At 43.7% G+C, this 71,283-nt stretch overlaps 3 protein-coding genes, 1 long non-coding RNA gene and 1 other non-coding gene across 5 annotated transcripts; 4 read left to right on the top strand and 1 right to left on the bottom strand.

Moving 5' to 3' along the window:
• The first annotated feature begins 6,551 nt into the window (after positions 1-6,551).
• On the top strand, positions 6,552-7,040 carry LOC130135566 (uncharacterized). Its single transcript, XR_008814866.1, has 2 exons — positions 6,552-6,719; positions 6,812-7,040. It is a non-coding gene; the product is annotated as an uncharacterized LOC130135566 (long non-coding RNA).
• An 8,108-nt stretch (positions 7,041-15,148) lies between these two features.
• Positions 15,149-23,208, top strand: LOC130135556 (uncharacterized). Its single transcript, XM_056305020.1, has 6 exons — positions 15,149-15,259; positions 15,831-15,847; positions 21,644-21,665; positions 22,144-22,438; positions 23,097-23,113; positions 23,203-23,208. Exons 1-6 carry the CDS (start codon positions 15,149-15,151, stop codon positions 23,206-23,208), a joined length of 468 nt encoding a protein of 155 aa, XP_056160995.1.
• A 181-nt stretch (positions 23,209-23,389) lies between these two features.
• LOC130135555 (uncharacterized) lies at positions 23,390-31,147 on the top strand. Its single transcript, XM_056305019.1, has 3 exons — positions 23,390-23,847; positions 30,228-30,249; positions 30,719-31,147. The coding sequence occupies exons 1-3, from the start codon at positions 23,390-23,392 to the stop codon at positions 31,145-31,147; spliced, it is 909 nt and encodes a 302-aa protein (XP_056160994.1).
• Positions 31,148-39,968: 8,821 nt separating this feature from the next.
• On the top strand, positions 39,969-54,399 carry LOC115663427 (adenylate isopentenyltransferase 5, chloroplastic-like). Its single transcript, XM_056305018.1, has 2 exons — positions 39,969-40,877; positions 54,166-54,399. The coding sequence occupies exons 1-2, from the start codon at positions 39,969-39,971 to the stop codon at positions 54,397-54,399; spliced, it is 1,143 nt and encodes a 380-aa protein (XP_056160993.1).
• A 3,494-nt stretch (positions 54,400-57,893) lies between these two features.
• LOC130135577 (small nucleolar RNA snoR83) lies at positions 57,894-58,052 on the bottom strand. The gene has a single exon (XR_008814877.1). It is a non-coding gene; the product is annotated as a small nucleolar RNA snoR83 (small nucleolar RNA).
• Positions 58,053-71,283: the final 13,231 nt, after the last annotated feature.

Raw genomic sequence — 71,283 nt, 5'->3', positions numbered from 1 at the left:
GAGATTTTTCGTGGTATTAACCCTCATATTAAAGTGATTGGAAATGAGAACAGCGAGGGGATCATGTCAAGAGCGACGTGTCCCCGTGTCAGGCATGGTCGAGCACGAGAATGAGAGAGGCTCACATGACTCCTTGGTTTGGCCATGGGCCAAGCCTCGCTATGCCTTTTAGGTCCCACAATGGTCCTCGACTAGGCATTGGTTAGCTTATTTGAGGGTCGGTATATGATCACCTGAGAAAGCTCTTAAATCCTTCTATTCAATTCGAAATTGGAGCTTTAAGTGCTCCTACCTCTTCGACTATAGTCTTTCTATATGTAGGGTCAATGATTATAACTCTACAATGTCTCTAATTGCTAAAGTAGAGAAACTGCAGTGAAAAAATTCTAATGTGGAAAATGCAGTAAATATATATATTTTCTAGATAGAGGATGAATTCCGCTGTTGATAGATTGAGATGAGATTTCTTATCATAGAAAGAAGGGGACTAAATGGCGAGGGTATGATTAATTAGTTCTAATTGGGATGGTTTAACCTATTTTGTCTCAAACCATTTAATTGCCGACTAAAGCAATTAGGCCACTATGCCTCGTTTGGACGGCAAAAGTATAAAAAAAGTCATAAACTTATTACATTGGTGCCAATTTAGTCCAAAACCTCTTTTTGGTGCCAATTTAGTCCTAAGCCTTTTCTTTTGGTGCAAAATCAGTCATTTCGGCTAATTTTGGTTGGATTTTGCTGACGTGGACGCCGGCGGTGCCACGTAGGCCCGTCGGTGGATAATTTTTAATATCTTATAATTATTTTTCTAATTTTTTTCCTCTTTTTCTTTCTTTTCTTTTTTGGCTTTCTTCCTCTCTTTGCTGGTGACCAGCCACTAGCCCTTGCTGGACGGCTTGCCCTCACCTAGGCGAGGGTTGGCCTCGCTCGGCCAGACGAGGCGGCTTGGGCGAGCCACGGCGGAGGCTCGCCCAGGCTAGATCTGGTGGGGCCGGCCCTCGCCCAGGCCACGACGGCCTTGTCAGATTTGGCCTGGATGAGGGTCGCCCTCGCCGGTGCTCGCCCTCGCCTGGTTCGGACTTGCCTAGGCCGCGTCAGGCATTGTCTGGCCGGGCGAGAATAGTCCGCCTAGCCATGGTCGGTCATCGGCAATGGAAGGAAGAAAGCCAAAAAAGAAAAGAAGAAAAAAGGAAAAAAATTAGAAAAATAATTTAAAAAATTGAAAAAATATTAAAATATTATTAAAAATTGTCCACATCATCATCGGTGGGCCCACGTGGCGCCGCCAGCGTCCACGTCAGTAAAATCCTATCAAAATTAATTGGAATGACTGAATTGGCATAAAAACAAAATGTTTAGGACTAAATTGGCACCAAAAAAAGGTTTAGGACTACATTGATACCAATGCAATAGGTTTAGGACTTTTTTGACACTTTTCCCCATTTGGACTAGTCACACCATCTTCACTGTTACTAAAAAAGCTCTGTTTTTCTCTTTTTGTTAATCAAAATAAACAAATAAGGAAGCAAATTGGATTGCTTGTCGTATTAAGCTACAAGTCCGAAGGACTAATTCAAAATTTGATTTTTCTTCTAGTATAAAGGCAATTTCGTTATTAGCATTGTGACACCCGAGAACATCACGTGCGATACGTGTCTTTACCTATTTTTTTTTTGTAATTATAAAAACATGCGGAAGCATGATAAAGCATTCACACCATTCCCAAACATGTATAATAAAATACATATGCATCTTTTTATAATATTAACATCAATTTTACAATACAACATTCGGCAAAAAAACAAAATACATAATTACTGGAAAAGGTCAAAGTCGCCTAACTTCAGCACTTAACTACTACGCCCAAAAGCTTGCCTGTACACTGACGGACCATCAACTAAGGGTCGACGACTTCACCCGACGACATTCCATCGTCGCCAAACCCTAGAGGACCATCGAAACCTCTAAGCGGTCCAACTAACTTGCCCTCAATATTCACATACTAAGCTACATAACTATGGATTATATATTCTGGTAACCCCACGTCGACCCATAAAATGGTAGTACACCTAGTATAAACCACTGGTGATCTAGGTACAACAACGTCTTCATAATTATAATAAAAAAACATAGGAGCTCCAAAACGCGGCGGCAGTGAGAGATCCATCCTACATATCTGAAAAATAAGGAGTGAGCCGAGGCTCAGTAATTGAAATCTCTAAGTCTAAGATAGAAAATTCACTCACCACTCAACCTGATATCAACAATAATTATGAGTCCTAGACGGTACAAAATACATGAATAATGATACTACCTTTCCAATCATGACATGTAAATGAAACAACAATAATTTTGCATAAAATCAATCATTCAGGTGAAAATGGATGGCATACTATATATCATATATATCGCATAACATCTCATCGATTCATATTCGTCATTGGCCAGGACCATCTCGATTCACGAGGCATTTCAACCTTGTAGAGAACCGTTTCATACGGTAGAACATCTGGCTGACTCCAGAGTCTTATCCATAGCTCATACTAGGGGTGTGTAAAAAACCCGGTACCCGCCCAACCTGCCTAGGACCGCCTGGAACCGGACCAGGACCGGTGGGTTCTAAGGGTTTCGGTCTGATTCCCGGTTCCAATTTTTTGGAACCGGTGGGTACCGGTCCGGTTCCCGGTTCAGGGTGTGGAACCGCCCATCCACCCACCCAGACCGGACCGGTATAATATATATAATATAATATTTTTAATTTTTAATTTAAAAAATTCAAAACCCTAAATCAGGATACTCTTTCACAACACAAGCTCACTCAGTCACTCTTGGTCGACACCTCTCAAGTCTCAATCTCCGATACTCTCTCCTCTCCGACTCTCACCGTCTCTGTCTCCATCGCCCGGTCTCCATCTCCGTCGGGTCCGCCGGTCTCCGTCTCCGTCTCTTCCACTGCGACTGCTAGGTCTGCTCTCTCGCTATCTCTCTCTAGCCGGTTGTCCTTTGCATTTGCTGCTCTCTCGATTTTCTGCGGGGTGTGGCTTCATTTCGCCTGAATGTGGGGGTGTATGTGTGCGAAGAAACCTGCGCACTTTGCTGGGCTTTGGATGTTATGCTGCATGAATTCCTCTTTCGCGTGTTTCAGTCGCATCTCTATTTCATGTGAATTCCTCTTTCGCATGTTTCGGTGCTTCAGTAGCGTCTTTGTTTCGTGCGATTCTCGACGTGGGTTGGTCAAATTTGCCAGTTTTTCCTCTGCATTTGCTGCTCTGGGTAGTGGGTTGTAAATGGGTAGTTTAGTTGGAGAAACTACCCATTAAAAATCATTTACAAAATGATGCACTTAGATGGGTCTTCGGTAGCATCTCTGTTTTATGATGGTAAAACGGGTAGATATGTTGGCAAGCAAGCAAGAAAGTACCAAACATGGTCTATAGCAGGATATTTGGTAGCGAAGATGATGTTGGAGGATCCTTCGCACTTGGGAATGATTTCCCTGGAAGAGGACAAGTAGATGAAGCCAGTGATTAAGAGATCTTCTTCTTGGACTTGCTGAATAAATCCCGACAGTAGAAAAAAAGACCAGAGAATCGAACAGAGAACACAAGTGAGATTAGCTTGTTCTTACGCCGATATTCTTTTGGTGATTTGCATCTTGTAGGTTTGTTTTGAACCCTTCTGAAAGTTTGGTTTTGTGTACAATAGCAACTGCTAAATTGCATCAAGCTTGCTGAATAAAAAGAAAAACATTCTGGTACTTGTGCAGTTTTATAAATGCTTGCCTTGATTATGAGCCATGCTCTCCTATCTCACGAGTGATTCTCAGTTTTGTTAACATGATGGTAGAACTTTAGGGCAAAATTTTGGAACATCCATGCCCAAAAAGATGCTTTCTTTTACCAGTCACTAGTATGTTCAAGCTGCTGGTGTTCTAGAATTGGTATTCTTCGTATTTTATGTTCGATTAAGTTTGTTATGTTGGTAAATTTCTTTTTTTTTTTGTGAAGTATTCAGTTAACAAGTGCTTGAGATCTCTTATATGTTCTCAATGTTTTGTCACCTTCAAGCCTGGTTGGGAGGCTTAACAAGACCCATCAAGCCTACCCGTCATGATAAGTTTTGTCACGGCTACGCCGTGATCGACGTCGTTTTTTTGCGTTTCGGAGTCGTTTAGATGGGTTTTCTGGCTTTAGTTTTGAATCTTGATGACCTTAAATTTTATCCGTTAATGACATGTTGCTTGATTTGAGCAGGTGATCTATTAACATGTCAATGGAAGTAGAGAAATCCTATGATGAGATAACACCAATAATTGAATCAGAATCACTAGAACATGGAGGAGGGGAAGATGACTTTGAAGAGGCATCAGATAAGGTATCCGGTTCTTGTCCTCGGTCTAGTAAGCGAAAATCAGTAGCTTGGCTTCATTTTCGTAAAGGCAAAACTGACGCGAACGGGAAACTTGAAATGTTTTGCAATTATTGTGGGACCAAGTATTTGTACCATGTTGATAATGGCACTTCAACTATGTTGAAACATTTGAGAAAGTGCCCTAAGTATCATCGCAATATAGATAAGAAGCAAAAATTGTTTGCATCACATACAGTATGTGGGAATCAAATGATAGGGGGAAATACTAGTACTGGAAGTGCTAGTTTTTTAACGACATGGAAGTTTGATCAGGAGAAATGTAGGGAAATGCTAGTTCGAATGATTATAATTGATGAACAACCATTTTCGATGGTTGAGCATGTTGGATTTCATGATTATACCAATCAATTACAGCCTCTCTTCAAGCATGTGTCGCGATTTACGGTGGCTAGAGATTGTATGAAGTTGTATTTTTGTGAAAAAAAGAGTTTGAAGGCTTCCTTTCATAAGCTTAATTCTAGAATCGCATTCACGACTGATACATGGAGTTCCCTTCAGAATTTGAACTATTTATGTCTCACCGCACATTTTATTGATGAAAACTGGAAATTGAACAAAAGAATCATCAATTTTGTGGTGTTGCCTAGTCACAAGGGTAGGGATATTGGGAAAATGGTTGAGAAATGCATTTACGAGTGGGGAATAGAGAAAAATGTGTCAACAATCACTGTGAATAATGCTAGTTCGAATGATGTTGCCATTGGTTATTTGAAAGAAAAGTTTGCAAGAGATAAACTTTTGATCTTAGATGGTGAAGTTTTACACATGAGGTGCACGGCTCATATATTAAACTTGATTGTGAGGGATGGCTTAGCTGAGGTACGCGATTCTATTGCACGTATTCGTAACGTTGTTAGGTATGTGAGAAGTTCTCCCATGAGAGCTAAAGCATTTCAAGATTGCATTGAGAAAACAAGGATCACTTATAAGGGTTCAGTTTGTCTTGATGTCTCCACTAGGTGGAACTCCACTTACCTAATGTTAGACACCGCCATAAAGCTAAGAAAAGCTTTTGAAAGGATGGATGAAGAAGATATTTCTTTCTCAACTAAGCTTAGCTCCGATACTCCAACTAGTGTTGATTGGGAAAATGCCATTATTCTTTGCAAATTTTTGAAGAAGTTTTATGATGCCACCAACAAGATGTCTGGGACTTTGTATATCACTTCAAATGATTATTTTGAGGGAATAGATTCTTTATTCAATTATCTGAAAGAAACGGCGAAGGCTTTCGATCCTAGGGTGAGAGTTATGGGTGCGAAAATGAAAGATAAGTTTGACAAATACTATGGGAGTTTTGAGAAAGTGAATATGATGGTGTTGATTGCTGTAGCATTGGATCCTAGAAAAAAATGAATTATGTGAGGTATTGTTGTAGACTCATTTATGATGATATTGCAATAGTTGATGAGATGTTTGACAAGGTGAAGTTCGCCATGGAACGTTTGTTTAAATTTTATGAGAAATCTTCTCTTGGGTCTTGTGATAAGAATTTGGGTGGTCAACTTTTGAGTTCTACTAGTGCTGGTAGTAGTTGCGATCTTTATTGCGATGAGGGAAATGAAGGGGAAGATTGCGGTTTGGATTTCTACGTGCAAGAGCCATCATATGAAGCCTTTCTTAATGAGGAGAAAAAGAAGTCTGAGGGCAACTTATCTGAACTCGATTGGTATCTTAAAGCTGAACTTGAAGAGGCTCGCGATCTTGACATTTTGATGTGGTGGAGCATGACCGGTCAAAAGTTTAAAATTCTATCTTTGATGGCTCGAGATATTTTGTCTGTTCTTGTAACTGCTGTTGCTTCAGAGTCTACCTTCGGTACATCTGGTCGTGTGCTTGATGGCTTTAGAAGTTCTTTGACTCCTAGAGTCTTGGAAGTTGTGATTTGCACTCAAGATTGGTTGAGAACGGTTATCGAGCCGATTAATGTTGAAGAGTACATCGAGAATGCGGAAAAGTTTGAGTTGGGTAAGGCCATATCTTTTCATCTTGTAATTATTTCGTATATCTAATGAGTAAATGCTTTATTTAATATCTTCTTTTTATTAGATATGGATCATGTTAACGTGGAGATTAACAGTACATAGAGTTTACATGTTGAAGCGAAAGAAATATATGTGGTGAAATTTTTCAATAATTGTTTGATTTCAATTTGTAGTTCTAATTTATAACTAATGTTGTGTGATCATCTGCATCTATACGTATTGTTGTTTTGTTTTCAGGAGGTTGGAACTTGGAGTTTTAGAGCACTCAAAGCCTGAGAAGTTGTTTGCTACTTTTATTCATGCGTAAGTTCATATTCTTCAATACAAAGTGTCTGTAAATTGTAAACACTATTATTTCAGACTTGTTTCATCTATACTTATTATTTTGTTTTCAGGATGTTGGAACTTGAAGTGAAAGAGCTCTCAAAGCTTAATAAGTTGCTTGCTCTTTTGATTCCTGAGAATAGGAAAGTTGTTGTTGTGTTTACTTGCTGACTATTGTGAACTTGTGGCAAACTCCCATGTGTGATATATAATATAAGCTACGGATGTATTTGATGTGAAGCTTGTGAAGTTGTGAACTTTGTGGGCGTTGAAGACCATATTGCATGTTCCCTTTGTTGACATTTGCTAGTGATTTGGTTGTGAAAATGCTGGTCTTTCTGTGAATTTCCTTGCATCTTGTGGGTTGCAGTCTTGTTATTGAAAGTGCTCGTCCCGCTCGCTGCTAGCCTTTTGCCGCTCGCCGCTAGCCTTTTGCCGCTCGCCACTCGCCGCGCTCGGTCCGGTCCGAACCCATTGGGTCGGTTGGTCCCGGGTTAAACCTAGTACAAAAAATGAAATAAAAAAATTATCAGTTGGTCCCGGGTTGACCCTAGACCGGACCGAACCCATTAGGTCGGTCCGGTCCTCGGTCTTAGGCTCAATAGGGTCGGTCCTCGGTCCCAAAAATTGAGGACCAACATTGTGCGGGTTGGTCCTAGGGTTAGGGGGTGGACCGGCCTAACCCAGACCATGCTCACCCCTAGCTCATACAAGGGAATTCGCTCGGTGGCGAATAGGCCGTAGCAAAGGTCTTAATTACTTAATATCAAAGACATATGTAATTAATTACAACGCAAAACACATCATGTATTTTCATAATTACAATTGCAAACAACGACATGTCAATCTATTGTCAATTCACATAATATACAATAAAATCAATTAATTATGCATCTTTCAACATGAGAACTTTCGTTTTCTTTTCACCAAGCCAATATCAATTTAGAAGAGCACTTTTGCAAGTTCTATAGCATTTAAATACTACTACTCCATAATTTAGTATCTCATCTAATTTTTATTTATTTATTTATTATCTTAACCCCCCTTGATCAAGCTCACTTTTACCACATATAAAAGCGATCATTTCTATGATTCCTAATTCTTGAAATTAGAAAATTATCCTAGTAAAATTTCTCATTTTAAAATTTTACCCCTAATTTTCGATTTTCAACCAATCAAGTCATAATAATTAAATTAAAAACTAAATGATAATATTTTTGTGCTTTAAAACACACAAACATTTTAATTACACTATAGACACCACATATTTTACAAAATTTTCAAAACTGCCCACTTTTAAGTAGTTATTACAAAATTGCTCCAAATTTGCATAGTTAAACATATGACCTAATTAAACAATTATCTCTAAAAACTAACTTAACCACTTATCAAAGTGAGATTCCACATACTGTAATCAGTCCCCAGAACTTCCAGTTTTTACAGATTCGCCCCTCAACTTTGGTGGAATTATAAATTTGCCCCTAAAGCTTATAAACTCATTTTTTTCAACCGGTTTGATTTCTATTAATTAATAAAACTTAATAACCCACTAATTAACATTAAAAATCAAAAATTAACACTGTTCACAGCCTCTCTTTATTTCTGTAAAATTCGAAATTCTTCCTTACCAAGACAACAAAATTTACCAAAATACCCTTTTTTGCCTAATTTTATCATTTTCCCACCTTTCTCATTCAAGATGCAACAAAACATACTAATAATCTCTCAAAGACATCTAGGCATGTAGAGAACTTGTAATTCAAACTCAACAATCACAATAGTATAACATACACTATTTAAACTTGCTCACACATAACATAAAATCCAAACTAAATAACAAACAATCAACCAACCAAGATCAAGAGCACTAAATAAATCATTCTAGCTTAGCCTTAGAGTTTTCACTTACCCAAAGTGAAATCTTCAACAAAGCAAACCTCTAACCACCTTGAAAACAAAATAGATACTAAAGATTAACAAATCTTATTCTTGTGAAAACAACAAAGCATATTTGATAAAGAAAAAGGAAAGGAAAATTCAACAATATACCTTGTCAAGAAGCTAGTTTGAAAGTGAGCCTGAACTTTGATATATATATTTGAAAGAAAGCCGAAAAGAAAATTTGCTCGGGAAGAAGAAGGACCAGAAGAAGAAGAAGAAGAGAGTGGTGCACGTGAAGAAGAGGAAGGAGAAGAAGAAGTGTTCTGTAGCCCTTATCTCCCAAAATTTTACCATAATTAAAAGTATTTTGGGGTCACATTAATTTACTTGGGTTGAAGACTATAGTGACAAGTAACTATAGTTATATTTAGATAAAAACTTACTAGGGTTAAAATGTAATAGGTCATGCATGATGTCATAAATTTAGATTTCCAAGCATTTCAATTAGGCATGTGACAAAATAGGGTGAAAATTAAGACATTTATTCATGCTAATATAATGACAGATAGCATAATTTGATTGAATAGAGGAAGATATTAAAGTATTTGGGTATATACTATACATTGCGGTAAATAAACGGAGAAATCGGTATTCATTTGAAATGCCGGTAAATCAGAAAATTATTTTGAAACCGCGAAAATCATAAATAAAATATAGCATAGAAGTAACACCTTAACTCAATAAAATTTTTAATGCTTGAAATTCATTCGATACGTAATTTGGAGTGTATCGGTCCTCGTTGACAATTACTAAACTAATTTTATTACCTTAATAACTCTCACTACTAAATATCTTAAGTATTATAAACTACAAAGAAAATTTCGGATGTCACAAGCATGCCCAAATAATGTTTCCATATATAGAATAGGATAAAATTTCCATAAATACATAAATTCCTAATCAAATTAAACCGAAAAAAAGAGAGACAAATATGGTCGCCCAAAGTGTAAAACTCTAGGTGGACCTCACAATAGAAAAATCACTTTCATATATGCTCAAAATTTGCTTGTCGCGACCTAACCTCCCGCGGTGCACCACCTAGGGGTTCGGCTAATGGATTATTAGCTCGGGCCCTCCCAAGCCTATTAATTCGTGACTTAGGGTTAAAGTTTTTAACGTGCAAATGTTTTCGTGCTTGGAGTCGCCACTAATTTATTTGGGATAGGTCGATTAGAAACCTAAATAAAACATAGGGAGATATGTTTTATTTCTACAAACTAGAGATTCTAAGCTCGGGGACTTGATTACTCTAGATCTAGTCTAACGCCCTTTCGGTACCTTTTCTTTTCAAAAAAATGTTTAAGCAGACAGTCTGAATCCCTTTTATTACCTAAATACTAATATGTGAAATGACAATGAGGGTACGCAATTCACCAATTTAACACACAATAAGGAAAGCAGTAAATAAATTGCTAGATTATGAGAATAACGTACCTTAAAGTAGCGAAAGCATCTGCATTGTTAGATATAAAATCATACAGATAGTCCTACTATGATTTCTAATTAACAAAGTAATCCACTCAATGTGTTATTTAGGGTTTTCTCTTTATTAAGATGAGAACTAACCTACGTGCCATGATGTGCGAATTATGACATACAATTAATGAAACCTAACATGCGGACTATATGTCATGCGGCAATGTGACCTATTTCTAATGACAGGCAAATGATTTATTTTTGGTATTTTTCCAATGAAATTCGGAATGAATAAAGTGCCTAAATTAACATGCGATCTACCCTATAAAAAGCAATTTTATTTATTCTAAAACAGCTTCTTTTTTTGGTTTTTTTTAAATTCGGAATTAAAAATTACTCAAATTAACTTGCAATTTATCCTAGAGATGATAATATAATCTATCCTAAAGTGATTCTTTTTGGGTTACTTTTTATGGAAATTCGAAATTCTAAAATACCCTAAACAATCTATTAGGATTAGAATAACCCCCAATTTAAACTAGGAAATAAATCGTCTTAAGTCCCAAAATAATTATCCTATCTTCTTGATTTATTTGGGATTCCCTAGACATGCAAAACTTCTAATTTAAATCCTAACTAATATATTTTTTTGGATTTTCTTTTAAAAAGAAAATAAATCACACACAAGATAACAATCATAAACCAACCATCCACGCGATCTGCAAGATCTTTCTTATCATGTTTGAATTAGGAAAATGAATCGAACTAACGGTCATATCTATATGGTTATAGATATTGATGGAAAGCCGACTGCTTGAATTTGGAAAGCATATAAGATCTATTATCGTATCCAAGGAGTTATGGATAGGATAACGATCTTTCCGTACTGCCACGTATCGTACCTTAGGGTTAAGGTCAAATAGTTGTCAAGATACGTTGCTGAATTAGGAAAAATTCCTAATTCGGGGTATCACATACATTATCCTAAGATATCTAGTGAATAGTTGTCAAGATACGTTGCTGAATTAGGAAAAATTCCTAATTCGGGGTGTCACATACATTATCCTAAGATATCTAGTGATCCACAGAATATTCGCAATATATTCAAACACCTGGAAATTAGGAAATAAAATATTTAAAAGAAATATTCGGATAATAATTTTACCTAATTCACAGATAACTTCCAAATTTGAACTCGGATCGAACTCGGGCTTGCGGATCACGGGACGAATCGACTGACGGTGGGCGGATGGCGGGTGCGGCGGCGACGATGTGGTGGCGCTCCGGTCAATCTGCAAAACAGAAATACGGGCGGCGCCGGTGTAGGGAATCCACGGCCACGAAAGCGACAGGGAACACCGGGATTGATCGGGGATGGCGTCGGGTGGTAAAGCGAGGACCGTTCGCGGGAGTTGCTAGTCTCAGCGTTGTCACGGTGGCTTGGACTTGCGAATGGAACTTGATGATGGAGAGCGACAGATGTGTTCTTGATTTGCAGTTGTCACATTGCTCACTCAAACTGAAATCTCCAATTGCCACCTTTTTTGTTGCCTTTTCTTCTTTGGAATTCCCTGCTTCAGATCACGTGGCCATGAATTTCTTTGACTTCTTGCTCCTGACCTTGGCTGATAGGTGGTGATAATGGAACAAAATCCACCCCTTGGACTCACGGCCTTCAACCTTCAGCTTGGATAAATCAGTTTCCTGATGATGCTTGCTGGTTGGAGACACGAGCGATCGGAATGGATGTAGCGGCAAGAGGTGGGCGTCGGACTCAGGGACGGCAGCAGATCGGAGAGGTAACAGGAAGCGGCGTTGGGCACAAAGGTGGTGGCAGTGAGGCGGCGCAGTGAAGGCGGTGTGGTCGCGAGGCAGCGTGACGGTGGGATAGGCGCGTGCGCGAGCGACTCTCTATCTTACTCTTGCTCTTGCTGTAACATCCTGAATTTCGACCCAATCCCGGGATCAATGAAATAGATATTAATTCTCATTTAATTTTAGAAAAGTCTCGCTCGGAAGTGATCACTCTCGGGATACTAACCAAAAGGGAATGGCTAACTAGGAAAATGGTGCGTGGACCAGGGACCCGATCGCGAATCCGGCACCGATTCCGAGAAACGACAAGGAAATATTTTGGGCCAATGTAGGCTGATACTAGGAAAGTGATGGATTTAGTTTGACCAACGACGTGCGATCAGATCGCGGGTGATTCCGCACGACCGAGAGTACGCGTGGCGAACAAATCCTGAACTTAATCCGAACGATCGCGACCTTCGGAACTAATGATAAATCCTCGCATTCTCTTGGTAATCGAGACCATCACGACTCGAGTAACCCTAGGTCGATACGCGTAACCCCTAAATAGCCGCTCGTTAGTGAGAGACCCTAAAATTCAAATGGAGCAATTTTGATCGCGAAATTGGATTCGGACTTGGATGTCGAATTTCGTGGATGTACGCGACTATTTTGCGAGGACGACGTCATTTTAGTGTGGCCAGCTATATTTGAAATCAATACGGTCGAAAAATGGAAATTCGGACCGGAATCGGAATATTACGATTTTGCCCCTAAGCCTATTCCTAGTATTCCGAATTTTGGGATTAATTGGAGGGTATTTTAGGGTTTAAATGTTAGTCTAATCAGCCCCAATAATTCAGAAAATATTTGACAAATGTGCCCCTAGATATTTTAGCAAGGTCGAATCCTAATCCTTGGTGCAAGGTTAAGATGGTCATTATTGGAAAGTTGTCCACCAACCATACTATCTTAGTCCAATAATTCATCTCTCTCTCTCACCCTCATTCTCACCATCACTCTTCCGGCCACTCCCCTCTCCTCTCTCCCTTGCCGAACCTCCTCCTCTTCCTCTCGTCCGTGAGCCGCCGATCGCCGGAGGAACGCCGCTGCCGTGCCACCGTCCTCAGCCGCCTTGCGCCACCCCCAACCGACCATCCCTCACCATCTTGCCACCCTCACGCCTCACTCTCTCCTTCTTTCCTTTCGCTCGGTCGCGTGGGAAGAGCCACCGCCGCCGTTTGTCGGACCGCCGCTCGCCAAGGCCAATCGCCGCTGCCATCCGTGTGAGCCGTCGCCACCACCACCCGACCACCATTCTCTCTCTCCCCTGTCTGCCATCACCACCGACCAGCACCCTTGTCGCCGTTGAACCGCCCGTCACCGCCGCAGCCGCCCAAGCGCCGCCGTGGAAGCCGTCGCTTGCGCTGCCGTGAACCCGCTTGGACCGCCCGTTCCCCCACCTGTTCGGCTGTGTTTGGAACTTAGGAAAATAGTGAGTAATTATCCCTAAACCCTAATTAGGCCATTAAGCACTTCTAAATAGGATTAGGGTTAATTAGGGATTAATTAGGGTGATTTTAGGGGTAATTAGTGGCCGGATGTTATGGCTATTTTTGTGGTGAATTTCGTGGTTTAATATGCTGATTTGGGAGTGGAATCAATGGCCTAGAATGACCGGATAGGTGGTTGTCCATGGTGGAATTAATTGGATTAAGTTTGGTCAATTTTGGGATTAAATTGTGTAATTGTTAAGAGTGCTTGGATTGACCGATTAGTGGCTGATTTGTGCTTGATTGTGTTCAATTTTATGATGCCATGTTGCGTGTCCTAAAGTGGCCGAGAATGAAGTGGCATGGCGGGCCTTGAGCATGCGAGTTTGTGTTGTGCTAATTGCATGACTTATGTGCCAATGGTATGCCGAAGCCTAATTACATTGAATTGCTTAAAATGGGCATGTTAATATGTTAATTTGGGCATGTTGTGGCTGATTTGAATTGAGTAATTCTTTGGGCATGCTAAAGTGTTAATTGAGCACGTCATGAGGTGAACTGGGCATGTTGAAATGCACGTTGAATTGGCATAAATGGTCTATGTGCCTATGATTGGAATTGGATACTCATTGTGAATTGCATTGTTGCCCGAGTGCCGGACTGCATGGCTACGCATTTCGCATGCAGAGCATTGGCTTGAGACGAGAATTGTGCGAGTATGCGTGCCTGACATGAGCATGTGATCACATAAAGTCCTGATGCGTTTTACGCGGGACGATGCCTGGTTCTACCGGAAGACGGCCAACCTGATGCGTTTTACGCGGGTTTTGGTCCGTATATGGAGATCGGTGTTGTGCCTGATGCGTTTTATGCGGGCTAGAGACACTTGGCCTGATACGTTTTGCGCGGGCCAGGAAGTGTTGGAATTGATATAGACCCGAGGCGTTTTATGCAAGTCGAACTCTTAATGGGAAATTGGCAATATGCAAGAGTGCATTGGCAATTGTGCAAGCATGTGCGTATCGGTGACTCGTGTGCGATACATGCATTAAGAAGCACAAGCATGTGCATGGCGTACGTGTGACTAAGCCTGTCGCGTATGTGCCATTACTGTGATTATTATATGCCTAACTTGCAGGGTCAATTGTGTGCTCGATCTGGGCCCAAGGGCCTAGGTCAATTGATTGTCAATTGTTACTGGTTGTATGTGTTTTGTTTGCCTGTCAGGAGGTGCATGTTAGCCTAGTTTAGGTTTAGGGGATTTTACTCGCTGAGATTCATTCTTACGGTTGTTAAAACCAACTTTTCAGACCCCCGGCCCTGAAGATGTCAGAGGTTTCTATACGTTTTGGGATTCCGTCCCGGATAGACCGGGATGTGACCGAGTACCCCGTAGGGAACGGGGATACGTATATTAAGCATTTTACTACGGTGTGGGTTGACGTGGGTGAGCAGCACTTTCAGGCCCACGAGTATATCGCTTGGTGTTTTAGGGACTATTCCGGGACCTTCGAACCCCTCAGAACTTTTGACGTCCCGTTCAACGGGTTAGGTGACCTAGATCCCCAGTGTTAGGATGGAGACCTGGCAAGCCCCGAGTATACGTTCGAGGGGAGTTCTAATTCTGGCCACCGGCCTATTATCTGGGAGGTTGACGAGCCAGACCCGATGGACGAGGAGCCAGTGGATTGGGACTCTGACCCGGAGTCGATGGAGTTGGATGAAGAGCCAGAGCCTATGGAGTAGGAGGGCAAGCCTGAGGAGATGGATTCTGAGGAGGAGCCGTCAGAGGCCGAGTTCAAGCTGGATTCCCTAGACTCCGAGGTCGAGCTGTCTGACAATTCTTTTGAGTCCTCGGGATCCGACCCAGACTGGGTTCTGTAGGGTTAGCCTTAGCCTCAGTTAGATCGGGCCAGTACCTTTTTGACCGGAGCCCCTTCTAGTTTTAGTATCCCTGACCACCTGGCCACCTAACCCTTTTTGCTAGTAGTGACCGTTGAACCCCTTTTGATCTGTGGTATGTATTTTCTGTAAATGGATAATGCATATGTTTCCCGATGTTAATGCAAGTGTATATTTGTATATTGATAATCCTGTTGCTGTTGTGCTATCTCTGGTCATGGTGTTTAATTGTACGGGTGTTTTTACGTAACTTCCGCATGTGTAATGATCTTTGTGTTGCCTGATGGGTCGGCGATGCGTCCTGGGACGTCGCACGGCAATATCGACCACGTTTGGGATGCTCGCGCGCCGTAGTGTTCGGGGTGTGACATCCCAAGTTGATTTGGTATTAGAGCAAGGTCAGCTCGGTCCAATTAGGTCGAAGCCTGGAGTGATAAGGAGCGATGACCTTGGGTAGCCAGTAGGGTGACCTTGTGTGCTAAGTGTACCTCCTGACTGTCTGTGTCTTGACTGACTGTTTGATTGAATTGACCATAAAGTACAGGTGCGGCAGAACCCGAGGTAAGTACGTGTAACTCCTTGATTGAGGTCTTGTGCTGTTTGTGCTTAGGCGCATGCTGAGTGATTGATTGCTGTTGTGTTAGTTCCCTGCCTAGGACCTTAGACCGGTTTAGCTTGGTTTAGGTCTCTAATTCCTGAATGGAATTATAGCAAGTGGGCGAGTAGTGAGGTCAGTAAAGATGAGAAGAAGAGGAAAGGAAACCCAAGGGCAGCCGAGTGCTATGGGCCAAGAGGCCAGAGATCTTAGAATGGATGAAGTTATTCAGACCCTGCAAGAGATAGGAAACCTGATGGGTAGGCAGGCTCAGGAAAGGGCCGCCAATATTGCCCAGGCTGCTGAGGCCGCAGCAACTGCTGCTGTCAATGGAAATCAAGCCAATCTTGGGCAGGCTTAGGTGGCCGGGAATAGACAGATGCACCAGTTGGTAGAACAGTTCCTAAAGTTGAAACCGCCTAAGTTTAATGGAAGGGGTGACCCTGAGGCTGCACCGTGTTGGGTAGAAGAGTTAGAGAAAGCCTTCGAGGTATTGGGGTGCACCGAGACTGAGAAAGTGACCCTGGCGGTATATCAGTTGTAAGATAACGCCAATGATTGGTGGAAGGCCACTAGAGACAGAGTATTCCCAGAAGGTATCGCCCAGACTTGGGTTGCGTTTACCGAGAGTTTTTATGGAAAATATTTCTTGGAGAGTGCACAAGAAAGGAAACTAGCGGAATTTATGCGACTTCGCCAAGGACAGATGACAGTGGACCAGTATGAAGCGGAGTTCGCTAGACTGTCCAAGTTTGCACCTAGAATGGTTGAAAATCCGCAAGATAAGGTTCGGAGATTCCGGGATGGATTGAAGCCGGATCTTCGAAGCCAAATGATTTCGTTGAACATCCGTGATTACGGGGAAATGTATGAATGGGCTCAAGCCATAGAGCGAGATCAGTTGGAAAGGGCAGCCGCTTCTGGATCGCAGTTCGCTCAGAATAGGAACAATCGCCGCTTCGGGAAGAATTTGATGGCGGGAAACAGGCGATTCGTCCTACCGGCTAGAAAGAACATTGGGAAGCCAAGCCACCAACCGAATCGATTTGGAGCTTATTTTAAATGTGGGAGTTTGGAGCACCAGATCAGGAATTGTCCCCAGCAGCGCCCTTCAGGACTTCAGATGCAACCGTAACAGCCTCGAGTAGGGAACCAAGCCGGAAATCCCCCACCGGCTAATCAAGGACGACCGCCTACGCAAGGACGAGTTTATGCGATGGCGCGAAGAGAGGCAGAGGACACGCCGGGCGTGGTCACAGGTACGATTTCTCTATGTGATCATGCTGCGTATGCATTATTTGACCCGGGGGCGACCCATTCGTTTATAGCAGAACAGTTTGTTAGACTTGTTGGGATTGAGCCTATTATGCTTGAGACTGTGCTATGTGTGATGACCCCATTGAATGATAAAGTGCTAGTGTCATTAGGGTGTCCTAACTGTAAGATAGTTATCGGGGGTAGAGAAGAAAAGATTGACTTGGCAGTGTTGGCCATGTTTGATTTTGATGTGATAATTGGAATGGATTGGCTAGTAAGGCAGAAAGCCGTAATGGATTGTGGCAATAGGGTGATCCAGTTTAACCCGATTGGGCAACCTAGATTTGAATTTCAGGGAAATCGAGAACGAACCTCGATCCCTTGGATTTCTTCGCTCGAGGTGACCAAGTTGTTGGACGAAGGTTGTGAAGGGTATTTGGCGAATGTGGTCGATCCGACAGTGGCATAACCTAAATTGGAAGAGATACCCGTAGTGTGCGATTTTTCCGAGGTTTTTCCCCAGGAATTGCCGGGTTTGCCACCAGAGCGAGAAGTGGAATTTGTGATAGAATTGGTCCCAGAAACAGAACCGATCTCAAAAGCACCGTATCGAATGTCCTTGTTGGAATTGAAGGAGTTGAAGGTCCAGATGCAAGAATTACTGGACAAGGGTTTTATTCGCCCTAGTGTGTCTCCATGGGGAGCGCCGGTCCTGTTTGTAAGGAAGAAGGACGGGACCTTAAGGTTGTGTATAGACTACCGACAGTTGAACCAAGTGACAGTTAAGAACAAGCACCCACTGCTGAGGATTGATGACCTGTTTGACCAATTGCAAGGAGCCTCAGTGTTCTCTAAGATTGATCTACGGACCGGATATCATCAGTTAAGGATAAGGAAAGAGGACATACCTAAGACCGCTTTTAGAACGAGGTACGGGTACTATGAGTTCACAGTGATGCCCTTTGGTCTGACCAATGCCCCTGCTGCCTTCATGGACTTAATGAATAGGGTATTTAAGGAGTTCTTGGATTGGTTCGTCATCGTCTTCATTGACGATATATTGGTATATTCGAAAAGCTCCGAAGAGCATGAGGTACACCTGACCGAGGTACTACAGACCTTAAGAGAACACGCACTCTACGCCAAGTTCAGTAAGTGCGAGTTTTGGCTTAGCAGAGTAGCATTCCTTGGACACATAATTTCAGGAGATGGAATTTTTGTGGACCCGACAAAGATTGAGGCGGTAACTAAATGGCCAAGACCGACATCAGTGACGGAGATTCGAAGTTTCTTAGGTTTGGCTAGTTATTATCGACGTTTTGTAGAAGGGTTCTCGTCTATAGCCACGCCGTTGACACGGCTGCTTAAGAAGGAAACTAAATTCGAGTCGAATGAAAAGTGTGAAAGGAGTTTCCAGGAGTTGAAGCATAGACTGACAACCGCCCCGGTATTAACCATTCCGTCCGGACCAGGAGGATTTGAGGTCTATAGTGACGCGTCATTAAGAGGGCTTGGTTGTGTATTGATGTAGCACGGAAGGGTAGTTGCGTATGCATCACGCCAGTTAAGACCGCATGAGATGAACTATTCGATGCATGATTTAGAGTTAGCAGCGATCATCTTCGCCCTCAAGATTTGGAGGCACTATTTGTGCGGGGAAAAGTTCCAGATTTATACGGATCATTAGAGCCTCAAGTACCTGTTTTCGCAGAAGGAATTAAATATGAGGCAGCGCCGATGGATGGAACTTCTTAAGGATTACGACTGCGACATCCTGTATCACCCGGGGAAGGCGAATCGAGTAGTGGATGCGCTAAGTCGGAAGTCGAGTATGGTGCTCATGATGGTCAAGGAATAGACCTTATTGGAAAGGCTAAGAGACTCAGAGTTTAAGTTCGAAGTGAGCCGGATGTCTAACCTGCTAGCTGCATTGAGAATCGAACCGGAGATTCAAATCAAGGTTAAGGCACTACAGTCTACGGACCAAGAGATACAAAAGATTGTTGGAATGGACGCCGCTACAAGAAAGTCGGATTTTCAAGTGGGCGAGGATGGAGTTTTAAAGTTTCAAGGACGATTGTGCGTGCCCGATGACGTTGAGCTTAAGGAGGAAATTTTAAGGGAAGCTCACCGCAGTAATTATAGCATCCACCTAGGCAGTACAAAGATGTACCAGAATCTGCGGCAGCATTATTGATGGAATGGATTGAAAAAGGATGTGGCCAAGCATGTGGCGAAATGCCTGACCTGTCAACAAGTTAAAGCACATCACTGTATGTGGCATCTGAAAATTTGTCCATTTGGGATTTATGAAATGCTGGATTTTATGAACGTACTCGTAGTTAGTTCTCGCCCGGAACTGATTATTCCTGGGATACTAACCATTAGGGAAAGGCTAATTAGGAATTAAATTCGTGCGACTAAGAGAAACTTCGATCGTGAATTGATTTTCGACCATAAAATCGCCGAGGTGACATTTTGAGCCACTGTTGGCCGATCCAAGGATAGCCAGGGGTCAGTTCGCCACTGTCATAGTAGTGGATTGCGGGTGATTCCGCGGGACCACGAAATGAATTGACGGATGATCCTGAACCTATACCAAACGATCGTGCCCCTCGGATCTAGCGGTCGATCTTCGCGATTTAAATGACAATCGAAATCGTCACGAACCGAATGGACTTACACGTGACTCGATTTATTATCAGTCACGGGTTGAATATGCGAATTTCCTTAAAAAGCCGCCCGTTAGTTTGAGAAACGCTCGAGTTACGTTTAATAAAATTTAATTATTTATTTGAGCCCAAACTGGACACCGGAAAATTAGGAAGTCACAACGGGACATTAGGACGACGTTGTGGTTGGAGCGTGCAGCTTCGGATTTGCCCGAATCCTTCAGGAAAATTTAATTTCGGTGAGAAATGAGGAAAGTGACCATTTTACCCTTGGGGATTTATAAAGGGCAAGTTTTAAGAGGGAAGGGCATTTTGGTAATTTTGCCCTAACTTTTGAGTTGGACAATTTTGCCCTTGGAATTTTATGAAATTCCCAAATTGCCCTCGGATATTTTTGGGCAAGATTCGATCTGGGCCGTCGATTCTAAGATAAGATCGAATCTCGGCCGTTGATTAAAAAGATTAGAGAGGGGCAAGATGGTAATTTGCCGGAATTGGTCAAATTTTGACCATTCAAGACCAAGACTCTCTCTCTCTCTCTCCTCATTCTCTCTCTCCTCTTACGTTTTTTTTCCCCCACCGAGAGCTCTCTCTCTCTTCCTCTCCCTCACCGCCGATCAATCCCCTCGCCGAGCCGCCACACGACGGTCACTGCCCGTCCGCCGTGCCGCCATCGCGCCACCACTGTACCACCGCCGTCCCCCTCACCCTCTCGGTTTTCTCTTTCTCCCTTTCTCTTGGCCGTGAGCTGGCCGGCCAAGGAAGCCGCGCCGTTGCCGTCCGCCCAAGCCGCCGAGCCGCTCGCCGTTCGCCGCCGTCCCCGTCGATCGTCGCCGCTTTTCGCTCTAGCCGCGTTAGTCCAGAGTTTCGGTAAGTCGCGCCCTAAACCCTATTTAGGACGTCGGGTATCGACGGACAAATTGAGGTGTGATCGGGTTTAATTAGGCGCGGATTTGTATGATTTTAGGGGGGAAGTAGATTAACGGGCCTTAGAGATGAATTTGGGAAATTTTGGTGGAAAATTTGGGGTTAAGAGCGGGCTGTGGGTGGTTGAATTGAGTGCTGTGGTGTTGTGTTCGGTACGTAAATTGGATATTTGGATTCGGCGACTAAATGTGAGAAAATGTCGTGAAGGGCTGGAATTGATTCGCCGAAGTTTGGAGGTGGAAAAATGAGAAAATGTATGTTGATTGTGTGTTTGTGAAGTGGTTGAATTGTGGTGATGAAATTGGGTGCATTTGTGTGCAATTGATTGATTGGAAATATGCTTGACTATGTGCATGCTCGGGCAAAATTGAATTAATTGTCAAATGGCCATATTGGATGCTTATTGAGCATGAAATTGTGTGTGAATTGATGCGTGCACGGGCCACGTGTGATTGGCCAATTAATTGGCAAGTGAGTGTTGAGCACGTGAATGAGTAAGAGATTGTGTGTGGTGGCATGTGTGATTGTGGAAATCCCTGAAGCGGTACTATTACGCGGGGAATTGTGCCGTCCTGAGGCGTGTACTTTAATGCGGGACGATGCCCGGTATTACCGAAAGACTGCCAACCTGAGGCGTGTACTTCAACGCGGGTTGTGCCGTAGGTGGTGGATGTTGAGCCTGAGGCGTGTACTGTAACGCGGGCAAGAGACATGGCCTGAGGGGTGTACGGTAACGCGGGCCCTAGAGTGTTGTGATGAGTTGGTCGCAGTGGACCTGAGGCGTGTACTGTAACGCGGGTCACTGGCGAGAGTTGTGGAAAAGATGTGATGAGGTTGGAACAAATGCACGAAATATAATTATAACATGCATGTGAGTGAAATAGTGCTGTTATGCCTAACGTGCAGGTTGCACGCTGGAAAGGCCCAGGTAAGCAGAATTGTGTGCTTGCGATGTTATGGTTGAATGTGATTATGTGTTGTGATTGTCTGGAGGTACGTGATAGCCTAGGTGGGGTTTAGGGGTGTACTTATTGAGATGTAATCTCATGGTTGTTTCAACCAATATTTTCAGAACCCCGACCTGAGCCATGAATCCGCCGTCGCCGCCCCCTGAGCATTTTGGAGTTTCGATGCACACCGAGCATAATGTAGTAGAGTTTCCTATAGATGACCAGATGACTTGGATTAAGCATACAATCGTAGTTTTTGTAGATATAGGATTACTCCTATGGCAGGCCCATACATATACTGCCTGGTTCTTTAGGGACGGGATAGACGAGTTTGGACCTGTCTGCAGTTTTGACGTCCCCTTTGATGGAGTTGGGGACTGGGACCCATCTGCTATACCTCCTCCTGATGGCGAGCTGACTAGTGTAGAGACTAGTCTGGCGTAGTCTGGATTGCAGCCAGCGCCTGCAGCACCGGCGTCTTCAGGGGCTGAGCATGAACCGGAGCCGGAAGAGTCTCTAGCGGGAGACGATCCAATGGACGTGGATCTTGAAGCGATCCCTGAAGAAGAACCGAAAGAGGAAGAACCCGAGGCTGAGCCTGAGGATGAGCCTGCTGAGTCCGCAGAGCCTGAAGAGGAACCGGAGTATATACTTCCGTATGAACAGTGGATGGACCCCAAGTTCGTACCTGAGGATGATTTGCTCGAGGAGCCGGTCGAGGAGGAGCAGGACGAGGTTCCAGCTGAGTCGGGTGATATAAATCACCCAATCGAGATTGAAGCCGAGCCGGAGTCCTTGGAGGAGCAGACTGTCCAGGGAGACTCAGATTCAGATGGCGAGGAGTCAGACTCAGAGTGGACGCCTAGCAGTGGGCGTAGGGGCTAGCGTAGGGGTTGGAATTAAACTTTTTGAGGAGTACCATTTTTGAGGATAGGATATCCAGGTCATCGATCCTTTTGATATCGGTGGTTTTATAGTACGGTGTGCATATGTATATGGTGTTTGTAAATTGTGAATATTATATAAGTTTGAATGAGAAATGAATATGTGCATTCTCCCTGATGACCTCAGTTTATTATTGTTCGGGTATTTGAGGTTTCCGCTGATCGTTTTAAATCTCTGATAAGTAAATTGGGTCGGCGATACCCTGGGACATCGCGTCAATCGACCAGAGTGGTGTGTTGCGCGCTCGATGGGGTTCGGGGCGTGACATCCTAGTTGAATTGGTATCAGAGCGAGGACAGCTCGATCTAAACTGGTTGAAGTTTGGAGTGATAAGGAGTAGAGATCCTGGGGTAGTAATTTAGGGAGACCTTAGCTAGTCATAGGTCGGAATGAGCTACACGTGCCTCCAGATTGTTTGTTGTGATTGATTGAGTGAGTTGATTGTTGTGATGACTGAAATGCAGGTGCGTCTGGACCTGAGGTAAGTGCTCAGACTCTATTGATTGTGGCATCGTGACTGTAGTGGTTGATTTCCTGCTGAGTTAATTCTTGTGTTAATTCGCTGCCTAGGACTAGACGGATCTAGTTGGCCTAGGATACTAATTCCTGAGTAGAATTATAGCAGGTAGGAGAGTGGTAGGGAGTTGGAATAATGAGCAGCGAAGGAAGAGGTGTAGGAAGAGTCCCAAGAAGGGGCGCAGGAAGAGGAACAAGAGGTGGAGGTCGTGCTCGAGCTATAGCTGTAGAGGACCTCGGAATGGGTGTTAGAGCGATAGAAAACCCTGGAGTTGGTGCTGGAGTTGCAGTGGACCCCATAGTTGATGTTAGACCTGTGGAGGATCCTAGAATGGAAGTGGTCATGAGGACCCTAGAACAAATTGGTAACCTAATAGGACAGCAGACTCAAGAACGAGCTGCTACGATTGCCCAAGTTGCCGAGGCTGCTGTGGCCGCCGCCGCTAATAATAATAATGGAAATCAAGGGCAGGGGCAAATGAATGTGAATAGACAAATGCACCATTTGGTTGAGCAGTTCATGAAGCTAAAACAGCCTAAGTTTTCTGGAAGGGGTGACCCTGAGGCTGCACCTCGATGGGTAGAGGAACTTGAGAAAGCCTTTGAGGTGTTAGGGTGCACTGAGAATGAAAAAGTAACCCTGGCGGCATATCAGTTACAGGATAACGCGAATGATCGGTGGAAGGCTACCAGGATAGGGTGTTTCTAGAAGGTACAGCCCGGACTTGGGCTGCTTTTACCGAATTTTTTTTATGAAAAGTACTTCTCGGCAAGCGTTAGGGAAAGAAAACTAGCAGAGTTTATGAGACTCCACCAAGGTCAGCTGACGGTAGATCAATATGAGGCGGAATTTGCTAGATTGTCTAAGTTTGCGCCGAGAATGGTAGAGCATCCCAATGATAAGGCGCAAAAATTTCGGGATGGATTGAAAGCTGACATTCGCAGCCAGTTGTTACTAGTGAATTTGAGGACTTATGAGGAAATATTTGATAGGGCGTAGGTTCTTGAGCGGGATCAGATAGATAGGGCCGCCGCTTCTAGGTCGAGGTTTACCCTAGGTAGGGACAACCGTCAGTTAGGGAAGAGGCCAATGACGGGTAATCGACGTTTTGTCCCTCCCGTTAGAAGGAATATCGGGAAGTCGGCCCGTAATCAAAATGGTCTATGTAGGGTATGTAGAGAAAGGCATGGAAATGGACCTTGTCCAACCCGGGCCGGAGCATGTTTTGGGTGTGGTGGACTTGGTCACCACATAAGGACTTGCCCCAATCTCAGGCAGAATAGATCGCCTGCGTTGCCGCCACCCCGAAATGGGAATCAGACTGGAGCGGCCGAGACAGCAAACCAGAATAGGCCACAGGCACAAGGACGAGTGTATGCTATGGCCAGAAGAGAGGCTGAGAACGCGCCAGGGGTTGTCACAGGTACGATTTCTCTGTGCAACCATGCTGCGTATGCTTTATTTGATCCTAGGGCGTCACATTCCTTTATATCTAAGCAGTTTGTTGAGTTGATTGGAATAGAACCGCAATTGCTTGATGTTGTGTTATGCGTGACGACTCCCTTGAATGATAAGATGCTGGTTTCGTTGGGGTGTCCAAACTGTAAGATTGTGATTGGGGATAGGGAGGAAATAATTGATTTAGCGGTTCTAGCCATGTATGATTTCGATGTGATAGTGGGTATGGACTGGCTGTCTAAGGAGATGGCCGTAATGGATTGTAATAGCAGGGTGATCCAATTTAATCCGGTTGGACATCCGGAATTCAAATTTGCGGGAAATCGAGGAGGACCCTTGATTCCATGGATTTCGTCGCTAAAAATGGCGAAGTTGCTGAGTGAAGGGTGTCAAGGATTTCTAGCGGTAGTAGTTGATTCGACGGCTGAAGAGCCGAGGCTTGAGGACATAGCTGTGGTGTGCGAATATCCCGATGTGTTTCCTCAGGAATTGCCGGGATTGCCACCGGAAAGAGAAGTAGAATTTGTAATCAAGTTGGCACCTGGAACTGAGCCAATCTCGAAGGCACCTTATAGAATGTCGCTGTCAGAGTTAAAGGAATTAAAGGTGCAGATGCAAGAATTATTAGACAAGGGATTTATTCGTCCGAGTGCGTCTCCGTGGGGAGTGCCGATTTTATTTGTGAGGAAGAAAGATGGATCGTTGAGGTTATGCATCGATTATAGGCAGCTGAATCAGGTGACGATCAAAAATAAATATCCCTTGCCGAGGATAGATGATTTGTTTGATCAGTTACAAGGGGATTCGGTGTTCTCTAAAATTGATTTGAGAACGGGATACCATCAGTTGAGGATTAGGAAGGAGGATATACCAAAGACGGCATTTAGGACGAGATATGGACATTATGAATTTACGGTAATGCCGTTTGGATTGACGAACGCCCCTGCTGCCTTTATGGATCTAATGAACCGGGTGTTTAAGGAATTTTTAGATCAATTCGTGATCATTTTTATAGATGACATATTAGTATACTCAAAGAGCCTAGAGGAGCATGAATTTCACTTGAGTCGAGTGTTGCAGACTTTAAGAGAGAACGCACTGTATGCTAAGTTTAGCAAGTGCGAATTCTGGCTCAATCGAGTAGCATTTCTTGGACATGTGATCTCTAGGGAAGGAATCTCAGTAGACCCAGCAAAGATTGAGGCTGTGATGAAGTGGCCGAGACCAACGACTGTAACAGAAGTTCGGAGCTTTCTAGGTTTGGCTGGATATTATCGTCGTTTTGTAGAAGGATTTTCGGCGATAGCAACACCGTTGACGCATTTGTTGAAAAAGGAAACGAAATTTGAATGGACCGACAAATGTGAAAGGAGTTTGCAGGAATTGAAGCATAGATTGACAATGGCACCGGTGTTGACTATTCCATTAGGACCCGGAGGATATGAAATTTATAGTGATTCGTCGTTAAAGGGATTGGAGTGTGTACTCATGCAAAATGGGCAAGTAGTGGCCTACGCGTCAAGGCAGTTGAGACCGCATGAGTCAAATTATCCGACGCATGACTTGGAATTAGCTGCAATAGTATTCGCTATGAAGATTTGGCGACACTATTTATGCGGAGAGAAATTTCAGATCTATACCGACCATCAGAGCCTCAAATATTTGTTTTCTTAAAAGGAGTTAAACATGAGGCAGCGTCGGTGGATGGAGTTGTTGAAGGATTATGATTGTGATATTCTATATCATCCCGGGAAGGCTAACCGGGTAGCCGATGCATTGAGTCGGAAGTCGAGCATCGCGCATTTAATGGTCAAGGAATGGACATTGTTAGAAAAAGTGCGAGACTCGGAGTTTAGATTCGAAGTAAGTCAACTCTCGAGCTTGCTGGCCACGCTAAGAATTGAACCGGAAATCCAGGCTAAGATTAAGATGTTGCAGTCTACGGATCAAGAAATTCAAAGGATTTTAGAGATGGAGGAGACTAAGAGAAAGCCGGACTTCCAGATATCCGAAGATGGGATATTGAAGTTCGTGGGCGATTATGTGTGCCTGACGATGCGGAAATTAAGGAAGAGATTTTGTCAGAAGCGCATCGTAGCAGTTATAGTATCCATCCAGGTAGTACTAAAATGTATCAGAATTTGAGGCAGTACTACTGGTGGAATGGTATGAAGGTAGACATAGCCAGACATGTGGCCAAATGTCTGACGTGCTAGCAAGTGAAGGCACAACATTGTAAGCCAAGAGGATTATTGCGACCTTTGGAAATCCTAGAATGGAAATGGGAGCATATAACTATGGATTTTGTGACGGGATTACCAAGGAGCCAAAGAGGCCATGATGCTATTTGGGTGATTGTCGACAGATTGACCAAGTCGGCACACTTTTTGGCTGTGCGAAAGGACTTCGCATTAGATTGGTATGCCGAGCTATATGTGCCGCAGATAGTTAGTTTGCATGAGGTACCAGTGTCGATAACCTCTCATCGTGATCCTAAGTTTACCACCAATTTTTGGAAAAGTCTGCAGATGGCATTAGGATCCAAGCTGCAGTTCAGTACAGCTTATCATCCACAAACGGATGGCCAGTCTGAGAGGACGATTCAGACTTTAGAGGATATGCTCAGGGCACGTGTGTTGGATTTTCAGGGTGAGTGGGAAGAGCAATTGCCTTAGTAGAATTTGCTTATAATAATAGTTTTCAGCAGAGCATCGGAATGGCGCCCTTTGAAGCACTATATGGCAGGGCTTGTAGGACGCCCGTATGCTGGGACGAAGTAGGAGAAAGAAGTATAATCGAGCCAGAGTTAGTTCAACAGTCGGTCGAGGCGGTTAAGGTGATTCGCGAGAGGCTGAAAACAGCTCAAAGCCGTCAAAAGAGTTATGCAGACAGAAGGCGAAGGCCTTTGGAGTTTCAAGTAGGGGATCACGTATTTCTTAAGGTATCGCCCATGAGAGGACTATCCAGATTCGGTAAGAAAGGGAAGTTGAGTCCGAGGTACGTGGGACCTTTTGAGGTTTTAGAAAGGATCGGGGAATTAGCGTATCGCCTTGCACTTCCACCGAATTTATCACAAGTGCATAATGTGTTCCACGTATTGATGTTAAGGAAATATGAGCCGGACCCAACTCATGTATTGAATTATGAGGAGATAGAAGTCGATGATAAGGTGTCCTATGTCGAGAGACCAGTAAGGATTGAGGATCGGAATGAAAGGAATTTAAGGAACAAGATGATCCCGATGGTCAAGGTTATTTGGGAGCACCACGGGATAGAAGGCGCGACATGGGAAAGCGAAGATCAAATGCAACGTCAGTACCCCCATTTGTTTGAGTAGTAGTGAGATTGTAAATTTCGAGGACGCAATTTTTGTAAGGGGGGAAGAATTGTGACATCCTGAAAATTTGTCCATTTGGGATTTATGAAATGCTAGGTTTTATGAACGTACTCGTAGTTAGTTCTCACCAGGAACTGATCATTCCTAGGATACTAACCATTAGGGAAAGACTAATTAGGAATTAAATTCGTGCGACTAAGAGAAAATTCGATCGTGAATTGATTTTCGACCATAAAATCGCCGAGGTGACATTTTGAGCCACTGTTGGCCGATCCAAGGATAGCCAGGGGTCAGTTCGCCACTGTCATAGTAGTGGATTGCGGGTGATTCCGCGGGACCACGAAATGAATTGACGGATGATCCTGAACTTATACCAAACGATTGTGCCCCTCGAATCTAGCGGTCGATCCTCGCGATTTAAATGACAATCGAAATCGTCACGAACCGAATGGACTTGCACGTGACTCGATTTATTATCAGTCACGGGTTGAATATGCGAATTTCCTCAAAAAGCCGCCCGTTAGTTTGAGAAACGCTCGAGTTACGTTTTAATAAAATTTAATTATTTATTTGAGCCCAAACTGGACACCGGAAAATTAGGAAGTCACAACGGGACATTAGGACGACGTTGTGGTTGGAACGTGCAGCTTCGGATTTGCCCGAATCCTTCAGGAAAATTTAATTTCGGTAAGAAATGAGGAAAGTGACCATTTTACCCTTGGGGATTTATAAAGGGCAAGTTTTAAGAGGGAAGGGCATTTTGGTAATTTTGCCCTAACTTTTGAGTTGGACAATTTTGCCCTTGGAATTTTATGAAATTCCCAAATTGCCCTCGGATATTTTTGGGCAAGATTCGATCTGGGCCGTCGATTCCAAGATAAGATCGAATCTCGGCCGTTGATTAAAAAGATTAGAGAGGGGCAAGATGGTAATTTGCCGGAATTGGTCAAATTTTGACCATTCAAGACCAAGACTCTCTCTCTCTCTCTCTCCTCATTCTCTCTCTCCTCTTACGTTTTTTTTCCCCCACCGAGAGCTCTCTCTCTCTTCCTCTCCCTCACCGCCGATCAATCCCCTCGCCGAGCCGCCACACGCCGGTCACCGCCCGTCCCCCGTGCCGCCATCGCGCCACCGCCGTACCACCGCCGTCCCCCTCACCCTCTCGATTTTCTCTCTCTCCCTCTCTCTTGGCCGTGCGCTGGCCGGCCAAGGAAGCCGCGCCGTTGCCGTCCGCCCAAGCCGCCGAGCCGCTCGCCGTTCGCAGCCGTCCCCGCCGATCGCCGCCGCTTTCCGCTCTAGCCGCGTTAGTCTAGAGTTTCGGTAAGTTGCGCCCTAAACCCTATTTAGGACTTCGGGTATCGACGGACAAATTGAGGTGTGATCGGGTTTAATTAGGCGCGGATTTGTATGATTTTAGGGGGGAAGTAGATTAACGGGCCTTAGAGATGAATTTGGGAAATTTTGGTGGAAAATTTGGGGTTAAGAGTGGGCTGTGGGTGGTTGAATTGAGTGCTGTGGTGTTGTGTTCGGTACGTAAATTGGATATTTGGATTCGGCAACTAAATGTGAGAAAATGTCGTGAAGGGCTGGAATTGATTCGCCGAAGTTTGGAGGTGGAAAAATGAGAAATTGTATGTTGATTGTGTGTTTGTGATGTGGCTGAATTGTGGTGATGAAATTGGGTGCATTTGTGTGCAATTGATTGATTGGAAATGTGCTTGACTATGTGCATGCTCGGGCCAAATTGAATTAATTGTCAATTGGCCATATTGGATGCTAATTGAGCATGAAATTGTGTGTGAATTGATGCGTGCACGGGCCACGTGTGATTGACCAATTAATTGGCAAGTGAGTGTTGAGCACGTGAATGAGTAAGAGATTGTGTGTGGTGGCATGTGTGATTGTGGAAATCCCTGAAGCGGTACCATTACGCGGGGAATTGTGCCGTCCTGAGGCGTGTACTTTAACGCGGGACGATGCCCGGTATTACCGAAAGACTGCCAACCTGAGGCGTGTACTTCAACGCGGGTTGTGCCGTAGGTGGTGGATGTTGAGCCTGAGGCGTGTACTGTAACGCGGGCAAGAGACATGGCCTGAGGGGTGTACGGTAACGAGGGCCCTAGAGTGTTGTGATGAGTTGGTCGCAGTGGACCTGAGGCGTGTACTGTAACGCGGGTCACTAGCGAGAGTTGTGGAAAAGATGTGATGAGGTTGGAACAAATGCACGAAATATAATTATAACATGCATGTGAGTGAAATAGTGCTGTTATGCCTAACGTGCAGGTTGCACGCTGGAAAGGCCCAGGTAAGCAGAATTGTGTGCTTGCGATGTTATGGTTGAATGTGATTATGTGTTGTGATTGTCTGGAGGTACGTGATAGCCTAGGTGGAGTTTAGGGGTGTACTTATTGAGATGTAATCTCATGATTATTTCAACCAATATTTTCAGAACCCTAACCTGAGCCATGAATCCGCCGCCGCCGCCCCCTGAACATTTTGGAGTTCCGATGCACACCGAGCATAATGTAGTAGAGTTTCCTATAGATGACCTCGATTAAGCATACAACCGTAGTTTTGTAGATATAGGATTATCCCTATGGCAGGCCCATACATATACCGCTTGGTTCTTTAGGGACGGGATAGACGAGTTTGGACCCGTCTGCAGTTTTGACGTCCCCTTTGATGGAGTTGGGGACTGGGACCCGTCTGCTATACCTCCTCCTGATGGCGAGCTGACTAGTGTAGAGACTAGTCTGGCGCAGTTTGGATTGCAGCCAGCGCCTGCAGCACCGGGATCTTCAGGGGCTGAGCACGAACCGGAGCCGGAAGAGTCTCTAGCGGGAGACGATCCAATGGACGTGGATCTTGAAGCGATCCCTGAAGAAGAATCGGAAGAGGAAGAACCCGAGGCTGAGCCTGAGGATGAGCCTGCTGAGTTCGCAGAGCCTGAAGAGGAAAGGGAGTATATACTCCCGTATGAACAGTGGATGGACCCCGAGTTCGTACCTGAGGATGATTTGCTCGAGGAGCCGGTCGAGGAGGAGCAGGACGAGGTTCCAGCTGAGTTGGGTGATATAAACCACCAAATCGAGATTGAGGCCGAGCCGGAGTCCTCGGAGGAGCAGATTGTCCAGGGAAACTCAGATTCAGATGGCGAGCAGTCAAACTCAGAGTGGATGCCTAGCAGAGGGCGTAGGGGCTAGCGTAGGGGTTGGAATTAAACTTTTTGAGGAGTACCATTTTTGAGGATAGGATATCCAGGTCATCGATCCTTTTGATATCGGTGGTTTTATAGTACGGTGTGCATATGTATATGGTGTTTGTAAATTGTGAATATTATATAAGTTTGAATGAGAAATGAATATGTGCATTTTCCCTGATGACCCCAGTTTATTATTGTCTGGGTATTTGAGGTTTCCGCTGATCGTTTTAAATCTCTGATAAGTAAATTGGGTCGGCGATACCCTAGGACATCGCGTTAATCGACCAGAGTGGTGTGTTGCGCGCTCGATGGGGTTCGGGGTGTGACACTGTAAGCCTGGAGGGTTATTGCGACCATTAGAAATCCCTAAATGGAAATGGGAGCATATCACCATGGATTTTGTCACGGGATTACCGAGAAGCTAGAGAGGTCACGACTCTATTTGAGTGATAGTGGATCGACTGACTAAGTCAGCGCACTTTCTGGCAGTGCGAAAGGATTTTGAGTTGGAAAGGTACGCAGAGTTGTATGTGCGGCAGATTGTCTGATTGCATGGAGTTCCAGTGACAATCACTTTGGACTGTGATACGAGATTTACGGCCAATTTTTGGAAAAGTCTGCAGACAGCCTTAGGAACGAAGTTGCAGTTCAGTACGGCCTATCATCCACAGACGGATGGCCAGTCTAAAAGGATGATCCAGACCTTAGAGGACATGTTGCGAGCCAATGTATTGGATTTCCAGGGTAAATGGGAAGAGTAGCTACACCTGGTGGAGTTCGCCTACAATAATAGTTATCAGCAAAGTATTCCGATGGCGCCGTTTGAGGCCTTGTATGGCAGAGCGTGTAGGACGCCAATGTGTTGGGACGAAGTTGGAGAGCGAAGTATCACTGGCCAAGAATTGGTACAACAGACGGTCGAAGTAGTCGAGATTATTCGGGAAAGGTTAAGGACCGCTCAGAGTCGCCAGAAAAGTTATGCCGATCGGAGACGACGACCCTTGGAGTTTCAAGTTGGAGACCATGTATTTCTCAAGGTGTCGCCTATGAAGGGATTGTCCAGATTTGGCAAGAAAGGAAAACTGAGCCCGAGGTATGTCGGTCCATTTGAGATTTTAGAGAAGATCGGAGATATGGCCTACCGACTTGCCTTGCCGCCTAATCTGTTTCAAGTGCATAATGTATTCCACGTGTCGATGTTGATAAAGTATGAACCAGACCCGACCCACGTTCTGAGGTACGAGGAGATAGACATGGACGACAAGGTGTCGTATGTGGAAAGACCAGTGAGGATCGAGGACAGAAAAGATCGAGTGCTTCGGAATAAGACGATCCCGATGGTCAAAATTGTTTGGGAGCACCACGGGACAGAAGGTGCCACCTGGGAAAGCGAAGAGGCAATGCGACGTCAGCACCCCCATTTGTTTGAATAGATAGGTTTAGATTGCAAATTTCGAGGACGAAATTTTTGTAAGGGGAGAAGAGTTGTAACATCCTGAATTTCGACCCAATCCCGAGATCAATGAAATAGATATTAATTCTCATTTAATTTTAGAAAGTCTCGCCCGGAATTGATCACTCTCGGGATACTAACCAAAAGGGAATGGCTAACTAGGAAAATGGTGCGTGGACCAGGGACCCGATCGCGAATCGGGCACCGATTCCGAGAAACGACGAGGAAATATTTTGGGCCAATGTGGGCTGATCCTAAGAAAGTGACGGATTTAGTTTGACCAACGACGTGCGATCGGATCGTGGGTGATTTCGCACGACCGAAAATACGCGTGGCGAACAAATCCCGAACTTAATCTGAACGATCGTAACCTCCGGAACTAGTGATAAATCCTCGCGTTCTCTTGGTAATCGAGACCGTCACGACTCGAGTAACCCTAGGTCGATACGCGTAACCCCTAAACAGCCGCCCGTTAGTGAGAGACCCTAAAATTCAAATGGAGCAATTTTGATCGCGAAATTGGATCCGGACTTGGACGTCGAATTTCGTGGATGTACGCGACTATTTTGCGAGGACGACGTCATTTTAGTGTGGCCAGCTATATTTGGGATCAATACGATCGAAAAATGGAAATTCGGCTCGGAATCGGAAAATTACGATTTTGCCCCTAAGCCTATTCCTAGTATTCCGAATTTTGGGATTAATTGGAGGGTATTTTAGGGTTTAAATGTTAGTCTAATCAGTCCGAATAATTCAGAAAATATTGGACAAATGTGCCCCTAGATATTTTAGCAAGGTTGAATCCTAATCCTTGGTGCAAGGTTAAGATGGTCATTATTGGAAAGTTGTCCACCAACCCCACTATCTTAGTCCAATAATTCATCTCTCTCTCTCACCCTCATTCTCACCATCACTCTTCCGGCCACTTCCCCTCTCCTCTCTCCCTCGCCGAACCTCCTCCTCTTCCTCTCGGACTTGAGCCGCCGATCGCCGGAGGAACGCCGCCGCCGTGCCATCGTCCTCAGCCGCCTTGCGCCACCCCCAACCGACCGTCCCTCACCATCTTGCCACCCTCACGCCTCACTTTCTCCTTCTTTCCTTTACCTCGGCCGCGTGGGAAGAGCCACCGCCGCCGCTCACCGGACCGCCGCTCGCCAAGGCCGATCGCCGCTGCCGTCCGCATGAGCCGTCGTCACCACCACCCGACCACCATTCTCTCTCTCCCCTGTTCGCCATCACCACCAACCAGTACCCTTGTCGCCGTTGAACCGCCCGTCACCGCCGCCGCCGCCCAAGCGCCGCCGTGGAAGCCGCCGCTTGCGCTGCCGTGAACCCGCTTGGACCGCCCGTTCCCGCACCTGTTCGGCTGTGTTTGGAGCTTAGGAAAATAGTGAGTAATTATCCCTAAATCCTAATTAGGCCATTAAGCACTTCTAGATAGGATTAGGGTTAATTAGGGGTTAATTAGGGTGATTTTAGGGGTAATTAGTGGCTGGATGTTATGGCTGTTTTTGTGGTGAATTTCGTGGTTTAATATGCTGATTTGGGAGTGGAATCAATGGCCTAGAATGATCGGATAGGTGGCTGTCCATGGTGGAATTAATTAGATTAAGTTTGGTCAATTTTGGGATTAAATTGTGTAATTGTTAAGAGTGCTTGGATTGACCGATTAGTGGCTGATTTGTGCTTGATTGTGTTCAATTTTATGATGCCATGTTGCGTGTCCTAAAGTGGCCGAGAATGAAGTGGCATGGCGGGCCTTGAGCGTGCGAGTTTGTGTTGTGCTAATTGCATGACTTATGTGCCAATGGTATGCCGAAGCCTAATTACATTGAATTGCTTAAAATGGGCATGTTAATATGTTAATTTGGGCATGTCGTAGCTGATTTGAATCGAGTAATTCTTTGGGCATGCTAAAGTGTTAACTGAGCACGTCATGAGGTGAACTGGGCATGTTGAAATGCACGTTGAATTGGCATAAATGGTCTATGTGCCTATGATTGGAATTGGATGCTCATTGTGAATTGCATTGTTGCTCGAGTGCCGGACTGCTTGGCCACGCATTTCGCATGCTGAACATTGGCTTGAGACGAGAATTGTGTGAGTATGCGTGCCTGATATGAGCATGTGATCACATAAAGTCCTGATGCGTTTTACGCGAGACGATGCCCGGTTCTACCGGAAGACGGCCAGCCTAATGCGTTTTACGCGGGTTTTGGTCTGTATATGGAGATCGGTGTTGCGCCTGATGCGTTTTACGCGGGCTAGAGACACTGGGCCTGATGCGTTTTACGCGGGCCAGGAAGTGTTGGAATTGATATAGACCTGAGGCGTTTTACGCGGGTTGAACTCTTAATGGGAAATTGGCAATATGCAAGATTGCATTGGCAATTGTGCAAGCATGTGCGTATCGGTGACTCGTGTGCGATACAGGCATTAACAAGAATGAGCATGTGCATGGCGTACGTGTGACTAAGCCTATCGCGTATGTGCCATTACTGTGATTATTATATGCCTAATCTGCAGGGTCAATTGTGTGCTCGATCTGGGCCCGAGGGCCTAAGTCAATTGATTGTCAATTGTTACTGGTTGTATGTGTTTTGTTTGCCTGTCAGGAGGTGCATGTTAGCCCAGTTTAGGTTTAGGGGGTTTTACTCGCTGAGATTCATTCTCACGGTTGTTAAAACCAACTTTTCAGACCCTTAGCCCTGAAGATGTCAGCGGTTCCTATACGTTTTGGGATTCCATCCCGGATAGACCGGGATGTGACCGAGTACCCCGTAGGGAACGGGGATACGTATATTAGGCATTTTATTACGGTGTGGGTTGACGTGGGTGAGCAGCACTTTCAGGCCCACGAGTATATCGCTTGGTGTTTTAGGGACTATTCCGGGACCTTTGGACCCCTCAGAACTTTTGACGTCCCGTTCAACGGGTTAGGTGACCTAGATTCCCAGTGTCAGGATGGAGACCTGGCAAGCCCCGAGTATACGTCCGAGGGCAGTTCTAGTTCTGGCCGCCGGCTTGTTATCTGGGAGGTTGACGAGCCAGACCCGATGGACGAGGAGCCGGTGGATTGGGACTCTGACCAGGAGCCGATGGAGTCGGATGAGGAGCCAGAGCCTTTGGAGCAGGAGGGCGACCCTGAGGAGATGGATTTTGAGGAGGAGCCGGCAGAGGCCGAGTCCGAGCTGGATTCCCTAGACTCCGAGGTCGAGCTGTCTGACAGTTCTTCTGAGTCCTCGGGATCCGACCCGGACTGGGTTCTGTAGGGGTAGCCTTAGCCTCAGTTAGATTGGGCCAGTACCTTTTTGACCGGAGCCTCTTCTAGTTTTAGTATCCCTGACCGCCTGGCCACCTAACCCTTTTTGCTAGTAGTGGCCGTTGAACTGCTTTTGATCTGTGGTATGTATTTTCTGTAAATGGATAATGTATATGTTTCCCTATGTTAATGCAAGTGTATATTTGTATATTGATAATCCTGTTGCTGTTGTGCTATCTCTGGTCATGGTGTTTAATTGTACGGGTGTTTTTACGTTACTTCCGCATGTGCAATGATCTCTGTGTTGCCTGATGGGTCGGCGACGCGTCCTGAGACGTCGCACAGCAATATCGACCACGTTTGGGATGCTCGTGCACCGTAGGGTTCGGGGCGTGACACTTGCTCACGTGTTTCTCATGCTCTCAGGAATTGTGTTCTGGAAATTATGAGAGCCCTCTGATAATAAGGCATAACGACATATTTATATCGTATACCTAGGTTAATTAGTCGGGCTTTCAAGACCTAATGGGCTTTGGCTTAGGCTTTATCACTTAATTTTATTTTAATTCCAAATGGGCCGAATTAATCTGGGCTTTTCTCTAATTAAGCTTAATGGGCTGATTTAAGCTCAAATTAAGACAACCAAAGCCTTTTAGACTTGCGATTTTCGGCCCCTATCTCTTGAGTGAACCGAGTTTTGCTCGGTGCTTGAGCTCGGTTTACGTGATGGATTTTTTGCTTACTCGCCACCGCTGGTCTGATGTGGAATGCAATTAACCTACATTATCCTAAACTATATGCTATGCAATTTTAATATTTTTTTAGGGATTAAAATTTAATCCCTAATTTTCTATGCAATTAATCATTAAATGGTTAGTCAAAATTTAGGTGTCAGCAACCATGAGCTTTAATTTATCATAGTTAAGGTTGAAATAGCTGAGCGAAATTGTGCATTTACATCTAATATCAGAACGTATCCGATTGCACTTGACATAACAATGTGATAACTTGCATGTGTCTTTATTAACATCTAATTATTCGATTTTGTCCTCTGATCTATACCCAAAAGAGAAAAGATATCAACTTTGGAAAAGGTTCAATTAAGGCAATATGTGTGCCCAGTAATGAAATAGATCAGTTGCTCATCCCGTTAATCAATACATTACCAAACAAACAACTGTCTTGAGTTTAGTTCTCATTAAGCACATATTTAAAGTTTTGGGACTAGTTATTTCTTTTTTTTGGTGATTTTTTTTTGTAATTTTCCAAAGGGACGCCTGTTTTGCCTTTTGCAAAGTGGCATTCATGTGGCTTATGGCTGTGATTACTTGCATGTGTATTTATTAACATCCAATCATGCAAATTTATCTTCTGATCATTCCAACCCAAAAGAGAAAGGAAATCAGATTTGGATGAAGTTCAATTTAGACAACACGTGGGCCTTTCTTTGTGTACCTAGAAATGGCAATGGAAATATATGAGTTGCTCATCTTGTATATTACCAAAACAACAAGTTCTCTAAGTACTCTTCTAATTAGGCATAAAATCCAGTTTCTTCTTAAATAGCCTTCCATATTGAGCTGACCCATTTATAGTCAACGCACAGTCAGAAAATGCCAATGCTGGTAATACACATTATAAATCAGACCAAACTCATTCTCTCGCTTTTGAAGGTCTCAGTTCAGTGCAATTGTTTGGAAACCCTCTAAAATCTGGTGAGTCCCTCTTACACCTAGAAAAAACCATCCCCATTACTGACCAAGTGAGTTATGTTCTTGATTTTTTTGGTCATTATCTCAATCTGTTTAGAGGGTTTATTACAATGGAACAGTAATGCATCAGTGACTTGTTCATTCACGGAGACAGATCTTTTATGTCATTTGTTTCTTAAGCTCTTTGTGATTGAGGTTTGGATTTTTTTCTCCCCATTTCTTAGTCATGTATTAACAATCCAAAGAGTGTGATTTAGTATTCTTATAATTGGAAGTGTCCTTCGAAATTCGGAAGACGAAAATGTATATATCAAAAAAAAGGAGAAAAATTGTATGTTTCACAAAAAAGAAGAAGGAAAGAGTTGATAAGATTTCCATGTAATTTTTCTTGATGTCATAGTTCTTTGCTTTTTTTTTTCCTCCCTTTTTATGAAAATTGAAAATGTAACAATCTTTCATTGCAATTTGTGTTCTTTTGCAGTATCTATCACTTCCTTCACTTGTAACACCAGGTATTTTTGTTCCCCTTTATCCCTTATTCTCATTCGTGTGCAATGAGGGCGAACCGTGAGAGAACTTTGTTCATAAATTTTATTGACAAAGTCATGTTATTTATATTTTACTATTACCATATTATATTTCTTGAGAGTAGCTATATATCCATCTGTTAGATTTATGTGGGAAGAAGGACACCACAAGTGCCAAAAGTTGTGTATGGCGCTCACTTTGGTGCCAAAAGTTTTTTTCAGATCACTTCAGTGCCAACTCCGGTCCCGAATGCCGGAAATCCGACGTGGCATTATTTTAATATTTTTTTTGTTGACGTTGCTCGCCGAAGATTTGAATTAGCATAAAAAGCCCAAAAACGATGTCGTTTGACAAGTTCACCTACCTACATGACCAAAAATGACGTCATTCAGCAAGAAAATTGATTTTTCTTGCTGAACGACCAACAGATTGGGGACGCACAGGGGGAAAAAGGGAGCATAGCGAGAGAGCGAAAGGGAATTTCTCCCTAGCTTCTTGTCTAGGCAATTCATCAAAACTGCCTTAATGTCCACCGTCAACGAAGTCGATTCATTGAAAAACCTGGCCGCAAACCAGAGGCTTCGTCATATCCATTCTCGACCACACACAGTGAGGAGTTCGAATCGCGGTTGGTATTGCCTCTTTTGCCGGCCAAGTCCCTCGAGGAGGTTTTTGGAGCCGTTTTGTTATGATCTACCCAGAAATCGTGTCTGGCAACTTTCCCTTCACAGGGTATGCGCATGTTTTCCCCTGTTTTGTCGAATCGGTAGATCGAGGCTTGCCGGCCCCGGTTCACACGCGTTTCGAGCCGGCTCATACCTTTCTCTATGTAATCCTAGTGTTTTTTTTTCTAGTTATGGCTGGTTCTGGTATAAATTTGCGCGCCGAATGCTTTCTGGCTCTCGCCTTGCCTGTTGTACCTTAGGTGTTTGATGAAATGTTTAGGTGAGGTTGGGGCACCTGTTCTTGGTTTTCTGTCCAATCTGGGCATTCATTGATTGCTGGACATGTTTCTTGGCTATCTAATTTGATATTGCACCGGTGTCTTTCGTGAGTGGTTCCCACCTGCCCATGCCCTCGTCACTCTCTCCGCCTCCCACCACACCCGCTTCTACTACGCCAAGCCCTCCACTGCCCCCTCCTTCTCCAATCCCGACCCCTCTTCCACATCCAACTTCATCAGTGACGAGCCCCTCCGATCCCAGCCCCTTTTCACTATGGAGAAAAAAAAGAAAAAGGAAAAAAATGACGTGGAGGGAGATGAAGTGAAATTTACACATGGAAATGCCAAGTGGACTAGTTTTATTTTAAAAAATGCCAGCTTATATTAAAATTTTAATTATAAATGCCATGTATTTATTTTGGCCGGAATTTCTCGCCATTGGCACTTAAGTGATCGTTTCTTCTATGATTTGACACTTAAGTGAGTCGGCGAAAACTTTTGGCATTAAAATGAGTGCCGTACACAATTTTTGGCACTTCTAGTGTCCTTTTTCCTAGTCCAATTTTGTTACTGATAACAACTACGAAATTAAGAAGGGAAAATTCTATGTGTGAGAATTAAAGAAGCGGATGAAGTTTCTAGCCAATAATCAATGATAAGAACATTAGAATTGGAAATGTCAATTCTGCAGTCCTTTCGTTTCTTTCTTTGATTCCTTTTTCCTTTCACGGAACCTTACCTTTGTATGGGAACTCAACTTAGAGATCACTTGTGTGTCTATGGTAAACCAATAGTATCTTCCTTTCTCCAATGCCCATATCTTCACTATAGAACTATGTCTTTATGTATGCTTGATTCGTTCAATCAACAATTTATGACTGTCTAAGTACTTTTTCTTTTATTTTGATTTCTTACATAGTAATCATGAAGTCCATTCATGGATATCCAAAGTTGAGCAAGCCCAAGGTCGTGTTTATAATGGGAGCAACAGGAACCGGAAAATCCAAGCTCTCAATCGATCTTGCGGTCCATTTTCAAACTGAGGTCATCAATTCCGACAAAATCCAAGTGTACAAAGGGCTCAATGTTGTCACCAACAAGGTCACTGAGCTCGAGCGTCAAGGCGTGCCACACCACCTCTTAGGAGTGGTTGACGACCCGGATGTCGACTTCTCGGCACATGATTTTTGTCGCGATGCGTTGATCGCCATCAAGGAGATAACGGATCGTGGGCGTGCCGCAATCATTGCTGGGGGATCAAACTCCTTTATCGAGGTGCTCGTGGACGACCCTACATTTTATTTCAGGTCGATTTATGATTGTTGTTTCATATGGTTGGATGTGTCGCCGCCAGTCTTGAGTGTGCATGTGTCGAAACGGGTGGATGAGATGGTTGCCGCAGGCCTAACAGATGAGGTGCGAGGAATGTTTGTCCCTGAAGCCGACTACTCACGTGTTATTCGCCGTGCGATTGGAGTCCCAGAGATGGACCATTTCCTGAGAGTCGAGAATCGTATGATTGATGATGAGAAATCGAAGGAAGTTTTGCTTGACGATGCCATCAACGAGATCAAGGTCAACACTTTTAAGTTAACTTGTCTCCAAGTTGAGAAGATCCGGAGGCTTATTGAAGAGCGCAGGTGGAACATACGCCGCATCGACGCGACTGGGGTTTTCGAGAGTTTAGGGAAAGATGTTGAGAAGGCATGGGAGAGTTTGGTGTTGGAGCCAAGCCTGGCAATAGTTGGAGATTTCCTCAAGGGCCATGAGAAATCATTTAATATGCCAAATCAATTTCGCGCAACCTTGCCTCAAGTTCGCATGGAAATGCAGGTGACTAACTAGAGAGTAATACAACATTCTCGTGATCACCGGCATCATTTTCCTGCGAGTGCGAGTATCAGAGTTTTTAATTTCATTTGCAATTGGCTATCATATATCTGTGGTAATGTTTTGAGATTCTATCTCTCTATTTCCCAACTTTTAAGCATCTTTAAAGCCTATGTATCTCAGAATGGATCACAATCTTCGGAAATTTTATTTAATAAAACAACTTATTTTTCCCTAGAAGTAAGATTTATTGTATATTTTCAGTTAATGGTTTAATCGGGTGTTTCTGAAGGCAAAGCAACTGGTGTTATACACGACTTTATCACAATTATGATTATAATATAGACGATGTATACATGGAATATCGGTGCAGGAGTGGATGAATTTGTTTTCCACCGCAAACACAAAAAATAAAAATAAAAATCGAAGTGCATAATTTGAAATTATTGAATGTTTATCTTCACACTATAACTTTTGATAATCCAAGGACACAGACATGAATACTCCATTACCAGGAGACAATGAAACAACCTGTAAGTCCCATGAACCGGCTAAGGCCTTTGATCAGTGCAGGTGGTCTTGACCTAAAATAATTTGCCCGCAATTAGTGGGTTTGAACGGATGACTTCGAGTTGAAAATTTCCGGGTCCTCAACCAAATTGTACCAGCGCTAGGGTTGACATGCTAAAATTTGAAAATATGGACTTACACAATTGCGCTGGTTATCCCTTTTAGGACGATGATTGCTCGGAAATGAAAATTGAGAGAGAATGATCAAGGGCCAATTTCTTTGGTGCATCAGTTTTTTGTAATACTTGTTGAGGTTAGTTGGCTTATGGAAAACGGTGGAGGTAGTGTTCTAATTGTTCCTTCGTAAACCTAATTTTGTAACGATGCATCTTTGTTTGTTTATACATATGATCCAAGCTATTTCATATAGTTTTTTTTTTTCATATATCTTTTTTTTTTTTCATATAGTTTTCATCACTCACTTGATCCAAGATTGCTAGGATGATATTAATTACAAAGCATGACTTTGTGCTTGTTGACGCCTATATTTTGGCATCCCATTTAGGAATAATCGCATAGAAAATTACAGATTAATATTTAACACATAAACAAAGATATTAAAATTAAATTGCATGTAGATATTATAAGAGTTTGCATTTAGTTGGCATTCTAATTGGACCGGCGGAGGATGAGTTAAAATGAATGGTTCTGAACTTAATTGGTTGGACTGAGCCCATAAAGTGAAAGTCTGGCCAAAGCCCGTCACATGCTTACTTGGCCGAAATTTGCATCGGGGGTGCTCAATTACATTCTTGGAAAGAAAGAAAGATTAGGGCATAAGATGACAATATTCACGTGGGAAAAAGGCATAATGTATTGAAATATTTTCCTAGAAGTCCAACTTCCGTAGAGATATACACGTGAAAGAGTGGACAAAGCCGGAATTCGGATAAAACAAGAAAGAGAGAACTCACGATACATTCTTGACCAAGATGGGCGGTCGGGAACGTGAGCGAAAATATTTGTGGTGATTTGCTGAAGATATCCAGCATTCCTTGGGCACTACTATTCGGCTGTTTGAGGGAATAAGTAAAAAGTGAGTAAGATTTGGAAGGGAGTAAAATGCGGAATTCAGCTGTTTGATGTCGATCCAACGTGGCCGAGCTCCTCCTTCTGTGAAGCCGTTGCCTCAGTGCTTTGGCGACGACGACTTAGCTGCTTTCCCTGTCTGGCGGAGAAATTTTGTGTCATATATGGTAATCTTTCTGATATCCGAATTGGATTCGGAATTTTCTATTTGTCAAAAGAAAAAGGGCTAATACCACGAAAAACCATAAACTGGTATACTTGTGACAATTTTATTTCGAACTAATTTTTTGACTACCAAAAACCCCAAACTGGTACACTTGTGACAAATTTACCCGAACTAATTTTTTGACCACCAAAAACCTCATACTGGTACACTTGTGACAATTTTATGCTGAACTAATTTTTGGGAAAATTTCAAATAAGGACTTGATGTGAAACCGTTTTCCCAAAAGAAGGCCTGGAGTGAACTCTATCTCAAATAAGGACCTAAAGTGATCAACTTAGTCTTAAATAAGGGTCTAAAGTGATTAATTTAGTCTCAAATAAGGTCCTCAACTTATAAACCAGCCAAATCTTATTTTCAGCTAGGGGTGTGACATCCTGAAAATTAGTCCATTTGGGATTTATAAAATACTGAGTTTTATGAATGTACTCGTAGTTAGTTCTCACCCGGAACTGATCATTCCTGGGATACTAACCATTAGGAAAAGGCTAATTAGGGATGCAAATTCGTGCGACTAAAGAAAATTCGATCGTGGATTGACTTTCGACCATGAAACCGTTGAGGTGATATTTTGAGCCACTGTTGGCCGATCCAAGGATAGTCAGGGGTCGGTTCGCCACTGTCATAGTAGTGGATTGCAGGTGGTTCCGCCGGACCGCGAAATGACTTGACGAATGATCCTGAACCTATACCAACCGATCGTGCCCCTCGGATCTAGTAATTGATCATCGCGATTTTAATGATAACCGAGGTTGTCACGAACCGAATGAACTTGTACGTGACCTGAATAATTGTCAGTCACGGGTCGAATATGCGAATTTCCCCGACAAACCGCCCGTTAGTTTGAGAAATGCTCGAGTTGCGTTAAATAAAATTTGATTATTTAATTGACCCCAAATTGGACATCGGAAAAATTTGGAAGTCACAACGGGGCGTTAGGACGACGTTGCGGATTGAACGTGTAATTTTGGAATGTCCTGAATCCTTCAGAAAAATTCGATTTCGATGAGAAATGAAGAAAGTGACCATTTTGCCCCTAAGGACTTATAAAGGGTTAGTTATATTGGGCAAGGGCATTTTGGTCATTTTGCCCTAACTTTTTGGATTGGACAATTTTGCCCTTGGAATTTTATGAAATTCCTAAAATACCCTTGGATATTTTTGGTAAGATTCGATCTCGGCCGTCGGTTTCTAGATAGGATTGAATCTGGGCCGTTGCTCAAAAAGATTAGACAAGGGCAAGATCGTCATTTCTCCTTTTTGGTCAAAATGGACTATTTAGGTCCAAGCTTGTCTCTCTCTCTCCTCTCTCCCCTCATTCGGTTTCCCCCTCCCCCCCACCGTGAATATCCCCCCTCTCCGACCATCTCTCTCTCCCTCCCGCCGTGCCGCGCCGCCGCGCCGTTTACCGCGCCACGCCACCGTCCGTACGTCTGCCGGTCACCGCCGCCGTACCACGCCGCTGAACCGTCCCCGATCCTCACGCCGTTCTATCTCCCTCTCGATTCTCTCTCTGGCCGTGAGCTGGTCGGCCAAGGAAGACCGCCGCCGCTCGCCGTCCGCCGTGCTAAGCCGTTCGCCGCCGTTCCCCGATTGATTTGCCGCCGCTTTCCATTCTAGCTGCTTTAGCCTAGAACTCGGTAAGTCGCGCCCTAAACCCGACTTAGGATATTGGGTATCGACGGGTAATTGTGGTGGAAATCGGGTTTACTTGGGTACGGAATTGCACGGATTAGGTGTAGAACCAATTAGCGGGCCTAGGATTGATTTCGGAAAATTTTTAATGGAAATTTCAAGGACAACAGTGGGCTGTGAGTGATTGTTCAGTGTGCTGTGATGGACCGATCGGGACGCAACTTGGATTTTTAGAACCGGCAATTAATTGTGAGAAAGTGCCGTGAAGGGCCGAAATTGACTTGACGCCATTTGGGTGGAGAAAAATGGCAGATTGTACGCTTATTGTGTGTTTGAACTGCGATTGAATTGTGAGGATGAAATTGAGTGCGTGGTTGTGTAATTACATGATTGAACATGCCTGTCGGGTGCACGCTTGGGCCAGATTGATTTAATTGTTAAAATTGGCCGTGTCAAATGCTGAGTGAGCATGAATTGTGTGTGAATTGATGCGTGCACGGGCCACGTGTGATTGGCCAGTTGAGTGTGGTAAATACTTGTTGAACATGTGTATGAGTGAGAAAGCGGATGTGGTATGACCTGTATTCGTGGAAATTGTGCCGTCCTGAGGCATGTTCGTTTACGCGGGACGATGCCCGGTATTACCGGAAGACTGCCAGCCTGAGGCGTGTACTTCAACGTGGGTTGCGCAGTAGATGGTAGATGTTGAGCCTGAGGCGTGTACTTCAACGCAGGCAAGAAATATGGCCTGAGGCGTATACGTTTACGCGGGCTCGGAAGTGTTGTGGAAAGAGGTCGCAGTGTACCTGAGGCGTGTACGGTAACGCGGGTCACTGGCGAGGCATGTGGGAAAAGAGATAATGAGAACGGAATGAGTGCATGACATGAGAATTGTGCATGCTTGTGATTGTAATGATGTGCCTGCTATGTGATAATGGTATGTGTGTGATTGTGTTTTGTGTGATTATCTGGAGGTACGTAGTAGCCTAGGTGGGGTTTATGGGTGTACTTACTGAGATGTAGTCTCACGGTTATTTTAACCATCAATTTTCAGAACCCCGACCTGAGCCATAAATCCACCGCCACCGCCACCAGAGCGTTTTGGGGTGCTAGTGCACACCGTATTTGAGGTTGCAGAATTTCCTATGGGTGATGGATTGACCTGGATTAAGCATACCACAACGGTTTTCGTAGAAGTAGGACTACCTCTTTGGGAATCCCATGTTTATACTGCTTGGTTCTTTCGGGATCAGGCAGGGGATGAGTTCGGGCCTGTCAGGGGTTTTGATGTTCCATTTGACTTAGTTGGGGATTGGGACCCATCTGCCATACCCCCTATAGATGGAGAGTTGACCAGTATGGAGACTAGTTTAGCTCAGTCTGGGTTGCACCCAGCATCCGCAGCATAAGGATCTTCAGAGGCGGAGCATGAACCCGAGCCCGAAGCATCGCAAGCGGAAGATGACCCGATGGACATAGACTTATAACCAATCCCCGAAGAGGAATCAGAGGAAGAGGAACCAAAGGAAGTGGAGCCCGAGATAGAATCTGAGAACGAGCCTGGCGAGTCTGAGCAGCCTGAGGAGGAACCGGAGTATATACTCCCATGTGAGCGATATATGGATCCCAATTTCGTGCCTGAGTACAATTTCTTCGATGTACTAGCTGAGGAGTATCAGAATGAAGTTCCAGCTGAGTCGGGCGACATCAATCACCCGATTGAGATTGAGGCGGAGCCGGAGTCTTCGGAGGAGCAAGCCGATCAGGGAAGTTGAGATTCAGAGGGGGATGAGTCAGACTCAGAATGGACGCCGAGTAAGGGGCGTAGGGGCTAGCATTAGGGGTTCAGAATGATAGATTTTTGGAGAGTACCATTTTTGAGGTCAGAATGCCAGGTCATCGATCTTTTTGTGTATCGGTGGTTTTAGATACGGTGTGCAAGTGTTCCTGGTGGTTGTAAACTGTAAATGTTTTATAAGTATGAGAAATGAAAGTGTGTATATTCTCCCTGACTTTCCCAGTTTCATTTTGTCCGGGTTGATTATGGTTTCCGCTGTGGAATTTAATCTCTGATGATATTATTCAAGGTCGGCGATACCCTGGGATGTCGCATAAATCAACCAGTAGAGGGTGTCGTGCTCTGGATAGGGTTCAGGGCGTGACATCCCCGTTTGAATTGGTATCAGAGCAAGGTCAGCTGGATCTAAACTGGTCAAAGTTTGGAGTGATAAGGAGCAGAGATTCTGGGGTAGTATTTAGGGAGACTTTAGTGAGTTGTAGGGCGGAATGAGCTACACGTGCCTCCAGATTGTTTGCTGTGATTGTTTGAGTAAGTTAATTGTTGTGTGGAAATTGAAATGCAGGTGCGTCTGGACCTGAGGTAAGTGTTCAGACCTTTGTGATTGTGATCTCGTGATTGGTAGTGAGGGGTTGCCTGCTGAGTGAATTCTTGTTTTAATTCACTGCCTAGAATCAGATTAATCTAGTTGGTCTAGATTGCTAATTCCTGAATGGAATTATAGCAGGTAGGAGAGTGGTAGAATTGTGACAATGAGCAGCGAAGGAAGAGGTGTAGGAAGAGTCCCAAGAAGGGGCGCAGGTAGAGGAATAAGGGGTAGAGGTCGTGCTCGAGCTAGAGCCGTAGAGGACCTGGGTATGGGTGCAGGAGCGATAGAAAATCTTGGGGTCGGTGCTGGAGCTGCAGTGGACCCCAGAGTGGAAGTTAGACCTGTTGAGGATCCTAGGATGGAATCTGTTATGAGGACATTAGAGCAGATCGGAAATTTGTTAGGACAGTAGACTCAGGAAAGGGCTACTACGATTGCCCAAGCTGCCGAGGCCGCTGTGGCCGTTGCTGCTATCAATAATAATGAGAACCAAGGGCAGGGGCAATTGAATGTGAATAGGCCCATGCACCAACTGGTAGAGCAGTTTATGAAGTTAAAACCGCCTAAGTTTTCTGGGAAAGGTGATCCTGAAGCTGCACCTCGATGGGTAGAAGAACTTGAGAAAGCCTTTGAGGTGCTGGAGTGTACTGATAATGAGAAAGTAACTCTGGCGGTTGACCAGTTGCAGGATAATGCGAACGATTGGTGGAAAGTCACCAAGGATAGGGTTTTTCCGGAAGGTACAGCTCGGACTTGGGCTGCTTTTACTGAGAGCTTTTATGAGAAGTATTTTTCGGCCAGTGCTAGGGAAAGGAAGTTAGCTGAATTTATGAGACTCCGCCAGGACCAGATGACAGTAGATCAGTATGAGGCGGAATTTGCGAGGTTATCTAAGTTTGCGCCAAGAATGGTTGAACATCCCGACGATAAAGCGCGAAGATTTCGGGATGGATTGAAGGCCGATATTCGTAGCCAGTTGTTACTGGTAAATTTGAGGACGTATGAGGAAATATATGATAGGGCCCAGATTTTAGAGTGAGATCATGTGGATAGGGCCGCCGCTTCTAGGTCGAGATTCGTCCAGGGAAGGGACAATCGTAATCTGGGAAAGAGGCCGGTGATGGATAATAGGCGCTTTACTCCTTCTGTTAAAAGGAATATTAGGAAACCAGTCAGGAATTTCAATGGACCGTGTAGAATTTGTGGAGGTAGACACGGAAGTGGACCTTGCCCAACCCGGGGCGGAGCGTGTTTTGGATGTGGGGGATTTGGTCACCACATAAGGAATTGCTCTAATCCTAGACAGAACAGGCCGTCTGCGTTGCCGCCACCTAGAAATGGAAATCAGACTGGAGTGGCGCAGACAGCAAACCAGAATAGGCCTCAAGCACAAGGACGAGTGTATGCTATGGCTAGAAGAGAGGTTGAGAATGCACCAGGGGTTGTCACAGGTACGATTTCTCTGTGCAACCATGCTGCGTATGCTTTATTTGACCCTGAGGCTTCACATTCTTTCGTATCGAAACAGTTTGTTAATTTAATTGGTTTGGAACTGCAATTGCTTGATGTGGTATTATGTGTGACAACTCCCTTGAATGATAAACTGCTGGTTTCGTTGGGTTGCCCAAACTGTAAGATTGTGATTGGGGATAGGGAGGAAATGATTGATTTAGCGGTTCTAGACATGTACGATTTTGATGTGATAGTGGCATGGATTGGCTGTGTAAGCAGAGGGCTGTAATGGATTGCAATAGTAGGGTGATCCAATTTAATCCCGTAGGACACCTGGAATTTAAATTTGTGGGAAGTCGCGGAGGACCCTCGATTCCATGGATTTCGTCGATAGAAATGACGAAGTTGTTGAGTGAAGGATGCCAAGGATTCCTAGCTGCAGTAGTTGATTCAACGGCTGAGGAGCCGAGGCTTGAGGATATAGCTGTGGTGTGCGAGTATCCCGATGTGTTCCCTCAGGAATTGCCGGGATTGCCACCAGCAAGAGAGGTGGAATTTGTAATCGAGTTGGCACCTGGAACTGAGCCAATCTCGTTGGCACCTTGAACTGAGCCAATCTCGAAGGCACCTTATAGAATGTCGCTGTCAGAGTTAAAGGAATTAAAGGTGCAGATGCAAGAGTTGTTAGACAAGGGATTTATTCGTCCGAGTGCGTCTTCGTGGAGAGCGCCGGTGTTATTTGTGAGGAAGAAAGATGGATCATTGAGGTTATGTATAGATTACAGGCAGCTGAATCAGGGGATGATTAAAAACAAGTATCCCTTGCCGAGGATTGATGATTTATTTGATCAGTTACAAGGGGCTTCAGTATTCTTTAAAATTGACTTGAGAATGGGATATCATCAGTTGAGAATTAGGAAGGAGGATATACCGAAGACGACATTTAGGACGAGATACGAACATTATGAATTTACGGTGATGCCGTTCGGATTGACGAACACCCCTGCTGCCTTTATGGATATGATGAATCGGGTGTTTAAGGAATTTTTAGATCAATTCGTGATCGTTTTTATAGATGATATATTGGTATACTCGAGGAGCATAGAGGAGCATGAATTTCATTTGAAACGAGTGTTGCAGACTTTAAGGGAGAACTCGCTATATGCTAAGTTTAGCAAGTGCGAATTTTGGCTCAGTCGAGTAGCATTTCTCGGTCATGTGATCTCCGGAGAAGGAATTTCAGTAGATCCATCGAAAATTGAAGCGGTAATGAAATGGCCTAGACCGACGACAGTAACAGAAGTTCGGAGCTTCCTGGGTTTGGCTGGATATTACCGTCGCTTCGTAGAAGGATTTTCAGCAATAGCAACGCCGTTGACCCATTTATTGAAAAAGGAAACGAGATTTGAATGGACAGATAAATGTGAAAGGAGTTTTCAGGAATTGAAGTATCGATTGACAACGACACCGGTGTTGACTATCCCATCAGGACCCGGAGGATATGAAATTTATAGCGATGCATCGCTGAAAGGATTGGGATGTGTACTCATGCAACATGGGCAAGTAGTGGCCTATGCGTCGAGGCAATTAAGACCGCATGAAATGAATTATCCGACGCATGACTTAGAATTAGCCGCAATTGTATTTGCTCTGAAGATTTGGCGACATTATTTATGCGGAGAGAAATTTCAAATTTATACAGACCATCAGAGCCTCAAGTATTTGTTTTCTCAGAAGGAGTTAAACATGAGGCAGCGTCGGTGGATGGAGTTGTTGAAGGATTATGATTGTGAAATTCTATATCATCCCGGGAAGGCTAACCGGGTAGCCGATGCTTTGAGTCGGAAGTCGAGCATAGCCCATTTGATGATTAAGGAGTGGACACTGTTGGAAAAAGTGCGAGACTCGGAGTTCAGATTTGAAGTAAGTCAATTCTCGAGCTTGTTGGCTAAGCTTAGGATTGAACCAGAAATCCAGGCCAAAATTAAAATGTTGCAATCTTCGGATCAGGAAATTCAAAAGATGTTAGAGATGGAGGAGGCCAAGAGAAAGCCAGATTTTCAAGTATCTGAAGATGGGGTATTAAAGTTTCGTGGACGTTTATGTGTGCCTGACGATGCGGAGCTTAAGGAAGAAATTTTATCAGAAGCGCATCGTAGCAGTTATAGTATCCATCCAGGTAGTACTAAGATGTATCGAAATTTAAGACAATATTACTGGTGGAACGGTATGAAGGGAGATATAGCCAGATATGTAGCCAAATGTCTGACGTGCCAACAGGTGAAGGCACAACATTGTAAGCCCGGGGGATTGTTGCGACCCTTGGAAATTCCAGAATGGAAGTGGGAGCACGTAACTATGGATTTTGTGACGGGGTTGCCAAGAAGCCAAAGAGGCCATGACACTATTTGGGTGATTGTCGACAGACTGACCAAGTCGGCACACTTTTTGGCTGTGCGAAAGGATTTCGCATTAGAACGGTATGCTGAGTTGTACGTGCAACAGATAGTTCGTCTACATGGGGTACTAGTGTCGATAACCTCAGATCGTGATCCTAGGTTTACCGCCAGTTTTTGGAAAAGTCTGCAGACGGCATTAGGATCCAAGTTACAATTCAGTACAGCTTACCATCCTCAGACAGATGGCCAGTCTGAGAGGACGATACAGACTCTAGAGGATATGCTCAGGGCATGTGTGCTGGATTTTCAGGGTAAATGGAAAGAGCAACTGCCCTTAGTAGAGTTTGCTTATAATAATAGTTTCCAGCAGAGTATTGGTATGGCGCCTTTTGAAGCACTATATGGCAGGGCTTGTAGAACGCCGATGTGTTGGGACGAAGTGGGAGAAAGGACTATAATCGGGCCAGAGTTAGTGGAGCAGTCGATTGAGGCGGTTAAGATTATACGCGAAAGGCTGAAGACAGCACAGAGCCATCAAAAGAGTTATGCAGACAGAAGGCTAAGACCTTTGGAATTTCAAGTAGGGGATCACGTGTTTCTTAAGGTATCGCCCATGAGAGGGTTATCCAGGTTCGGTAAGAAGGGCAAGTTGAGTCCAAGGTACGTGGGACCTTTTGAGGTTTTGGAAAGGATTGGAGATTTAGCATATCGTCTTGCACTTCCACCGAATTTATCGCATGTGCATAATGTGTTTAACGTATCAATGTTGAGGAAATATGAACCGGACCCGACTCATGTGCTGAATTATGAGGAGATAGCAGTTGACGATAAGGTGTCTTATGTAGAGAGACCAGTAAGGATTGAAGATCGGAAAGAGCGGGTTCTCAGGAACAAGACAATCCCGATGGTCAAGGTTATTTGGGAACACCACGGGACAGAAGGCGTGACATGGGAAAGTGAAGAGATGATGCAACGTCAGCACCCCCAGTTATTTGAGCAGTAGCAGGATTTGAAATTTCAGGTAGTGGTGAGATTTGTAAATTTCGAGGACGAAATTTTTGTAAGGGGGGAAGAGTTGTGACATCCTGAAAATTAGTCCATTTGGGATTTATAAAATACTGAGTTTTATGAATGTACTTGTAGTTAGTTATCACCCGGAACTGATTATTCCTGGGATACTAACCATTAGGGAAAGGCTAATTAGGGATGCAAATTCGTGCGACTAAAGAAAATTCGATCCTGGATTGACTTTCGACCATGAAATCGTCGAGGTGATATTTTGAGCCACTGTTGGTCGATCCAAGGATAGTCAGGGGTCGGTTCGCCACTGTCATAGTAGTGGATTGCGGGTGATTCCGCCGGACCGCGAAATGACCTGACGAATGATCCTGAACCTATACCAAACGATCGTGCCCCTCGGATCTAGTAATTGATCATCGCGATTTTAATGATAATCGAGGTCGTCACGAATCGAATGAACTTGTACGTGACCTGAATAATTGTCAGTCACGGGTCGAATATGCGAATTTCCCCAACAAGCCGCCCGTTAGTTTGAGAAATGCTTGAGTTGCGTTAAATAAAATTTGATTATTTAATTGACCCCAAATTGGACATCGGAAAAATTTGGAAGTCACAACGGGGCGTTAGGACGACGTTGCGGATGGAACGTGTAATTTTGGAATGTCCCGAATCCTTCAGAAAAATTCAATTTCGATGAGAAATGAAGAAAGTAACCATTTTGCCCCTAAGGACTTATAAAGGGTTAGTCATATTGGGCAAGGGCATTTTGGTCATTTTGCCCTAACTTTTTGGATTGGACAATTTTGCCCTTGGAATTTTATGAAATTCCTAAAATACCCTTGGATATTTTTGGTAAGATTCGATCTCGGCCGTCGGTTTCTAGATAGGATCGAATTTGGGCCGTTGATAAAAAAGATTAGACAAGGGCAAGATCGTCATTTCTCCCTTTTGGTCAAAATGGACTATTTAGGTCCAAGCTTATCTCTCTCTCTCCTCTCTCCCCTCATTCGGTTTCCCCCCCCCCCCACCGTGAGCATCCCCCCTCTCCGGCCATCTCTCTCTCCCTCCCGCCGTGCCGCGCCGCCGCGCCGTTCACCGCGCCACGCCACCGTCCGTACGCCCGCCGGTCACCTCCGCCGTACCACGCCGCCGAGCCGTCCCCGATCCTTATGCCGTTCTATCTCCCTCCCGATTCTCTCTCTGGCCGTGAGCTGGTCGGCCAAGGAAGGCCGCCGCCGCTCGCCGTCCACCGTGCTAAGCCGTTCGCCGCCGTTCCCCGATTGATTTGCCGCCGCTTTCCGTTCTAGCCGCTTTAGCCTAGAACTCGGTAAGTCGCGCCCTAAACCCGACTTAGGATATTGGGTATCGACGGGTAATTGTGGTGGAAATCGGGTTTAGTTGGGTACGGAATTGCACGGATTAGGTGTATAACCAATTAGCGGGCCTAGGATTGATTTCGGAAAATTTTTAATGGAAATTTCAAGGACAACAGTGGGCTGTGAGTGATTGTTCAGTGTGCTGTGATGGGCCGATCGGGACGCAACTTGGATTTTTAGAACCGGTAATTAATTGTGAGAAAGTGCCGTGAAGGGTCGGAATTGACTTGACGCCATTTGGGTGGAGAAAAATGGCAGATTGTACGCTTATTGTGTGTTTGAACTGCGATTGAATTGTGAGGATGAAATTGAGTGCGTGGTTGTGTAATTACATGATTGAACATGCCTGTCGGGTGCACGCTTGGGTCAGATTAATTTAATTGTTAAAATTGGCTGTGTAAAATGCTGAGTGAGCTTGAATTGTGTGTGAATTGATGCGTGCACGGGCCACGTGTGATTGGCCAGTTGAGTGTGGTAAATGCTTGTTGAACATGTGTATGAGTGAGAAAGTGGATGTGGTATGACCTGTATTCGTGGAAATTGTGCCGTCCTGAGGTGTGTTCGTTTACGCGGGACGATGCCCGATATTACCGGAAGACTGCCAGCCTGAGGCATGTACTTCAACGCGGGTTGCGCAGTAGGTGGTAGATGTTGAGCCTGAGGCGTGTACTTCAACGCGGGCAAGAAACATGGCCTGAGGCGTGTACGTTTACGTGGGCCCGGAAGTGTTGTGGAAAGAGGTCGCAGTGTACCTGAGGCGTGTACGGTAACGCGGGTCACTGGCGAGGCATGTGGGAAAAGAGATAATGAGAACGGAATGAGTGCATGACATGAGAATTGTGCATGCTTGTGATTGTAATGATGTGCCTGTTATGTGATAATGGTATGTGTGTGATTGTATTTTGTGTGATTATCTGGAGGTACGTGGTAGCCTAGGTGGGGTTTAGGGGTGTACTTACTGAGATGTAGTCTCACGGTTATTTTAACCAATAATTTTCAGAACCCCGACCTGAGCCATGAATCTACCGCCACCGCCACCAGAGCGTTTTGGGGGTACCAGTGCACACCGTGTTTGAGGTTGCAGAATTTCCTATGGGTGATGGATTGACCTGGATTAAGCATACCACAATGGTTTTCGTAGAAGTAGGACTACCTCTTTGGGATTCCCGTGTTTATACTGCTTGGTTCTTTCGGGATCAGGCAAGGGATGAGTTCGGGCCTGTCAGGGGTTTTGATGTTCCATTTGACTTAGTTGGAGATTGGGACCCATCTGCCATACCCCCTATAGATGGAGAGTTGACCAGTGTGGAGACTAGTTTAGCTCAGTCTGGGTTGCACCCAGCATCCGCAGCACAAGGATCTTCAAAGGCGGAGCATGAACCCGAGCCCGAAGCATCGCAAGCGGAAGATGACTCGATGGACATAGACTTATAACCAATCCCCGAAGAGGAATCAGAGAAAGAGGAACCAGAGGAAGTGGAGCCCGAGATAGAATCTGAGAACGAGCCTAGCGTGTCTGAGCAGCTTGAGGACGAACCGGAGTATATACTCCCAAATGAGCGATATATGGATCCCAATTTCGTGCCTGAGTACAATTTCTTCGATGTACTAGCTGAGGAGTATCAGAATGAAGTTCCAGCTGAGTCGGGTGACATCAATCACCCGATTGAGATTGAGGCGGAGCCAGAGTCTTCGGAGGAGCAAGCCGATCAGGGAAGTTCAGATTTAGAGGAGGATGAGTCAGACTCAGAATGGACGCCGAGTAAGAGGCGTAGGGGCTAGCATTAGGGGTTCAGAATGATAGATTTTTGGAGAGTACCATTTTTGAGGTCAAAATGCCAGGTCATCGATCTTTTTGTGTATCGGTGATTTTAGATACGGTGTGCAAGTGTTCCTGGTGGTTGTAAACTGTAAATGTTTTATAAGTATGAGAAATGAAAGTGTGTATATTCTGCCTGACTTTCCCAGTTTCATTTTGTCCGGGTTGATTATGGTTTCTGCTGTGGAATTTAATCTCTGATGATATTATTCAAGGTCAGTGATACCCTGGGATGTCACATAAATCGACCAGTAGAGGGTGTCGTGCTCTGGATAGGGTTCGGGGCTTGACAAGGGGTATTTTTGTCTAGGAACTTTTTTTACTCTTTCTTTCTTCTTTTATTTCTTTTCTCTCTTTTTCTTCCTTTCTCTTTCTTCTCTTCTCTTCTCTTGTCTTCATCATCCTCATGCCTCCGTCTTCTTCCCTCTGCAGATTGCCTTCTCTAGAGTCCATCTCTATATCCCCGCCGACCTTTCCATTCTCGTCCGCCACCGTCCTCAATAGCAATTTCAGTTTCCTTCGTCGAAAGACGGAGGTAGATTCGAGCCCCAGATCGAGCACGAGCGAGCCAAGATGTGACGCTCTGCTCGATTTGACCCTCACACTCTCATGGTCGCGGTCGAGCACGACAAGGTGTAAGCCATTAGCTCACTGTCCTCGTCCTCATCAATGCTCGAATTCAGATTCGTCGCCACGCAGCTCTAATCTGATCGGTCTTAGGGAAGAGAAGCCGGATTGAAGTCCCTAAGCCAGTTTTTTTGTGAAATCTCTACTATCCTCATGGGCACCGATTCGTTCAGTGAAATGCGCGATTTTGGGGATTTCTGAGCGATTTTGCATTTTTTTTGTCTTGTTCTTCTTTCTCGAATCTATGCAAATAATATTTCGGAGTTAGAGAGGCAAATTTGTTTGTACATGCATAGAACCAGAGTCATCCGTTGTTTAGATTGAGTGCTCTCGGTGTTTTAACTCGAATGCTACTGGCGGTGAATATCTTCAATCCCCAAATAACTAGAGTCATCTGTTTTAGACTAAGTTCTACACAATTGGACCCTCTCGAGAAGCCACATATTCTGCCTCAATTCAAACTGTGTCTACGAATGTTATGAATCATCCGACCCAGAGCCAACAGAACATTCCCAAGAAACTGTGAGTGAAAGTTGTGACATCCTAAAATTTATTTGCTACGAGAATGCGTGTTGAGACCCTACCTAGGTGAAATTTGAGAGAGTTTAACAGATTACTAGGCAGGCGCAAATAACTCTCTTCTGAGGTGGCACTTGCGGTTTGCATGGCTCTCCCAAGTCTTGTCAATTGTCACTTTGTTTCTCATTCATTGTTTGATCAAATTCATATTAGAATTGCTACTAACTTATTCTGGGCGGGTTACGAGCCAAGTAAGGCGTTTTGCGAACCAAAGATTTTGGGAAGTTTAAAATAGAGCCTAGTTATAAAAACTCGGGAGAAGACCCTATGAGCTATGCATAAAAATTAAGCATGTTTTAATCTAATTAAGAAACTCAATTGATCTATGTGATGAGAGCTAAAGGATTGTTATGTGGTCTGCATACAAATGTGTTTTAAAAATTAAACATTGAAAGCTCATAAGCCTTTTCAAACATTGGTTATATCGAACTGGTTGGACATATATGGTGCACTAATTAATACACATTTTTCGAGCCGAAAAAATCTGGATGGGAACACGAGTCGTGGCTTTTTTTGTGCAATTCATATTCTGTCGTTACTATATATCGATAGCAAGTTAATTACCAAGAATGAAAGCATGTACCTATAAGTATATATCATGGTGAAGAAGTGGTCTCCTTGCAAATGCTAATCGTACTTGAGTGTCAGCCTTCAATTCAAGAAGACTAAAGTAGAGAAGATGATGCAAGCTCATGTGTGGCTATGGCCTGCGTAATTGTTTAGATGCAATCGTACATTGTTTCGCGATTTCCATCACGAGATGTTTGTAATGGATGTGTGATTATATATGTTTGAGCTGAGAAATGTGAAGTGAAATGGGCATTGGATTTGCCCTTTTCTTCCCTTCAAAAATGTCCTCTAGAGGATCGAGTAAATTTTCCCCTCTCTTGGCGGCAATGGGGGCGGCGATGTATCCGTCCGAGCCCGGGGGAGGAATTGGACCATGGTCATTTTGGGGAGTCTCTCTCACTCTTGGATGATGGCGGGCGGCGAAACGGTCGCTTGAGGGAGACTGGACCTTTGTCATTCTTGATCGTGCCGCTCGGCCTTTTCGACAGCCTCTCTTTCTCTCTCTCTCTCAAGTATCTTTTAAATTTTATTGTTTCGGGAAAAATTTCACGATAAAAGAAAACACTTTCTAGAAAATCATTTTTCAGAAAAATGTATTTCCCAAATTGAGAAATTCATTTTCTATATATTTTCTTTAATCATAAATGATTTTTTTATTCAAAAGGTAATTTTATTTTTGACCGTAAATGATTTGAAGTCCAACCAATCATTTTCAGTACGAGAAAGTTCAAAAAATAAGCTGGTAATTCTTTCCTCATCATCCTTATGAGCAAATAAAATGCCTAATTCCAAAAAAAACATCACTTTACCTTGAGTGATCATTTTGATATGAACTTTTTTTTATCTCATAAAAAATCACAAACTTTCACTTAAATTCCAAATCTGATTCAAACAAAATAAAAATTCCACATCATGGGATCAGATTTGGGATTAGAATAAAAGTTGTTTTTTATGAAGATAAAAAAAAAGTTCGGGCCATAAAAGGTTGGTGCTTTATTTTTTCGGAAATAGCCCTAAAATAAAAAGAAAAATTTCTTTCTTTTGGGAAAAAAGAAGAGAAATTCACTCTTGACACGTAAAAATTATTTTCTCGTCAGCAAAAGCGTCATAATTATTTCGAAGCGATATAGAACGGCCGCATTTCTGGAAAAATCACGTACGGCGAAAAGTTCATCCCGTCGTCCGAACAGATCTCGTCTTCAATGCTCGCACAACGCAGAAGAAGAAGAAGAAGAAGAAGAAGACACAAAGCAAATCGATTCTTGAAGAAATCGATTCTTGAAGAATGGAGAAGCAAAGATTAAATAGATCGATAGACGATCAAAATTCAAATTCATGTATGGGAAAGCTACTAGTAAACGCCCGAAGCGAGAGCAGAGCAGGCGTCATCAGCGAAGCCCCCAGAAGGCACTTTCATCTGGGCCTCCCATGAATCAGGCGAGCACGGGGGAAGAAGAAAACACACCAGCCCCCCCTCAATCTCGCCTGGGATTAATGGAGGCCGCTTTCGAAGAAGAAGAAGAAGAAGAAGAAGAAGAAGGGAGGAAGGAAGGAAGGAGGGATGACGGATTCCATGGAGTTACGTGGAATTCACCTTCGAGCTGCTGCTGCTGCGATCGACGCAGGGGCTGTTCTGGGTCGGCCGTGTGGCGACTTTTATAGCCGGCTTCAAGAACGCGAAACCCTAATGATCCTCGCTTGAAGTTGTCGTCTTTTGATGTTTAGGTCCCTGTGTTTATGCGTATTTCAAGATTCCGACCCCGCAGCTACTTTCCTTATATTATTTTTCAATTGAGCCACTACTAGAGGTGGCAAAATTAGGGGTGTGCATGGTCCGAGTGGGCGGTTCCCACCCTAAAATCGGGAACCGTCCACTAAGGACCGGGAATCGCCTATTGATTCCATGGATCCACCCGGGAATCGGATCGCTGGTCTGGTCCGGTTTCCGGGTGGGTCCATGGAACCGGTCCTACCAAGCTTCACATGTTGGTATTGTAATATGCAACAAAGAATTACGCAATGGGAAGAAATGATTCTGGAATAATTAAAATTATACATCACCAATATGTTCATACTACTATGGTTTTTATCGATTTGGGGTGATTGATGCGGTGCAGCATCATTTATGTGGTATTGAACAGTATAGATATTAAAGTGAACATGAAGATTTGAAAGACCTGTGGATAAATAAAGTTAAAACGAGAAAAGAGAGAGATGGACAGTCCCTTACCATTCTGTCAAAGCTTTTCTATATGTTATTATCCCACCTTCGCCAATTACCATCAAGAAAGCATGGGCTTTTGCTTAGTCTGGGCATCGACTGATAAGAGTGAGAGAGTGAGAGTATTGAGCGAGTTTCACATTTAGGGATTTAAGATTTTTCTTTCTTTTTTTTTTAAATTAAAAATTAAAAATAATATATAATATATAATATTATATTACCGGTCCGGTCCGGGTGCGTGGGCGGGCGGTTCCACACCTAGAACCGAGAACCGGACCGGTACCCACCGGTTCCAATAATTTGAAACCGGGAATTGAACCGGTTCCCTTAGGAACCACCGGTTCTGGGCCGGTCCGGGCGGTTCCCGGTTCTTTTGCACACCCCTAGGTAAAATGGGTTAAGAACCCATATTTTAATATATATTTAATTTTATGGATCATAAATGAGTGGACTTTAGTTTTAAAGATAATCTTAAATAGGTCATCAATGGATTACTTAGTAACTTAATAGATTTTAAATGGGTCTTAAATGAGTCATAAATGGGTTGGCTTTAGTTTTAAAGATAAGATCAAGTGAACCATAAACATGTCATTTTTAATTTTTTTAATTTCTTGATTCTTTAAATAATTTTTTCTTTTTCTTTTTATTTTTCTTCTTCCTCAGTCGGTGGCCAGCTACAGGCGTGGGATGAGCTCTCAAATTTGGCCTTGGCCTCGCCGGCCTTTGACGAGTCTTGAGCCTTGTCGATTTGGTAAGCCTCGAGCTCCCGGCCTCATCGACTTTTGATGAGACTCAAGCTCCCCAGCTGTTGCACCGTGCTTTTTTTTCTTGGGGTTTTCGGGATTTGCGCGCTAAGGAGGTATTTCCGTATAAGGGTCTCTTCCAGACCATACCTCACATGACAGTGGAAAGTAATTTCTTATTTAGTCTAAGTTTGTGATTTTGGAGTCACCACTAATCATTATTGGTAAGTAAACTAGAAACCTAATCGAGGTACGGGAGAAATACCACGATTCTACGAACTAGAGATTCTGAGTACGGGGACTTGGTTACGTTATTGATCCCAAATTGAGATCCCTAACGCCCTTTCGGTATCTAAGAACGATATGATGTCTAACGTGTCATGCGAATTTCCGAGGCTTACCCACTAATTTTATCCGTTCTAATCGCAAGAAAAACCAAACAAGTATTAAACACACAATCGAAGTCAATCAAGTCAATCAATCCTAAGTGGTCTCTAAAATGAAAATCAATCAAAACACCCAAACCCTAATGAAGCTCTAAAAGCTAGTTCATTTCATGATATGCATTTTTTAGGGTTTTAGGGTTTTTTAGGGGTTATAACCCCTGAATTTGGAATTTTCTAAAAATGCCACTTGGACACTTCCGAAAATTCAAATTTCACTTTTTATGGTTGGCCACGATGTTTTTGGACCATTCTGTGAATTTTCAAAATTTTTGAAATTTTTTTTTTCGAAAAAATTTATTAAAACCGAGAATTGATTTTTTTTTTATGATTTTCTGAAAATTTTTATGAAAATTTTTATGAATTTTTCAACTTTTTATTGATTTTCCAATTTTTTTTCTGAATTTTTATGAATTTTCTGAAAATTTTTGGATTTTTATGAATTTTCTGAATTTTTTTTAAATTTTTATGAAGTTTTCTAATTTTATAAATTTTTCTAAATTTTTCTGAAATTGTTTAAAATTTTTTTGAAATTTTCTAATTTTGTAATTTTCTAAAAAATTCTAATTTTTTTATTTTTATGATTTTTTATTTTTTAGAATTTTTTGATTTTTTATTTTTTTAGAATTTTTTTTAAATTTTCCCGCCGGGGAATTGAACTGGACCGGATCGGTTCAGACCGGTTCGGCAAAGCCGAACCGACCGGCGCTGGATCGCCTTCTCCGGCGGGGACGGCGCCAAAACGGCACCGTTTTGCCCTCTGCCCATTGTGGCATTTCGGCGAACATCTGGTGTGCAACATCCATGGGTTTTTGTTCTCAAGACCGCCGGTTCGAGCTCACCGACGGCTAGCCTCCCGGCGACCCTTTGCCATTTTCTCAGGTTCCATATCAACTTCATCATACTGACTATCATTCCTAAGCTACAGATTTGCCGCCGGATCTCCATCGGCTGGCGAAAAAACCGATCGGAAAATACCAACACGAAACTGTGCTAGACAACATCACTAGCATTCAGATCAATATACTAACCGCCCTAGCCGTCTAAATCGTCTCAAATCAATTCCAAATCATCAAGAAGGTTTAAAGAAGGCCTACTTGAATGGCCTAAGGCCACGGCAATGCTCCGGCGAGGATATGTAAGCTCCGGCAAGATGATTCAAGGGGTGGCCAACTCGGTTTTTATGATTTAATGATCCAAAAATGCAATCAAACAACATAACTATGATCAGAAACATGTTTTGAACATCAAAGTACTTAAAACCATCAAAGAAATCGTATGATCAATAAGATTAAGCTAAAACACGTTTATGGAATTCTCGAAAAATATTGACTGAGAACGATTTTTACCTGCTTCGGGGATGGATCAAACAATGCTTTTGAGCTGATCGGCCACTATAGAGCTCTTCCCTGACACTCGAACTTCAAACTGATGGTTTTGGACTCGCCGGAATGCCTCTGAATGCGTCGACCGAGCGTCGCTTCCAGACTTTCACGGTCAAGTTCTCTCTGGTTGCCTGAGAAGGAAATCCTCCCGAAATGGTCGATTTGCGGCATTGATCAGTCGACCGGCGATGATCACTCGACCTGGGGATCTCTACTTCTCTTTCTCTCTCTAGATTTCTCTCTAATTCGCGCTCGTTCTCTCTCTTTGAAATTTCGTCGAACAGGTTCCTTTCGCCATGTTCATTTTTTCTGTTTTTGTTCATTGATTTTTCCCACCCCCAAAATTCGTTCCACCGACTTCCAATCGGTTATAACCGATTAACCACGCCAGCCGGAGAATCTCCAGCTGTTCGTGTGATTTTTCACATGCTAAATTTGCTAGAAAAGATCGGCCAAGCAGCGGGTTTGAAATGTTTTTCTAGGTTTAGTGCACGTTTTGGCAAACCGGGTGAAGAAGACGACCTACCCGGGTCGGGTCGAGTTGACCCGGTCGACCCGACAGACCCGGGTTGATCTAAATTCACAAATTCGACCCGATTTTAACCTAATTTTCCAAATTTAATCCCAAAATTGAATTCCCCATCATATTCCAAACCCAAATATATGATTTTCCCAATTTTTATTATAATTGAGTCCAAGATTTTCTCATTTTTGTATTCGGGTTAATAGGGTTTTGTTCAATTTGATGTCCTAATGACCTGATTAGGAAAAATTGATGCCAAAATTGGATTACCCACACCTGATTAACCTTAGAAATGAGAGTCTCATATTTCGACAATTTCATATTGGGCACGATTCCCAATTGGGTTCAAAATTCTTAATTTTCAATCGAATTTTGGGGATTTTTGATTTTTATGTCAAATTATGCAATTGGACTGACCATTATGCAATTCAAGGTCCCAGAATCATTTGTTGTGAAGACACTATGACTTAAAAATGACTAGGAAAAATTTAATTGCATTTTTAGTTCAATTCGGGTTTAATTTTGCCCAATTTTGGGAAAAACATATACCCGATTGATATTTTTCAAAATTGATGATGTATTCATGAAATTGGATTTAAAATAAGACTAATGACTATTTTTATGGAATTTTCTGATTCCATTTGCTATTTTTCTTGATTTTCTTACCTATTTTGACTAAAAGAAATTAAGGAAAAATGCAGAAAAATTCTAAAAAAATTATTTTTTTGGTTTAGAAATAGGTTTCAAGGCTTGGCCAAGATTTGTAGACCTAATTTTGAAATTTTTGAAAATATGAAAAAAAATGAGCTAAAAATTAGGTGTCAACACCAGCGTCGGGCACGCTTTAGGTCGTAGATCCGGCGAGGCTTGAAGCTCGATAGAGGCCAGCAAGCTCGTCCGTCGCTTGTGGCCGATTACAGGCTGTTGGCGTGGCCGACGATCGGCCGATGAAGAAGGAAAAAGAAAAGAATAAAAAAAAATAACAAAAGATTTTTAAAAAAAGAAAAAAGAAAAAAAAAGAAAAATTTATTAAAAGGAGTGCCAGTCGTCGGTTGCCGGTTGTCGCCATATGTAGAAGAAAAAAAGGAAAATAAATAAATAAAAAGAAAAAAATATAAAACTTAAATTATAAAAATTATCCACAGTATTTTAGCAATATATATTTTTAAAAATTTAATAGAAACAAGTTTTTTTTAAACTGGATTTAATATTAAAATCTTTTAGCAATACGGGTCGGGTCGGATATGTGTAGGATCGGATTTGGGTCGCTAGATTTGCACTACATGAATATGGTTCAAAACGAGTTAAATGAGTCAATATGGGTTGGACCGTTTTTTACCCGACCCGACCCGACCCACCCGTTTGACACCCTTAGCTACTACTAAGGGCTCCTCTTGCCTTTCCTATTTTTCTTTTGGGGTAATATCACGAAAAACTCCAAACTGATACACTTGTGATAAATTTACTTTTCATTTGTTTCTGTTAAATTTTACCATCAAATTGTTAAGTAGGATGAGACGTGGCGTACAAGTTTGGGGTTTTACCCTTCGTTTATCACAGGTGTACCAATTTGTGATTTTTCGTGGTATTAATCCAATTTAACGGAAACTAATAGAGGGTAAATTTGTCACAAGTGTAGCAATTTAGGATTTTTGGTGGTAAAAAAATTAGTTTGGGGTAAATTTATCACATGTGTACAAATTTGAGGTTTTTGATAGTCAAAAAATTAATTTGAGGTAAATTTTCTTTTTGGAGGAATTACACCCTTTTGGTTCCTCTAGTCCTCCCATGGTGTTTTTTTTTTTTTTTTGTTATCTTTGTCGAGTCAAAATTGTAATTCTATTACTGGTTTTTTGGGCAGATACACTTTTTGTTCAAAATTTGTTTGGTATCTGACGGGACTTGCTGAGTCAACACCGACTATTAACGCCACAACAATGATGCACATACATGAAGTGGGGGCACAGTAGTTTTAGAGCAAGGGGCCAAGGTAGAAAGCAAAAGTAGCATAATCTTGGTGCACTAGAAGATGGAAGAGTTGGCGCCGGTCCATAAATTTTACTAAATAGCACCTAATTCGTGAAAATTGCACTAAACACTTGGCGACGCCGAGCGACGGCACCGGCCAACTCTTCCTTCGGCCTGCTTCTGCCTACTTCATGTCCTTACGGAGCTTTCGGACTCTTTTAAATCAGACGGAGTCCTATTATCTTTGACAACATAACGGGGTATCCTAAAGCGGCGTATCCTATCATTTAGGAAAAAAAACTCTTATCGCTCGCGCTGTTATCTGAGGCCCTCTGCTTCTGCCCACTTGGTGAAATAGTCAACCACCACTATGACATGTTTCTCCGGCGAGACGCATGCGAGAACGAACTGGATGTATCCATCCACCACTGCGCAAAGGGCCAAGGGCGTATTGATGGCCATGCCATCCGGGGCAACACATAACTATCCTTCAGGCAAGCTTTATTTGACTCTGTGAAATCAAAGCACACCCTCCATTTTCCGTTTCTTTTCGTTACGAGCACTGTGTTGGCCAGCAAATCCGGTTAGCTCGCCTTTCTTATGAAACTCGCTTCCCTTAACTGTGATACCTCAACGTTGATGGCTTTCTGCCGCTCCGTGGTGAAATTTTCTTGTTCTTTTTTGTTTCACTGGGAACTTTTGACAGATCTACATTCAATCGATGGCACATCACTGGAAGTTCAACTCTCGGGTACCTATTGGAACCCATGCAAGTACGTCGGCACATTCGCTTATATAATCCATGATCTCCTTCTCCAATCTTGGGTACATTGAGGTATATGTTTGGAAGGTTTTTGAAGCGTCCCCTGGCTTGATTTCTAATTTGTTCGTGTCTTCAGATGGTTGGGGATACTCATGCTCTCAGATCATATATCTAACCAGTCCACCATTAGGGTCTCCCTTAGCTTGGGATTTATCAAAGAAGTTACGTGGCAGCTTCTGGTTGTCTTTTGATCTCCTGTCTCGTCCCCGACTCCTTTCTTGGTGGGGAATTTCATACTCTGGTGGAAGGTGGAAATGACAGCTTGGATCACGTTTAGCGTCGATCTTCCCAGGATCACATTATACACTAAGAGGAGCTTTACCACCATGAACTCTGTCACAACTGATAGAGAGCTAAAGGATTGTTAGGTGGGCGCAAATAGTCTCGCAAGGTGTCGCCTATGTTTTGCACGAACTCTCTCAAGCCCTGCTAATTGGAACTTGGTTTTGTTAGACATCAAGACTATAGCTCAATAGAGATTTTCTCCATGATTATTTTCCTGATTAGTCTCTGTATTTTTTCTATTCCATAACTGAATTTGTTACTATAATTGGAGCCCTAGCACTACTCCTCTTCCCTGTATTTATTCCCATTCGTTTTCTTACAAAGAGATGTACTAAAATATTATTAAACACAATATACAGGAGCAATTATGGCTGCCTTTAGCTGCCACTCTTGTTGCCTTAAGATATTAATTTCTTGAGGTTTTACATGGTATCAGAGCTAACAATTGCGAAAGCATCATAGCCATGAGTTTTGATCTAAGTTCCTCAACAGAATCGAGTCTCGCGACTCCCGCTGCTGTTAGCATCTCAATGCCGTTCAGTTCAACAATCTTGTCTCTCACCAGCCCCATCATTCCATCATCTGGAAATCTCATGGGGTCATCCGGTTGTCCAAATCTTGGGGTGAAATTCACCGGGGACAACTATGTGGTGTGGAAAGCTAGAATTCCTCCCCTTCCTTCGAGCAAATAAACTGATTTCGATCGTCGATGGAATGTTGCCATGTTCTCCACAATAGATTACTCAAACCAATACAGATGGTTCTTCCAATATTGTGCCCAATCCTGAATACGATAATTGGTATACACGGGACCATATTGCTCTCGGGTGGATCCTAAGCACGACAGCCGATTCAATTGTGGGTCAATTATATAATCTGAGCACCTCTCATGCCGTGTGGAATTTCTCCTCTACATCTTTCGCTGCCCAAAACAGTGCGTGAGCTACCAATTGTGGCTACAACTTCAGATGATGCGGAAATGTAATCAAACCGTGACCGAATTTCTTCAACAGGCTACTTTTATATCTGATCAATTGGCCTCCATTGGTGAGATCATCTCACCACACGAGTACCAAATGCATATCTTCCGAAGCCTAGGAGCTTAGTTTCAAAGCTTGGCTGTTGCAATTTCTGTTCACACTCAGCATCAACAAATGACCAGGGAGTCTTTTCATGGCCTTCTCTTGGCTCATGAAGCACTGTTGGAGCTCCAGCAACCACAAACCACCCAACACTAGCTTGGGCCAAAATTCCCATTCACAGCGTGGCCCCACTTCCAATTTCAATAGCCCCAACTCAAATACGGGGCAACAGAGGAATTTTAATCCTTGTGGACAGCAGCAGTCCAACTTCAATAATCCGGGCAACTCTCAGTAACGAAATTCAATGGCAACAAAAATCAAAGACGCAGCAATGTGGGGTGTCAGATTTGCAATCGCCCAGGACACAAGGCTGTTGCTTGTCACAATCGGTTCAACCAACAATTTGGGTTCTCTGGAGGCCACACGCACCAGCAGCAGTCACTTCCACCACAAGTTCAATTGGTTGAGATACCTCTTCCACCATCGATGCTTTCTCTTGATGTCTGGTATCCCGACTCGGGTGCCACACATCACATTACCAACAATCCCCATCAGCTGTCCTCAGTTCAGCCATATCATGGCACTCAGCAGGTCACCATAGGTAATTGGTCAAGTCTTCCCATCACTTAAATAGGTACCCTTATTACCCATGATTTTCGCATGTCTAATATCCTGGACGTTCCGTCTATCACTAAGAACTTAATTTCTGTTCGTCAAATCTTTGCTAAAAATTCATGTTACTTTATTTTCTCACGGAATTGTTTCTTTGTGAAGTGCCGTCGTATGGGCAGGATCCTTCTCCGGGGGGACATTAATCAAGGCCTCTACGCACTCTCATCATTGTCACCTACGTCTCCAACCTGCTTCATTTCTCAAGTGGAGTCACTCACCCATTGGCATTGTCGTCTTGATCATGCCACATTTCCTACTATTTCAAGAATCTTCAATAAGTCGTTAAGTCATGTTTCGGTTTGTTAAGCTTGTCTTTCCAACAAGAGTCATAAACAATCTCATCCACCAACAACTAATAGGTCTAAGGCTCCCTTAGAACTAGATCACTTTGATGTCTGGGGGCCTGCTCTTGTCACTTTGTCTCAAAACAATAAATACTATGTTTGTTTTACGGATGATTATTCTAAATTTTCTTGGTTTTATCTTTTTCACTCTCGTGACCAGTTCTTATCCATTGTCACTGTTTTCCTCACCTTGGTTGAAAATCAACTCAACACTAAGGTCAAAGCTTTTCAATTTGACCGTGCAGGAGAGTTTATCTTTGCACTGTTTGTTCAATTGTTGCAAGCGAAAGGTATTTTTCATAGGACCTCCTGTCCACACCTACCCCTTCAGAATGGCTCAGCTGAGCGCAAACATCGCCACATAGTTGAAATGGGACTCGCTATGCTCTATCATATCATGCTTCTGTCCCCTATCATTATTGGGATTTTGCCTTTGAAGTAGCTGTACACATTATCAATCGGCTGCCCACATCGGTTCTGCAGAATAAATCACCATGGGAGATCTTATTTCAAATGGTTCCATATATTGCTCATCTCAGAGTTTTTGGCTGCACAGTGTATCCTAATCTTTGACCCTATGCGAAGAACAAATTGCAACCATGGTCACACTGGTGCATTTTCTTGGGCTACCCATCAGGATACAAAGGATACCGGTGTTATTCACCTCAATATCAACGGTTCTACATTGTTGCTTTTGACGAATTAGATCTCCCTTATGTGCAAAACACTCCGCAATCATCTTTGGAGGCCGCTGTAACCATTCAGCCGCTTATTTTTGCTGAGTTATATGGAACTCCTCTGCCATAGTAACCACCATGTGAGCCCTGTTCTCCCTCTAATTGCGATTTGCAGTCTGCTAATTCTTTGCTGCAGAATCAGCGTAGTTCAGGTGTATCCGAAACCTCACTGCATGAACCCGCTGATGGGTCTCTCTCTGAGTTCGCAACTTCACCAATCCTGCCAGCAGCTTCTCCGCCGAATCCACCAGCTCAGTCGACACATCCTATGGTGACATGCCTTCGTGATGGCACTTTAGCCCGTAGACACATTCGCACTAATCACGCTTATGCATTGGCTGCCTCTGTGTCGGATTTTGTCACACCTTCTTGCTTTAGTCAGGCTGTGAAAGATGCAAATTGGCGTGCGGCTATGGCGGATGAATACACTATCCTCATAAAAAATCAAACCTGGACATTAGTGTCTCCTCCTTCGAATTGCAAACCCATCAGCTGCAAATGGGTCTTTCGGGTTAAGCTCCGTGCCGATGGTTCTCTTGAGCGGTATAAAGCCTGATTGGTTGCAAAGGGATTCCATCAACAAGAAGGCATCGACTACAATGAGACTTTCAGCCCCGTCGTCAAGCATGTGACAGTTCGCATTGTCCTCTATGGTGCCTTTTCTCGTCGTCAAGCATGTGACAACTTGATGTGAAGAACGCCTTTCTTCATGGTCACCTAACATAAGAAATTTTCATGGAGCAGCCCCCTAGCTTTGTTGATTATGCTCATCCCTGCTATGTCTGCAAATCACAACGGTCTCTTTATGGTCTCAAACAGGCTCTTCGCACCTAGCATCAACGCCTCAGTGCTTTTCTGGTTCAATTGGGCTTCATTCCTTCAGTTGCCAATTCCTCTCTCTTTATGTTGATGATATCATTATCACTGGGTCACCTAATGCACCCTTGTCGGCTCTCATTAAATCTCTGCAGCAGGAATTTGCTATTAAAGATCTGGCAGAGCTTCATTACTTTCTTGGCATTGAAATGCAACGGACATACCGAGGCATTATTCTCCATCAAGCTAAATATGTTGCAGATTTACTTATGCGGGCCAAAATGACCGAGGCTCGTCTTGTTTCCACGCTGGGTACCACTTTGGCCGATGCCTCATCTGCTCATCTTGGTGCACCCTTCTCCGATCCGCCGCTATATCGCAGCATTGTAGGGCTCTACAGTATCTCATGCTCACTCATCCAAATATCGCATATGCTGTCCACACAGCTTGTCAGTTCATGCACTCTCCCACTAAGATCCACTGGCAATTTGTTAAAAGGATCTTTCGTTTCATCAAAGGCACTCAACATCATGGGATTCTCTTCACTCCCAGCTCTTCTTTTTAGGTGCATGCTTTTTCCGATGTGGGATGGCCCGGTGCTCCAGATACTCGTCGCTCTGTTGGCGGGTTTGGCATCTTCTTGGGTTCAAATCTCATTTTGGGGAGCTCCCGCAAATAGTGGACCGTTGCCCGATCCAATGCCAAAGCTGAGTTCAAGTGTCTTGCTGACACCACTATAGAACTTATCTGGATAGAAGCTCTGCTACGCGATCTTCATGTTTGTCTGCCCGCTCCTTATGTCCTTTGGTGTGATAATCTTTCTGCTATCTATCTTACTGGCAATCCCATCTTCCATGCTCGCACTAAACATGTAGAGATTGACTACTACTTTATGCGTGAGCGTGTGGCCAAAGGACAGCTTCATGTTCAGTACATCTCCACTCATGATCAACCAGCCGACATCTTCACTAAAGGCTTCTCCACTCCTTGGTTTCGTCTTCTTCAGATCAAGCTTACTATGACTCATGCCATATCAGCTTGCGGGGGGATGTTAGACAGCAAGGCTACAGCTCAGCAGAGATTTCCTTCATGATTATTTTCCTAATTAGTCTCTGTATATTTTCTATTCCATAACTAAATTTGTTACTATAATTGGAGCCCTAGCACTCCTCCTCTTCCCCGTATTTATTCCCATTCATTCTCTAACAAAAAAATGTACAAAAATATTATTAAACACAATATACCTGAGCAATTATGGCTGCCTTTAGCCGCCACTCTTGTTGTCTTAAGATATTAATTTCTTGAGGTTTTACAGGTTTCTCTCTTCTTATTAAATAATTATCACATAAAGTTGTCACTAACCTATTCTAAGGAGCCGATTAAGATGCAGGACATTGCCTTACTTCTGTGAACCAAAAAATTGAGTTTGGGAGCTTAATTACGCTAAATAATCTAATTCCAACTAATTAGTATTGTGACATCCATGATTTGGACCTAATCAACCAAGGGAGATGGCCAAGAAACAGGTATATGGATCGACCCGAGGGTCGGCCATAAGCCAAGTGATTTGGTCAGAATGGGCAACCAAAGGATCGACTATGGTTCGATCGAAGGATCAACCATGGATCAACCTGGGAATGTGTAGTGGATCGACTCATCATTCACGCAATCGATTAGAGTAATTTGATCATGGAACGATCGTTAAACCATAAAGGTCAGTCGTAGGACAATCACGCACAAAGCCGATCGCTGGATGGTTATGGATCGATGCCGCTCGGGCATGAGCCAATTGCAGGTGATTCCGCTTGGTAATGCACCGGTCGCGGGCGACCATAAACCGGTTTCGTGCGATTGTACGTCGGTCACAGATTGATTCCACTCGACTACATGACAATCGAAGGTTGGTCATGGATCGTTGATACTTAAACATGGATCGGTTGTGAATCGGCCATGGATCATTATGGTGAATCGAGATAGGCCATAGATCAAGCCAGGAACACTGTTGCTCGATCACGAGCCAGGCTTAGTGCAGGTCGTGTGACCCAGGCCTTGTGCCTTGCCGTGTGCCAGGCCCCGTGCCCGATCGGCTAGGCAAAGGCTGGGCCCCATGCCTGAACCAACGCCCGTTCCTGTGCCCGGCAATTATGCTAGGCACCGTGCCCGACTAGACTAGGCTTAGTGCCCAGTTAGGTGCTTGACAGGCTAGACTCAGTGCCCGGTACTGCGCCCGTCCATACCTAACTTGCACCTGGATCGCCCGATTAATTCGGTCTTGTGCCAATTAGCCCGGGTGTTGGTCCGGCTAAGTTCGGCTATTCTCAATGGTACTCTGAACCTCGGTTCGAATAAGATGGTCAATCGTGTATGGTTACATAAACCCTCGAATACCTTGATTTTTTTACAAAATGCGAGGTAAGACTTTAGAAGCCTAGTGCCCAATAGAAAGGCAATATGTTGGCTTAGGCAATTTGTGCCAAGAGTTTAGTATTCTTGGAAGACTAGAAGCACGTCACATGCCTAAGGTTTAATGGGCAAGAAGACAAATTGACTTGGTCCAAAGTCAAGCCAATGAACACTTTCCTTTATAAGTGAACCCAATAATAGAGGTTTCTTGCTAGAAGACCAACAATTAGGGATAAACTTAGGTGTCCCACCCCAATAATGGAGGATAGTGATTCACC

Source organism: Syzygium oleosum, unplaced genomic scaffold (assembly GCF_021117445.2).
Source record: "Syzygium oleosum isolate NSW1041296 unplaced genomic scaffold, Sole_v2.1 Sole_v2.34, whole genome shotgun sequence".
NCBI classification, from domain to species: Eukaryota; Viridiplantae; Streptophyta; class Magnoliopsida; order Myrtales; family Myrtaceae; genus Syzygium; species Syzygium oleosum.
This window is presented reverse-complemented; position numbering and strand designations above follow the sequence as displayed.

Coding starts and splice junctions, on each gene's coding strand:
- LOC130135556 (XM_056305020.1), top strand. CDS start 15,149: ATGGATTCTGAGGAGGAGCCGTCAGAGGCCGAGTTCAAGCTGGATTCC. Junction 21,666..22,143: donor TGCACGCTGGAAAGGCCCAG/GTAAGCAGAATT, acceptor TCTGGATTGCAG/CCAGCGCCTGCAGCACCGGC.
- LOC130135555 (XM_056305019.1), top strand. CDS start 23,390: ATGGGTGTTAGAGCGATAGAAAACCCTGGAGTTGGTGCTGGAGTTGCA. Junction 23,848..30,227: donor TGGAAGGCTACCAGGATAGG/GTGTTTCTAGAA, acceptor CCTAACGTGCAG/GTTGCACGCTGGAAAGGCCC. Junction 30,250..30,718: donor TGCACGCTGGAAAGGCCCAG/GTAAGCAGAATT, acceptor TTTGGATTGCAG/CCAGCGCCTGCAGCACCGGG.
- LOC115663427 (XM_056305018.1), top strand. CDS start 39,969: ATGAAGTCCATTCATGGATATCCAAAGTTGAGCAAGCCCAAGGTCGTG. Junction 40,878..54,165: donor AAGTTCGCATGGAAATGCAG/GTGACTAACTAG, acceptor TTTCGGGATCAG/GCAAGGGATGAGTTCGGGCC.